We start from the raw sequence: 71,504 nt of genomic DNA, 5'->3' as shown, positions 1-71,504 counted from the left end.
AATAATAATAATAATAATATATTGTATTTGTATAGCGCTTTCAAGACACTCAAAGTCGCTTCACAATACAACAAGATAAATAAAACACAGCAGCATAAAATCAACAGAAGAAAAAAAAACATCAAACATCAAAAGCAATTCTGAACAGGTGGGTTTTGAGTTCTTTCTTGAAGGTGGGGAGGTCGGAGCAGTCACGGAGAGGTTGGGGCAGTGAGTTCCAGAGGGTGGGGGCGGCGATGGAGAAGGCTCTGTCTCCCCAGGTTCAGAGCCTGGTCCTACCCGGCAGGGACAGCAGGGTGGAGGTGGAGGAGCGGAGGGAGCGAAATGGAGTGTGGAGGTGGAGCAGGTCTGTGAGGGATGGAGGGGCCAGATGATGGAGAGCTCTGAAGGTGATCAGGAGGAGTTTGAAGTGGATGCGCTGAGGGACGGGGAGCCAGTGGAGCTTGTGGAGGACCGGGGTGATGTGGTCACGGGAGCGGGTGTGGGTGAGGAGGCGGGCAGCGGAGTTTTGAATGTACTGTAGTTTATTGAGGGTTTTGGATGGTGTACCGTAGAGAATGCTGTTGCAGTCGTCGATTCTGGAAGTGATGAAAGCATGGACTAAAGTTTCAGCAGCAGAGAAGGAGAGTGATGGGCGGAGTCGAGCTATGTTTTTGAGGTGGAAGAATGCAGTCCGGGTTCTGTGTTTGATGTGGGGGTCAAATGATAGAGTGGGGTCGAGGAGAACACCGAGGTTGCGGATCAGCGGGGATGGAGTGAGTGTAGAGTTATCAAAATTTAAGGTGAACTGTTGTGCGGATTTGGTGATGTTGTGAGGACCGATGATGTCTGTTTTGTCACTGTTTAGTTTGAGAAAGTTGTGATTCATCCATGTTTTGATGTCTGTGAGGCACTGGGTGAGGGGGGGTGGATGTTGGGGTGTATGGATGTGGTGGAGATGTAAAGTTGTATGTCGTCAGCGCAGCAGTGGAAGCGGAGACCGTGACGACGGACGATGTTGCCGAGGGGGAGGATGTAGAGGACGAAGAGGAGAGGACCAAGCACCGAATCTTGGGGAACGCCCTGTGGCAGGGGGGCTATGGAGGAGGAGCAGCGGTTGATGTGGACGAACTGTTGATGATCGGAGAGGTATGACTGAAACCAGGACAGAGCAGAGCCGGTGATGTTGAGGGTGGATTTGAGGCGAGACAGGAGGACGGAGTGGCTGATGGTGTCGAAAGCTGCTGTGAGGTCCAGGAGGATGAGGATGTTCAGATGGCCGGAATCAGAAGCGAGGAGGAGATCAGTAGTGATTTTTCATAGAGCTGTTTCGGTGCTGTGTTTTGAACGGAAGCCGGACTGGAAGGGTTCATATAGACTGTTTGAGCTGAGGTGGGTTTGGAGTTGAGAAGCAATGACTCCTTCGAAGACTTTGGACAGAAAGGGAAGGTTGGAAATGGGCCGGAAATTTGCAGGGTTGTCGGGGTCGAGACCAGGTTTTTTGAGGATGGGGGTGATGGCAGCCAGCTTGAGAGACTGTGGGACAGATCCGGATGAGAGTGAGGAGTTTATGATTTGAGTGATGAGTGGAGAGATTATGAGAAGACAGGTTTTAATGAGTGAGGAGGGAATGGGATCCAGGGAGCATGTTGGAGCTTTAATGCCAGATAAAATTTGTGTTAACTGAGCAGAGGAAATGGGTGAGAAGTGAGAGAACTGTGGACAGGAAGCAGGGGGAGGAGAGTCAGGTGGAGCAATGGGGGCGGCAGAGAGGTCAATGGAAATGTAAATGGTGTCAATTTTGGACTGAAAGAAAGACTGAAAACTATTGCATTTGTCGGTAGTGAATGAGGATGAAGTGTTATTACTGGGCTTGAGAAGTGTGTTTATGGTAGTGAAGAGTGCCTTGGTGTTATTGGAGCCGGAGTGGATAAGGCTGAAGTAGTAACAGGACCGAGCAGAGTTGAGAGCATCTTTGTATTGCTGAATGTATTCTGTGTAGATTTGTAAATGCACAGTAAGACCAGATTTTCTGCACAGTCTCTCAAGCTGGCGCTTGCGGGATTTCATCTGATGGAGCTCGGGGGTGTACCAGGGGCCCATGTGGGTGAAAGAGACTGTCTTTGTTTTGGTGGGGGCAAGTTCATCGAGGCAGGAAGAGAGAGTGTTGTAATGAGAGACCAGTTCAGAGGGGTTATCGGACGGTGGTGGAGGGGAGGTGGTCAGTTTGGTGGTGAGGAGGGTGAAAGTGCAGGTGGATCGATGGATTTCAGGTTTCTGAAGGTTATTTCACGTTTTGTTTTGGGGGCTGTGAGGGGAATGTGTCTGCTGAATGTGATGGCTCAGTGATCCGATATGTTGAGGTTATGGCTGGAAAGGTTGTGTATAGTGGGACCAGTGGAGCAGATGAGATCCAGAATATGGCCGTGACTGTGTGTGGGAAGATTTACATACTGAGTGATATTGAAGCAGGTGAGAAGGTCCAGGAATTCAGCAGCAGGTTTGGAGTTTGGATTGTCAATGTGAAAATTGAAGTCACCGAGCAGGAGGATGGATGAGGAGATGGAACTTAACTGGGTCAAAAAGTCTGTGAGTTCTGATAGGAAGGAAGGTGTTGGGCTTTGTGGGACGGTAGATGACAGCAGTGACAAGTGGAGAGGGACCCGACAGTTTGAAGGCAGTGTGTTCGAAGGAGTGGGTGTTTGTGAGGGACATGGGAGTTCATTTAATGTCCTTGTTGAAAATTACTGCAGTGCCGCCACCCCGTCCATCTGAACGTGGGTTGTCAATGGAGGTGAATCCAGGAGGTGTGGTCTGATTAAGTGCAAAATAGTCCATGGGTTTGTGCCAGGTTTCAGTCAAACAGAGAAAATCCAGTTTATTGTCAGTGATGTATTCATTTAGAATGAGAGCCTTGGCAACCTCAGTGTACTCCGCATTGGTTGGATACAAAGAGTTACTTTTTTGCATATGCAACACACCAATAATATAGCAATAGTACTAAAAAGTTACTTACAAGGTATATTCTGCCATCATCTCGTACAGTACTCTGATAATTTTGTTGCGGAGTTTGGGGACTCTGTGACACGGTTCTTTTGCATCCAGTTTCATCTGGACATCTTTAGGAAACATTGGAATGACGGTCACAATAGGGAGTCTCCTATGAGCTGCTTCTCTGCTAAAATGCAAACAAAGAAAAAAAGTTAGAATTTCTCAAGATTGGCAATAAAACAGCATAATACCACTTAAGTAAAATAAATAAAACAAAATGGGAAAAAATATTTATTCCGCAAAAGATTTTTGCCAAGATCGCTCCCAATGTTAATTTGGCTGGAAAAGGATTTTCTTGGCCACAAAAAGGCATAACTTGATCTGGACCATAAAGTATTACATTACAACTAGTTTTGTTTGTCTTATTTTTTGTGATATTTTAAAAGTGTTTTGTCTCATTTTTAGGGAGTTTCTGTTTTGTCATTTTTGAGGGTTTTGAGTCATTTTTTTTAGAGTTTTTCTTCTTTTTTTAGAGGATTTTGTGTAGTTTTTAGAGAGCTTCTTTTAGTCATTTTCGAGGATTTTTTTTTTTTTTTGGAGAGAGAGTTTTGCATCACTTTTCAGCAGTGAAGAGGAAACCCTTTTGGCAGAAACACCTTTAGTACATATGATGGTGTTCTTGGGGGCCCCAAGCAGCTGCATAGTCTGCTTACAGGCTGGGCCAGCCCTGCATGTGGCAGATTTTTAATTTAAACAACATCAAACAACAAAGTTAAAACCCAAAGTGCCATGCTGAAGCGTCACATTACATAACACTGAAAAATATTTCAAAACAAATCTCATTCAATACAATTTTAAAGAAATACACTTGCCTTGCATCAGTAGATGGCAGACATTGGAGCTCTGCAGAAGATGTAGAGGGACAGTAAAGTTCCACTGGTACTGGCTCCATGGTAATCATCGTCTTACCCTCCTTATACTGGCGCACAAACTGTTGAAACTTGACTTGCTTCTTGAATGAACCATCAAAGAGGAAGGCGACCATGGCTTCTGTTAGTCCACAATCCACCGTCTCTCCATCCACATCATTTTCTGCGGAGTACAGGCACGATGAATCATTCACGCCGCGCGCACACACTCACACACACACACACACACAAACATTCAGATGAAGCACGCAAAAGGGTCTGTAAAGTCAATGTCTTGTATCACGTGCGCTCCTCGTTTTCTGACGAGGCTCCCACCGAGAAGAGTGGCGGTGGCAGCGACGGAGCAGTAGCGGGGCTTCGCTGTCGGCTTCACGGGGAGCTGTGCTCCGCTCCGCACGCCACGGGCACGAGCAGGCCCGCGCACCGAACCAGCCAAGCTTACGGCAAAAACATAAAAAGACCTAACTCACCTAAGAAGCAGAGATTATAGTACCATGCCGCCCCGCCTTGTACGTGAATAGAAATCCATGTAAAGCCACCGAGTGATACACGATAGGGTCAGGGTCAGGGGTCAGGGGCCAAAAGTATAATCTGTTTTTCTGACCAAACCAACAAACGAAAAAGGAAAAAATGGCTCAATTTTCCTTTTTTCGTTTTCAACCAAAAACGAAAAAACGTTTTTTTTCTTTCTCAATTCAAAACCAAAAACAAAACCAACACAAGCAAATTACGGCCGAATTTTGTTTTTTGGATTTCAATTTTTCGTTTTTTCGTTTCAGGTCTCAAAACAAAAAAAACGGAAGCACGTGACCCCTGACGTCACGGGTCAAATGGACTCCCTACCAAAATAAAAGCCTTACTAATAAATGGGTAATAAAAGATAAATTACGTTAAATAGCGTTTTTGTTTTTGCACAGCATTTATTGCATACGCTACTAGGCTTGTAATAATGTTAGAAAATAATAATAATTATTATTAATATTATTAACAACAATACCACTACTACTACTACTACTACTACTACTACTACTATAATAATAATAACAATAATAATAATAATAATAATAATAATGATTACAGGTCTGCTGCCTGGCCTGCATACATCTAATTCGCGGATGCGAGATCGTTAAGTGTTCACCTTTTCGATAAGTGTGACATGTCAGTTGATCATAAAATATGTGGGTCATTTTAACTTTGCGACATGTCAGCTGCATGGCGTGTGCTGATGAGAAACGTTTCCCTTTTTCGCCCAGTAGATGGCAGAGTGAGCCAATTTAGAAGAAAAACCATTACTCAGTTGAGGGACTGGCCGCACAAAACGCACAGGGGGCGCCGCACGCCCGCTCCGCTTCGTTCTATTTTTCACGCGAACCGCGAACGCCGCGAGCGGCAGCTGGATCAAGCAGATCGGACCACACAGGAAGTCGGAAACAGAAAAGGCAAGAGAATCCGGTCAATTTTCAAAATAAAATAAATTAAATGACGATTAGTTTGGGTGTTGCTCGTCCGTCTGTCACTGGGTCTAATCACAAGAGAGATGGACACACACACACACACACACACACACACACACAAAGCGACAAAGATTCGCGTGATGCAGAAAAAAAGAGGACAGGAGGAGAAAAAGTCTCTCCACAGGTCACCAAAACACACATCCATCCTGGCAGAGTGAGACAGAGGAAAACCGAGAGCAGATGGATCCAGCCGAGTGCAGTCGATGTGTGACCAGTGCGGAGCGCGCAGGCAGCAGATACGCCTCCAATACGAACAGCCATAAACAGCCAAGCGCCTGCGCGGAGAAGTTTGCGGCGCGTGCGTCGCCTCTGCTACGCTTCTGTGTCCAGTGCGTTCGGGCCGTGAGGATCTTACAATGTTCATATGCTTCTGTGGACAAACAGCGGCATGCTCCTCTTTCTTCTTTCTTTATTCTTTATTCCAGACTCAAAATGGTTCATATAATTAAAGCCGCAAGCGGCATTGGTCGGGACCGAGCCTCCCCGCCGGCCAGCGACTGAGAACTGCACCCACTAACATGAAGCTGTTACAATCTGTCTTCCATTAACACAGAGTTGTTAGCATGTCCCATCCACTAACATGGAGTCGTTAGCATCTCCCATCCACTAACATGGAGAAGTTAGCATCTCCCATCTACTAACATGGAATTGTTAGCATCTCCCATCCACTAACATGAAGTAGGTAGCATCTCCCATCCACTAACATGGAGTAGTTAGCATCTCCCATCCATTAACATGGAGTAGTTAGCATCTCCCATCCACTAACATGGTGTAGTTAGCATCTCCCATCCACTAACATGGAGTAGTTAGCATCTCCCATCCACTAACATGGAGAAGTTAGCATCTCCCATCTACTAACATGGAATTGTTAGCATCTCCCATCCACTAACATGGAGCTGTTAGCATGTGTCATCCACTAAGATGGAGTTGTTAGCATGTCCCATCCACTAACATGGAGCGGTTAGCATCTCCCATCCACTAACATGGAGTAGTTAGCATCTCCCACCCACTAACATGGAGTAGTTAGCATGTCCCATCCACTAACATGGAGTAGTTAGCATGGCACATCCACTAACATGGAGTTGTTAGCATCTCCCATCCACTAACATGGAGTAGTTAGCATCTCCCATCCACTAACATGGAGTAGTTAGCATGTCCCATCCACTAACATGGAGTAGTTCGCATCTCCCATCCACTAACATGGAGTTGTTAGCATCTCCCATCCACTAACATGGAGTAGTTAGCATCTCCCATCCACTAACATGGAGTAGTTAGCATCTCCCATCCACTAACATGGAGTAGTTAGCATCTCCCCTCCACTAACATGGAGCTCTTCGCATCTGTCTTCCACTAACATGGAGTAGTTAGCATCTCCCATCCACTAACATGGAGGTGTTAGCATGTCCCATCCACTAACATGGAGTTGTTAGCTTCTCCCATCTGCTTTTGAGAGTCACTGGATGAAGGCAATCAGTGGCAGAGTTTGATTGACAGCTGCTGTCAGCTGTGTAACTGCACTGTATTCCCATATATGGTCATTTCAGTTAGAGTGGAGAGAGGAGAAAATAAAAGTGTTTTTTGGGGAAACAACTGCTCCTTGTTCCGTTGCTGTTTGGCATAACTGAACAAAAAATATCACGTTTGATAGGAAAATTTGTTGTCTTTCAGTTGGTGAGGCTTTCAGAGCAGTCAGACTTTTAGTTTGGACCATAGAGGCCTCAGTTTGTGAGAAGCGCGAGACTTTTCCCCATCCGGCTCCATTATAACTGAGAGCAAAAAAAATGCAGAGCGCACACCAACTTATACCTGTGAAAATGTACATATATCATGAAATTTTCCCCACTTATGTCACATCATCTTGTTCGGGAGAATCTGGTGAGACTTTACGTGTGCTCGGTTTGTTGATAGGAATCACGGTTTAGTCGCAGTCGCCACTTGTTCGAGGTGCTGAAAAAAGGTGACTTTTTTTCTTTTTCCCCCATTATAACGGCTGAGAGCTGGAGCAAGGCAGGATTTCAGACTTCCAACTTTGAACGCTAATAAAATCCACACCGTTAGACTTTTGACAAAGTTGTTCACAACTTTTGTAGAGAAATTTGTCCTCTTTCACGTCGCGTGACTCTTATGTCTATACGACAAACGGTCTTGGAGGAGATAATTTTTTCGTGAGGAGTGATTTTGATCAAAATTTTACTTTGAAAGGGAAATAGCGGACTTCCTGTTGGATTTAGGTCAGGAGTGTCAGCGCGTGAAATGTAGATCTCGATGAGACGAACGCGTCAACGTCGGTTTGATCTCTCTGCGACATTCCTGCGGGCCGTGGCACCTATTTTACTGTTTCTAGGTGGCGCTAGAGAGCAGATGGGGTCAATTTTTCCATTTTATAAAATTTTTCGACGGTCATGATGTGCGTGCCAAATTTGGTGAGTTTTCGTGCATGTTCAGGGGGTCAAATTCGCGTTTACTTGGTAGGTCAGTATAATAATGAAGGAGAAACACCGGAAGAACAATAGAGACCTTGCCCTACGGGCATGGTGGCCTGCGCCCACCATGCCCTCCGGGGCTCGGTCCCTAATTACACACAAATACTAAAGACAGCAACCAAAACAGAAAAAGAGCACTACACATATAAACACTCCCTCCAGTGTCTCCAGAGCTCAGAAGTGTACCAGACACTGCTCTGCCCAGGTTTGACAAAAGCTTGAATAATTTTATCATCAGAGTCCATGAGTCGCTTAATAAACTTAAAAATAAAATTTCTAATAACAGCATTCAGTGTTCTGACATTATTTTGCAAACAACCGGCTTGCACTGGTCCACTGAGGGACCTTCATTAGAAGCCTAAAGGCATCATTGTATGCCACATGCAACTTTTTAAATTTGGCTTTTGTGTAGCTACACCACAAGCATTGTTGTTAATAATAATAATTATTATTATTTTCTAACATTATTACAAGCCTAGTAGTGTATGCAATAAATGCTGTGCAAAAATAAAAACGCTATTTAACTTAATTTGTCTTTTATTACCCATTTATTAGTAAGGCTTTTATTTTGGTAGGGAGTCCATTTGACCCGTGACGTCAGGGGTCACGTGCTTCCATTTTTTCGTTTTTAGACCTGAAACGAAAAAACGAAAAATTGAAATCCAAAAAACAAAATTCGGCTGTAATTTGCTTGTGTTGGTTTTGTTTTTGTTTTTGAATTGAGAAAGAAAAAAACGTTTTTTCGTTTTTTGTTGAAAACGAAAAAAGGAAAATTGAGCCATTTTTTCCTTTTTTCGTTTGTTGGTTTGGTCAGAAAAACAGATTATACTTTTGGCCCCTGACCGAAGATAGAGCAGAAGAAGGGAAGGAAAGAAGGAGAGAGAGGGGAGGAGGGGGGGGGAGGAAAAAAAAAGATTGGCTCCGTCATGCTCCATCTTGACTGTTGCGCTTGGTTCGACTTTGTATAATGTTTCTTTTCTCTATGTCGCGGTGAGGTAAAGGTGGGCTAAATAAGCTTCGGCTTCAGCCCAAAACATTTTCGGTCTGATAATATGTTAACCATATATACACATATGTTTTTTGTACTTTTCTGTTTATTATATACCAGACCGAAATAAAATCTAAAATCTAAATCCTGTCTTATCATGCATGCTTTTATTGAATCCGTTTTATCTTTCTGTCTTTGAACCAGATGGTGAAAAGGTCTATCAAGCTGATCAGAGAGTCTCAGCTTCACCCAGAATCCCAGTCCACCAAACGGCTGCAGGAGAGCTGACTCCAGTGCAGAGACGACTACACCCTCTGAATGCAGACTGTCAGCTGCTCCCATCAAGTCGGTTCATGTACCTGTTTTTAAAACCAAGAAAACAGCTTAGTACCAGCAGCCATCCATGCTATTAACAAATGTGAGAAACTGCAATATAACTGATGTATTTATTTATTCCTTTTACGTTTCTTTCATGTGAACGGCACATCTTTATCATTTGGTTTGGTTTTGAGATATTTTTAGGCCCTTTTTTTGTCCACTGATTCCTAAACTTATCTTGGGGCCGTCTTCTTTGTTCTTTTAGCCTGAGCTGTCGTCACTTTGTCTTGTCTTGTTCTGTGTGTCTCCAATATGAGACGACTCGCTCACTGTCAACTAAATTTACCCAAAGCTACAATAAATATGCTGAACCTGATGCTTTTAGGCCTCAGACCTTCACAGCTTTATAGAAAACACGACGCCTTGATCACTGTGAGTGTTTCTTTTTATCTTCTGCTGCCAGGAACTGAAATGTTCCTTGTACTTGTGCCAACTTTTGCATTAAAATGATATCCTTTGCACTGTTAGCCTGCTGATGTAGTTCATCTAGTAATATTCTAGAAGTGTTGAGCAGTCTGGAGCAGGTGGAAATGGATGCAAACGACCAGCAGGTGGCACTGCAGGGATGAAGATATGTGTGAACTGACAGGGGAGAAGAACATGTACAACATGTTGCTCCTCATCAAGCACAGCCTTTCAGAGTGTGGCAGAAGTTAGAGGCCTGGATGCAATCAGGTCAGGCTGGAGTTGGAGTGTAGTTTATGGTCTGGCAAACAATTGGTGCAGTAACTCAAATGGACAGCAGAGGGCAGTAAACTTACAAAATCAGAAAAAAATCTGATGTGTTTTTTTTTCAAATATGTGTTGAAAACTAATTTCACTGCTCCACTGGAAAATCAACACAAATTGTATAGGTCGTTATTGGATGTTTTAATGTCTTTGAGCAGCGTTTCAAGTGGTTATCTCTGAGTTAAGACCAGCATTTCAATGGAAATATGACTAATATCATTACTTTTACTCCAGGACTGAGGCCTTTGGTTTTTTCATGCTGTTGGGTTTTCCTAGTTAGTTGAAGCGGTGACCCTAAATTGCCCTTAACTATGAATGCTTGCATGGATTAATGTGTTCATTGTTATCCAGGATGTACACTTCCCTTTTCTTACTGTCACATTCAAATTGAATGATTTGGTGGGAATAGAAGCAGATAAACCAATGACTATGGGTCAGAAATACAGTTGAAGCAGAAAAAATAAGAATTAATTTTATAATGCTGTTTGAACATCTTTCCTCCATGAACTTGATGTACAGGACTCACCTTGGATCAACTGCAGGGTTTAACTTTTGACATATGAAACGTTTCATTCAGAGGTCGTCTGATCTGAGCTCTGCACCTCTTCGCCAAACTCAGGAAGAGTTTCTGAATCCTGTGTATCATCATTCAGCACTGTGTTATAACTAGTAGAGTGAAAAATAGGAATTTGGTGTCTAAATGTAGTTTTTTTTCAACTGATTATGAAGAAAGCAGGTTGTTGTAACTGATTTCTGCCTCATGATCTGAAGCTTTAAAATGCTGCATTTATTATATCATTTAGTCTTCCTCGAGTTAATCCTCAACACCAAACATCTTTTATTGGCCTCATTTTAAATCTTTTATATTTTCTCCTGTTTTAATCCCCTTTTATCTTCGAATCACTCTTCTTTTCTGATTCAGTTCTTTTTCTATGCTTTTAGTGTAATTCTGTTTCTCTTTGTGAAGCACTCTAAATTCCACTGTGAAAGAATGATGCTACACAAATAAATTCATGAAATATGCTTTCTATGTTTACTGTGTAAAGCACTTGAAATAATAGCATTGAAATAATCTCAAACTGATGAAATGATTGCTTTTTGAAGCTTGAATTTATAAATATGCTGTACGACTCCAGAAACTGGCCTCATTCCTCTGTGAACCTCAAGATGGTAACAATGCGTCCTGAAACACTTGGGCCTGCTCGGCTCGATGACGCAGCAGAAGCAGATCCTGGAACAGGAAGTTTCACCATCGTTGACCTTTAGCAACAACCGACGAGGAATCGTGAAATACTGGTACTGTGCACTGAAGTGGCACGATATAAATCTTTTGCGGTGAATTCTGAGCAACAATGAGCCTCCAAGAAGCAGTTTAACCTCTCAGCTCTTCAGTGGGCTGCATGGTGCTGCAGCGGGCTGAGTGTGTGTCGTGGGACAGTGACTCAAACATTTGAAACAGGACCAAGCAGGCGGTTGGGTTGAGGTTTTTCAAGTTTTATTTCTTTGTCTCAATGCTCTTCAGCAGAGTTACAGTAGGTCTGCCTCTCAGCTTCCTCCTTCCACCGATGATTTAGCCTTTGAAACACACCAACAGGGAGATGGATACAGTAGTTACCATAGTACTGAGCCATGACGACACATCTAAAGTGGCAGTGGGAGGTGGAGATGGGGGCACACGGACACAAATACTTTCACCAGCCGACTCGCCTCGACGCTTAAGGAAAGGAACAGATGAACTCAGAACACTCAAACACACGGCTGCTGCTGCCTACAAACACGTGTGATGCTATAACTCGGCTATGAGTGGGGGAATGTGTTTAAAAGAGAGAGGAGGGGGGGGGGGGGGGGGGGGGTGGTCCCTTTCCCGACCGGCGCTGTGGACAGGAAGCTCCTACTCCTTGGAGTGCATGTACAGCAGCAGGTCAGCCACACGGTTGCTGTAGCCGTACTCGTTATCATACCTGGAAGCAGAGGCAGAGGGGAAGAGGCCGTTAGTTTTCAGCCACTTTGTGGGACCTGAAAAAGAAAAGAAAGAAAAAAAACTCACCAGGAAATGAGTTTGACAAAGTTGTCGTTGAGGGAGATGCCAGCGCCGGCATCGAAGACGGAGGAGTGGGTGTCGCCGATGAAGTCAGAGGACACCACCTGCACGACAACAAACACACCTGTGGTCAGGCAATGCAGTGGACCAAAACACACACTGGTAATGACAGCAGTGGGTTCACACTGTTTTTTTCCCTTTGAAACAAGACTCATCAGGGTCAGGAGGAGGGTCTGGATCTAAACAGGCCAGAGTTCCAGAGGTGGGGGGAAGAACCACGCAGGGTCAATACCTGGTCCTCAGTGTAACCCAGGATCCCCTTCATGGGTCCCTCTGAGGCCGCCTTCACGGCTTTCTTGATCTCGGTGTAAGACGCAGGCTTGGACAGGCGGCATGTCAGGTCCACCACGGACACGTCGGCCACGGGCACCCTGAACGCCATGCCTGTCAGCTTGCTGGAGAGACGAGGAGAGAGCGCCACAGAAAACATTACACCTCTTCGCAGCACTTTTCGTGATGTGTGTTCATAAACAAAAGAGGAAGCGCGTTTACCCGTTGAGCTCGGGGATGACTTTGCCCACGGCCTTGGCGGCACCGGTGGAGGCGGGGATGATGTTCTGGCCGGCGCCGCGACCATCACGCCAGGCCTTGGCGCTGGGTCCATCCACTGTCTTCTGGGTGGCTGTGTATGCATGAACTGTAGTCTGCGGAGAGCAGAGATCCAGAAACTAGTAGTGGAACCGCGAACAGCTGGTTTGACATTACGACGTTGCTAAATCCCCTTTAACGTGCTAGTGCTGCATGCTTGATCGTGAAATCCCCATCTTACCATGAGAGCCTCCTCAATGCCGAAGTTATCGTGGATGACTTTGGCCAGAGGAGCCAGGCAGTTGGTGGTGCAGGAGGCATTGCTGTGAAAACAACAGGTTTCAGGGTTTTTTTGTTTTTGTAACATTTGGGGACATTTGATCCTTTGTTTTGGGTTTGAACTCCAGGTGAAAAGGTTACCTGACGATGGTCATGCTGCTGGGGTCGTACTTGTCCTCGTTGACTCCCATCACGAACATGGGGGCGTCGGGTGAGGGGGCGGACACCACCACACGCGAAGCGCCACCCTGAAGGTGAGCCTGCGATCGGGACAGAGGGACAAAACACGGTTTAGACGCTGATCTGTTTGTGTACGTGGCTCTGCGCACGCCCGTCTGTGTTTGTGTGTACATACGCCGGCCTTCTCGTTACTCAGGAACACTCCGGTGGATTCCACAACGTATTTGGCTCCAGCGGAGCCCCAGGGGATTTCAGCAGGGTTTTTACTGAGGGCAAGAAGAAATGATGCATGGATCATTACTCCAGCAAGCAAAGACAAATGAGAGCAACATCCTGCAAGAGGCAGAACCGAGTTCAGAGAAAGGGTGAAAAACGCTGCTGCTGCTGCTGTTTGTGTTGAAATATCCTGTGTTTTGTGCAGAACTGCTGTTAACACAAAGCGCTCAGGGAAGTGTTAACAGCCAGTACTGCATCATGAGGAGCTGAAACACCATTACTAATATCTCAAAGACAGCAGCTCATGCAAACAGCAGATGGGGGCGGGGGGCGTCAGCAGCAGAGCTGGAACTTGTACATAATAAAGCGAATAAATACACAACGCTGCTGGGAAATAAACTACATAACATTTATTCAATCGAAGTTTGTCCATCAACTGGCCTGACTGCAGAAATTGACATCAACAGATAGGTAAACGTTTGCCTCACTTACCACTGGTAGACGGAGATCTGGTTGCCGTCAACGATGAGCTTGCTGTCTGAGCAACTGACCTCGCCATGGTAACGACCATGGGTGGAGTCGTACTTGAACATATAGACCTGGAGGGACACAGAAGGATTGAAAACTATTCAGTTTGATACACATGTAAACCAGATTGCTTGAGGCCCCGTTTACCAGTGGAAACTGAAAACTTTTCATGCAGTAGAGGGGAAAAAAAAGCTACCTTACTGAAACACTGTTACTTCACATGATAACATCGCTGAAGTAAACAGTTGTGGAGACACACAAGGAAGATGGACTCATCACAGGGAATGTGTGTGTGTTCTTCACTCTTGAATTTAACAGCACTTCTCCAATAAAGTGAACATTCACTGCACCATTTCTAACTCACAGACATTGAGTTTACCAAATCAGCAAAGAAAGACTTTGAAGGAGTGTCAGTGTTTACAGCTTACGGCTTCGTTACATAAAAACAGCACCCACTAGTGGCCAAAGTGGGAAAACATCGTTTTCATCATCTCTGCTGTTTGCGTGTAAACAGACACTGTTTTCAAAATAGTGCAATGTGAAGGCAAAACCTTTCTGAAACGATGCAAAAACGATGCAGTTTCATGGGGAATGATGTGTAAACAGAGCCTAAGATGTGGATAACCTCAACTCAACCTGAATGTCCTGAAACAGACAGTACACTCTCTGCTGCTCAGCCACGCCACTGAAGGCAAACAGAAGCCGAGGGAAAACTCAATACACATTTTAGTGAATTCACTATTTATGTGATTTAGTGGCATTCACTGCCACGTGAAGGTTGGAATGGAGTCAAATCTCTAACCAAACGAATAAAGGCACAAACGCATTGAAGATTTTCATATAGAGGCAAGTATTCACAAAAAGATTAGTCAATGCACACAAAAATATAATCTGTACAAAAATATACATCTGTAGAACTCCACTTTATCGCCTTGACAATCACTACAATCCATTAGCAAGAATTGATTTTACCAAATGTTTTTAGCTGTAGAGTTAGCTTGAAGTCCAATCAATCATTTAATCTCATTTCAGAGCTGATGAGCCATGGCTACGCTCTCGTTCAGCAAGTCTCACCATGTACTGCAGGTCGATGAAGGGGTCGTTGATGGCCACGACTTTGATGCCCTTCTGAAGGCAGGCCCTCAGAACCAGACGGCCAATGCGGCCAAAACTGCAGAGACACACAAACACACACACAGATTAAATATAGACACTTTGGGAAACTTTCTCAGGAAATCAAACTACTCCCGGGACCAGGAATTACTCCCACTTGGTACAAGAGTACACACACATCACAAGTCACTCTTTACCCTCAAAAAATTGGTCAAACTGAAGCAATTCTTCCAGCAACTTGATACAACTCATTCTGTACAGGGAAATGGATCTAGTTTATATTAACTCTCATTAAATCTTTTATGGACAAATTTCATTTATTACAAGGAAAGGTAAGAAGTGAAGCTGCAGATGAAGGGCTGAATGAGACGTGCTGAACACCAAGTGATTGAGGGGAGTCCAACCGCAGCAGACGATGGCCATCTCTACAACATACGAAAGTTACGAATGTAACTACGGTTCTATGAATCCCGGATGACCGCCAGAGGCGGTGCTTAAAGCACTGGAATGTTCCCTTCGTGCATGCGTAGTTCAAGTATGTATACCAACAAAGTCACTCGTGACCCCTGGGTGACCCAGGAACTGCTTAAGTTCAGGGCTCCACCCACCAATCGTCTCCTACGGAATCTTCTAACGTGACCACGAGGATTCCGAGTGACAGAGCGCTCTGGCAGTCATCCGGGATTCATAGAACCGTAGTTACATTCGTAACTTTCGCTATATTTCATCCCTACTGACCACCAGAGCTTAAAACACTGGAATGACGTATGCCAACTTGGTCACGAGGAATCCCAGAGACCAATCCCACTGAAAAGTCTCTGCAGGGCCCAGTACCAACCGCAGTGGACGCGGAGGCACAATCGCCAACCTGTAGGACCTGGAAAAGGTGTCAGGCATCGTCACAACGGCGACAGCCCATAGCCCACCCAGGAGCACCCCCATCAGGGTGACCCATGGCGTGGACACCGCCCTGGTGGAGTGGCAATGCACACCCCCGGACAGAGGCCGCCCTGCGGCCTGATAGGAACGGCAAATGGTGTCCACAACCCAGTGGGACAGGCACTGCCTGGAAAGAGCAGAGCCCTGACTAGGGCCTCCGTAGTGGGCAACAAACTGGTCAGATGTCTGCACATCTGCCGCAGCATCCATGTAGCTTCTCAGAGCTCCGACTGGACACAAGAGCCCTGGCCGGCGCGGCGCCCGCCCCATCCGGGTGCCACCGGAGGCATGCCGGGCATATAGACAAAGCGCGCAGCCACACGCTACCCCATGGTAACGGCCAGCATAAACGCCATCTTACGCAACACATACTGCAGCTCTGCTGCTGCCAGAGGTGCAAAGGGAGGCTGACAAGCTCCCTAGCACCAGATGCAGATCCAAGGTGGGTGCCCGCGGCCTCCAGGGGGGGTAGGCCTCAAAGGCCCCCTGAGGAAAGCCCACACCAGAGTGTGGTCCCCAATTGCGCCGCCTGCCACCATGCATGGTGGGCTGGCCCGCCGCCAAATACACCCCCAGGGTGAACAGGGACTGGGCTACGTCCAAAGACTGCCAAAGTCCAGGACCACGGGGACTGGGCAGGGCACCGGGTCCTCCCCATGGCTGTTGCACCACCGTGCAACCAACCTTCACCACTATCAGACAGCCGCTGGTAGGGGGCACCCTAGCATCCGAGGCGGCTCGCCCAACAGGCTCCGAACAGCTGCTCAGCAGCGAGTCGGCCCCTCAGTCACCAGGCGTAAGACCGAGACGGTGAGGACGGGGGTGCCCCACGATATTAAGATTTCCCCCGCTTGCCCTGCATGTAAGCTTGCCCATGCACAGGTAAGACCAGCCAACCACAGACCTCGTTTACTAGTTGACAGCTGATGGCAGAGGGCGGTTGCAGAATCTGCACAAACGAGTTTGGTGGCAGTGAGTTCTCATAAATAAAACTGCATTTTTTTTTATTTTTTTTTTTTACATCCTTTTGTATTACGTTTTTATTTTTCTTAAAAATGCTTAACTTTCACTGAATCCATTGTAATATATCGTATTGATATCGAGATATCTGGCATGGATATCAACATATGAAATTTTGCCCATATCGTTCAGCCCTAACGTCCACCGAAGGACTTGCGGCCAAGAGTGCACAAGTGCCTTGTGGCCCAGAGGCCAGCAGCTCTCGGGGGGGTTAGGAGGAAAGTGGCCACCTCCTAAGCACCCCCTAGTGCACATATCCCCCATGGAGGCACCACCCCCCTGGTGGAGGATTCCAACAGGAGAGGGAGTCCGTCAGTGCATTGAGGCCCCTGCAGGCACACGACCTGCAGGCCAGCCAGACAGGACGCTAACCGTCCACAACGCCACTGGGAGGCCTGCCATTACCCGACGGGCCTGCCCACGAAGCCCGGCTGATGCTACACCCAGTAGGGGAATAGACACCCCGGCAGGCACCGCGGCCACCGCCCTAAGCTGGCCACGTAACACCACAAGCAGGGTCCGTACAAGCCCAGGAAAAGGCGACGCACGGCCATCACCAGATAGACGCTCCGGGCCGACATCAGAAGCGCGGCTCGATAGGACAAGACGGGGCCAGGGCGATAAGCTGCGGGAAGGGAGCGCACGCCACCCGCACAGCCGATGCAACAGCACCACGTCAGCAAAGCAGCGGAGCCACATCCGGGAGAGGGAGCGGCCGCATGGCGGGCCCCACTCCCCTCCATCTCACAAGACGGCACCTGCTGGGAATGAGGCAGGGGCGGATACAGCCGAACTGACCTCCACAGTGTCGGTCAGAGGGTCAGGAGACAAGGTTAGTGCAATACGCTGAAGAAGGGGGCATACACCACCCACACAGCCGGCACACGATGGCAAGGCCAACAAGGGGTAGCTGCACTACGCTCAGGGGAGGGAACGGTGGCACGGCAGCACCCTCTCCCTCCTGCCCCCTCGTCAGAGGTGCCCTGCTCCAAAGCAGGCACCAATAAGCTGGAAGAACACAATAGTGCTTCCACTGGCAGCGCCCAACCAAGACTCATCGTGAGGCGACTGCCACCGCGGGGTCCTACAGCAGGGGAAGCAGCACATGCGGCCCATAACTGAGAGCCAGCCAACACTAGCCCTACCGCAATCAGCAAAGATCATGCCGACAAGCCAAGCGAGGCGCGCCTGAACAGAGCTCTGTCCAGGAGGGGGACCAGCTGCTTAGCACTTAGCAGCCCCCTCCTCCATCAGCTGCCACAGTAGCACAACCCACCAGAGCGGGGGCACAGCGCAAATTACCGGGCTAGCAGCTCAGGGAGCCAACCCAGGCGTGTGCACGGCCCCATCCCAGTAGCATGTATGCCCACCGTTGGGGGGGGGGGGGGGGGGGGGGGCAGGGGCATGCGGACCTCAAATAACAGAGATACACCTCTGGCCTGCACACACAATGAAGACGCCAGAGAATGCTACGAGCGGAGAAGGAGCACGGAGGCTCCCTCTGCCTGCTAGCGGAGGCGTCCCCCGTCGGAGTGGGGGTGCATGTGATACCCAGAGCATGTCGTAGCTGGGGTATGCGGGGGCTGTGCCTTCCGCCCGCAACGCACATCACTGACTGGTCGCTCAGCCGAGACACGCGCTAGCGGCCGCATGCTATCACTGAGGCCACCGCAGAGGCAGAGGGAACAGCGGGCCCCGCCCGCCTGCTTGCAGCGGCATCACCTGCCTGAGCAGCTGATATGTAACAATCAGAAAGAACGCAGAGGCCGGTGGGAGAGGAGGCTGATCCCCCGACACACAACACACCTCACTGACTAGCCGCCTAGCCAAGCTAGCGCCATGCTCCGCGGCGGCGGGGGCACCCCACATGCAGTAGCGCCTCATCGGCGCACTCAGAAGCCTAGCCAGTGGCCTCGGCGAGCCCCGCGCATGGGGGCTTAATGCGGCTCCACAACAGTCAGAAGCACAGCATCACAACAGCCAAATCGCTTCCTGAAGCCAGGCGAGGAACGCGAGCAGCGTCCCTGCGCCCCAAGTTACCACCGACCACGCCGCACGGCCGCTGTCGTCATGTAAACAAGCCCGGGGGGAGCAGCCGCTCAACCCCATCACTCACCATGAGGAACAGTAGATTCAGCAGCCTCACTGTTTGCTGGAGGTATGAACAAATCTCTCACCACAGGCGACGCGCAGCGCCGCAGAATCAGATGAACGGGACCGCAACACGTCACAGCATGGAGGGCATAAAGCAGCTCCGACCTCGAAGGTCACAAGGCTCCCAGCTACGGTGCATCACGACGCCGTACAGGCTCGTCCCGTCAAGTGTACACGAACTGAACGCGAGAAGAAAATAGGAGACGATTGGTGGGTGGAGCCCTGAACTTAAGCAGTTCCTGGGTCACCCAGGGGTCACGAGTGACTTTGTTGGTATACATACTCGAACTACGCATGCGCGAAGGGAACATTCCAGTGCTTTAAGCACCGCCTCTGGCAGTCAGTAGGGATGAAATAGAACTGCACTGACAGGGTAAACTCGGAGCGTGAAACATGCGGCCTACAAAAGTGTTGAATCCACTCCACTGAAGAGTGACAGAAACGACCTGAACTGATGCCACACAGTGACAGCAATAGGAGACATGCAGTGGACGCTCAGAACTGGGGCTGGCTGATTATTCCAGTTTTGATCAGGATTTCAGTTTTGGCTTCTCAGGATCAAAAATAAATGGTGGCAATGCTCTCAGATTTATGAGGGTGGGAGTATGAAGGCTGCAGAGGGGAAACGTTGTGGCTGGTTGGAGAATTATTTTCTTTTTGTAGACATTTTGTCACATAATATGAACATTTTCAAAATGTACTTTTTTTGTCAACGGAACCAACAGAGAAACATTAGAGCTGTATAAACTGTGACGAGCTCAACAGGACTATACCATCCTGCAGTTACATTTGGTGTCATGAACTCACCCATTGATTCCAACTTGGAGGTCCGACATGACTGCTGTTGTTGCTGGAGTGTGGAGTTACCTGCGACAGATCAGAAAGAAAGAGTCATTAGAATCTGCTCCGTCGACATGCGCATCAGACACCAATGTCCTGCAGTTAGAAAGAGTAAGATTAACGTACACTGGCGAGTATGTGGTTAGAATCAGACAGCAGGAGTCAGATTCCGTCCCGTTCTTCTGACTAAAGATACAACGCTTAACGTGATCGTTTCTGCCTTTCTAAAATACACATTTATGGCCAGCATGTGGGAAGAAAAAGAAAGTTCAGACTGCGATGTCACCTCACAGGACGTTTTGAAGAGAAAACACCAAGGCAGTATGCCGGTGTTACATAACAAACTGAGACCAGTCGAAGGGTGTTCCTGTTTGTCGTTAGGACGGGGAGAAATACCAGCAGGTTCTCCTGACAGCAGGAGGGAGGAGGAGCACGTTCATGCTGGGAAAACAATGGGCTGAAGGGGGGAGGGAGGCTCAGTCGCAAACACAAACTTGTCCGATCGCCCGGCAGAAAGGAAGCCTGGCCACGACTCAACTATGTGACCTCTTTTCCCCTCTTTTCATCCACGTAGCTGCAGATATGGTCACACCTCCTCCAGTTCCTCTCTCTGGTATGATAACTGGTGTGTGTGTGTGTGTGTGAGCCAGGGCAGGTAGCATAAGTAAGGGTAACAGGGATTGTCCTTGGGACTAGTTGGTTGTCATTTTAGACTACTGTAATCTCCTAATCTGTTGTGTGTGTGTGTGTGTGTGTGTGTGTGTGTGTGTGTGTGAGTCTCAGTGGGAGGCATATAGGACAGGCTGTCGATCTGGTGAAATGCATTGTGGGTGCACTTTAAATAGACTAAAGGGGCACCAGATTAGAATAAATCATCTCTGTTTCTTTATCCCGTTCAGGTAAAACTGATGCGTCATTACAACACGAGGATGATCTGCTCCGATGGAAGATCCTCCTGTCAGTCCAAAACTTGTGTCTTATTAATATTTGGAGCACTTATGAGCTTTGTAAGTGCCTTTCTACCAAGGTAAAGCAGCCATTTTGTGCTCTGCTGCCAGCATCCATAATACAAGGTCACTAAAAGAGGAGAGAAGGGGGAGGAGGAGGAGAGGTGTGTGTGTGTGTGTGTGTGTGTGTGTGTGTGTGTGTGTGTCTACACAGTGTGACCATGCAGTTCTCACATTTCTCAATCATCCATTGTGCATTCACAAACCCTGCTGCTCTGGCCCTCTGCCCTTCCTGGTTTTCAACCTTGCATCCACTTCTAATCTATTTCACAGTTTGTCTGCCTGCTTGGCTCGCTCGCTCAGTTTTCTACACTCAGAGCAGTTACCCGGGGTTCCCAAAACAAAATGGCTGCTGACAAATGACTCGTTAAAGCGGGGGAGGTTAGTGTGTGTGTGTGTGTGTGTGTAAAGCAAAAGGAAAATGAGGTTCGATTAAGCAACGGCATGAAAGAGACGGGTCAAAAATCAGAAATCCACACCAGTTCATTCAACACGTGATGAGACAAGTGCTGAAGAGCAGCACAAGCATGCATGCACTTGGTAAGACACACCTGTCCAGTTTACAGCCTGGTGGGGGGAAATGGGCGTCAGTAAGAGAAAAGTAGGCTTGGAAGTTGCAGTTCAGAGGCTTCTGTGTTCTGAGAAGGAACAGAACCATTCTGTAAGGGTGTAATGGAGCAGCGTCACCTTTTTGGCAGATGTGAATTGCAGATCAACTCCACCGTTCAACAGGAGGGTTAAAGAGCTGTTTAAGGCCCCATTTATGCAACCTTTAAGAGAAAACACCCTTGTAGAATTTTCATTGGGATGACAAAGTTTTGAAAATGACGTTGATTTAAAGGGAAAAGGCAGAAATACTGAAAATGAAGAGGTTTGCATGTTGGGTCGCCAGTGGGTGCCGTTTGATTTTACTATGAAACTACGCTCACACATGCTGTGCTACAAGTTATTAATAATGGTGGACACATGGACATTCATGTGGGCAGATGACAGAGCTGAACTATGAAACTATAAAACTACGAAGTCACAGGAGAATGTGGACTGGGAGTCATGACACTCCGGAAGCCGCCATGATGGTACTGTCCAGAAACTCGCTCAGGTGCAGAACAACCACCGACGACGGAAATGCTGCACAGTATCTCCACTTTCTAGTCGAGGGTTTAATTGGTGCTGCACACCGTTCTTGTGTAAACAGACACCCAAAACACAATGAAAGTTTACTGTTCTCAATTGAAATGGTGCGCAAACAGAGTCTGAATGAGTGCAGACCCGACAGGGCTCATTAATGAATTCTTTATTTACACTGCATGTGAAAAAGACAAATGAGGAGTGAAGATTATTTAACCCAGTCGCTTTCAATGGAGGTTTATGAGTGCATAAGAGATCAATGTTGCATTAATACTCCACATGACAGCCACAGGTTGTTTCATAAGCGAAAGGCTTGCTACAAATAAACTTAACTGAAAATTTTTTTATACAGTTGGTTCTCTTCCAGTGATTTGATCCTTTTATCTTTTGTAATTCTTGCTGAAAGGTGGCCACACATTCAAGTCTGTGACCTGAAGCTACAGTGAACCAGAAAGAACCAGACAAGTGAAAGCTGGTATCAGTGTTTTATGTTAAAATTACTCGTATCACATCATTGATTATCAACTTTCTCTCAATCAAAAAGTAGTTGTGACAAATGTATTTTATGATGCGAAACAACCTGTGTTACTCTCCAATACTTATGGGAACTTAAAGTTTGTTTTAAAGCAAGCTATAAAAATTTGAAGTGAAGAAAAAGACATTTATTTGGGATTAGATTTCCATTTGTGCAATCAATTCTTTGCACAATAAAGAAACCTACCCTAAAATATATGTCACTCCTCTGAGTGTAGGTTTTTCCTGGTCTCCACCACAACCTCCGGCCGTTCTCAGGTCTAATTTGATATTCGGTGCACGCTCCATGACGGCACTCACACAGACGTGCCACGGCTCACAGAGGCTGTATTGTGCAGAGACGAGCAGGGAGGTGACCAGTAGCCTGCAGTCTGTTGACTACAATTAAAAAGGAGGCCAACATGCTAATCAAGTGGAGCGACGGCCTCGCAACTGCTTTTACTGTGTGCATGCAACAAGCAGCGAACATAAAGAGATAGTAAGGGACTTTCGGAATAGTTGATTAACTGAACAGCCAAGCAAGGCCAGACTGGATCCAGGAGAATCGCACATCTCCGCACCGCTTAATCCCTCACACACCCAAACTAACCATTGAAATTACAGCTTCAGCCCCCTCAGCCACTCTTTGTCTGTCTCGTTCTGGACATTCACACACACACACACACAACCCCCCCCCCATCTGAGCTGCGACCCAGTTTAATCAGTGGGGGTGCACAATAGAGTCGTCTTTTGAGTCGACTGTGGGGCGGATTACTGATAACTGTTGGACCAGAAGAGGACAAAGACAATAGCTGGACAAGAGATGGGAAAATCTAAAAGATGTGAGTGGAAACGCACGAGAATAAGAAGAGGTTTTACGTGAAATATCATCTCTTTAGATGTGAAGCATGATCGGTGATGAAATATGTCCTAAAATGCTTCTTTTTACGGTAAATGTCAACAGGACTGTTTGGAAAGTGCGTGGACTCACTAAAATCCCTTATATGGATGAGAGGAGGGGAGCACAGATGGTATCTGCTGTGCAACACTGAGGAGTTCACATCCTGTAAAACTGTCTCCATGTAGGATTGAAATGTAAAAAAAAAAAATAAAACTACGCTGAGACTTGCGTTTGCCTCAGCATGAGGATTTAATGGTGTGAATGAACCCAGTGACTCTGCTCCTACCCATCAGCCTCTCCTCTTTCGTCTGCCCTTCTTTCTGCGTCCCCAGCCGATTCAGACCTATTGGAAGCTTTCTGTTCCTCGGTCACGCCCTCTTTCTGCCAGTGCTTTTCCGCTGCAGTGGGCTGATTGGCCAAAAGCCAGACAGACTATCCAATTAGGTAATGTCTTCCCTACGTGCCCACTGCCTCGTGAATCGTATGAATTTAAACTCGTACACCGTATGTGCTACTGTAGGAACATTCTTACTGCTCATCCTTTATTTTCCTTTCTTGCAGCATATGACACCCCCTCTTTATGCTGCCCTCATGCAGTGTCACCTTGGGGCAAGAAACCGGTCAGTTAAATGTCCAACAGAGTCACATCAGCTGTCACACACGGGTGTATGCCCTGCTCGGCAAGGATGACCTCCAACAGTCAGACAGATTGATAAGAGATTAGAGGTTGCTGTCAGATTTTTCATGAAGAAAAGGGCTGGGTAACTGGTACAGAAAGGCTTTGTATTAAGAGCTAATAGGAACTCATTCAACCACAAACTCTGAGAAACATAGAGCAACTATCATGAATAATTAAAAAGGTGTGCTGTATCAAACTGCAGTGCAGTCAATATGAGGAAGAGAGAGGAAGACACACGCACGGCTTACATAGACCCTATGAGCCTGTGTCAGCATGTAGACGATGGAAATCTCTCACTAAAACTGGGATGTGCTTCTTGTTCCTCATGCTCTCCTGTACTGTATCAAAGTAATGCATTTGCTACTTGTTTCATAAAAAGTTTTCCATGGAAAAATGTATCCATCATATAATAAAGAAGCAAAACTGTTCTGCTATATGAGTAAGCCTCTTTCAAACCAAGGCTGACTGTCATTCCCCGCTTTCAGGTCTCATTTCCTTAAACTGGTGGCTGGGGAGTTCCTGAGTGCCGAGTCACTCTCGAGTTGAGTTTCCCTCACTTCTTAGACAAGATGGCTGGATGATGAAATGAAGGACCAAACATGCTCCTTTCACATGGGAAAGACAAGACCTGACTGAAGACTTTAGTCACCTGACAAATATGACTTTTAATAGAAGTGATTATCCACTAACAGGAGGATGCACTTTGTTAATCTGTGCAGTGATCCCCAGTGTCCTCTCCTGAAGTGTGCACAAGGCCTTCAGGATATTGTGCACGCCTCCAGCCAATGTCACAACCTCTTTTGAATATATCACAAGTGGTTTGTGTGCTTTGTCCACATCTCCATAGGTTATAGTCCGCACTCGGCCGCAAGAGCATGCTCTGTTACTAGTTGGCATTAGCTAATCTCATTGGCCAAAAGCTCCAGGCTCAGCATGTCAGCAACACTGCTGCTGACGTGTACATGACAGACATCTGGCTGGCACACTGATCTACAGCACTGCTGAAGACACACTCAAAATTAACAGGCTTTCAATGTTGGTGTGTTACATGGGCAAAGGAATAGCTTCATTATGGCACTATAAAATTGCTCATATTGTTGCCAAGTGATTATATATCAATCTAATAAAGTGGCATTTACAGAATGATACATAATGATTAAAACAAGTCCTGAAAGGCTATCAGAACACTGATTACTAACGTCCTCCAACACAGGACTTCTGAGCCTCTGAAGATGCTATAACAGGGTCATTTGATAGATTCAGCCAGCTGCAGTCAGAGTAATGAGGTCGGTCATTTCATCCAGGAACACGTTGTGACTGAGTGTTCTGTGTCAATGTGAACATGTTAATATATTAAGAGCTGGTCAGCATCATCATGGCTGCTCTGGGCCTGCTGTAACCTTCACCAGCTCCAGGATGACCTTCAACAACCGGGCCTGCCTTTTCATACCACACCTGCACCACATCAAGGGCGAAATCACGTCTTTCATTTACTAATATAAGATTTCTGCTGCAATACAATTACAATCTATAAATAAAAAGCATTAAAATGATGATGTAATACCTTGCGGATTTAACTTTTAAACCGTTTATATTATTTTCCGCACTGCATTGATGATTTTTTCAAGAGTCAAGTCGACTTGTTCCGCTATTTATCCGTGTAGGGGGGCTCGATAAATCCGGTATTAACGGAAAGTGCGTTGCGTAAAGGGCCTGTAAAAATCCGCATCAACAGGTCTGTCCTGTGAAAGCAAACTGCGGCACAATCATGCGACATTCCGCAGCCTCTCTGTCCTCCCAGTACCAGAGAGACACTTGGAGCTAAAATAAATGGAATTGACGGTATTAACCCCCTCCTCCGGCGACAGCATCAGCGCGGCCTGCAGTTTCCGCAAAACTTCATGAGGGGGATGGGTCGACGCACGTAGCTTCCTCTCTGTGCACCCATTCATTCCGTTTAATGACGGTGCTGCAGGAAATCCGCCAGGAACACGACAAAACTGCTGTTTTCTCTCACTAAAAACAGTTTTCCTCTCATATTCCAGGCACTTTTTTGCGCACTGCTCCGTCTTCACGGGTTACGTAACGTAGATTCATTTCCGCAGATGCAGCGGGGGGATGTCACGTTATCTCACAATTTGGGTTCAGGCGAATGACTGGAGCGTGCTGAAAAAGGACGATTTTTACGACGTAGATTTGTCACGATTCGATGTAGTTCTCGTTGATTACATTTTGGTTCAAACTAAAAGAAATGATGCAACAAAGCGACTCGTGCGGAAGAAATTCGAGCCAGCCTCCTTCGTGACAGCCAGGCCGTGGCCGCATCCCCTCCCATCTCTCTTCCTGTATGATTAACAATGTGCATAAAGCAAAGAAGCTGCTTAAACACGTACATATTATCACTCCCTCCTTCTGTACGCCATTTTAAACGACTTATTGATACAAATCTGTACGGTATGTTCTAGGACAGACAGGCTAAAAGTTGAAACTATGAAGACGTGAGTGTATTTAGCCCTCTTCTCTTGGGGAATTGTTGTAATTTAGACTTTCCGTGGGCCTACAAATGAAGTGATGGAGGCGGTGCGGCCGCTTACCTCTCGGCTGATGCTTCTTCAGTCTGTGTGCGCAGTTTGCAGTGCCGCCTTCCGCTTTTATACCGGACACGTGCCTCGGGAGGGGCCTGGTCGCCCTGGTGATGTGACGTCACGTCATCCTCCTCCGCTAGGATCCATTCGGAACGAGAGAGTAGTCACGGCCGCTCAGCGGCTGCCATGGCAACCAGGGCGATGGAACACCGGCCCGGTTTTCGTCTATTTTACACGAATTACTCACAGTGCAGATATGAAGACTGGTGAATAAAAACATTCCAACTGCAGGGGGGAAAAGAAAAGAAGAGGGGAAAAAACGAATAGACAGGATGTGGGTGACGAAAAAACACGTGCTTTGTCATCATCAGATTCGCGGTCTCAATCAACACTTTATGACTATGTGGCACTGGTACTGCATGAGCCATGTTTTATTGCCCTGCATCTGGTGTGCATTGATCTGTAAAGGACTGCAGAGTGGATGCGGGGGGAGTGGTATATATACATGCAGTGTGTGTCCTGGATGGATGGATGCAGCAGTGTTATGCAAGAAGTCATGGAACGAACATGTCACGTTTCCATGGAGAATGGCTGTTCTGCTGCAGCACTGGATTCATGAAATACAAGTGTACATGCATTCATTCACGGCATTATGAGTTTCTAGAAAGACCCAGATGTCATTTCATTTTCTCCTCCCCTCCCCTCCTTCCTCATGTCTCAGCACGTGTCAGACTGAGTAACAAGCGTACGTGAGGCCAGATGCGTGCAGCAGTGTAACATGGGAAAACCCTGCAGTGCAGTGCAAGAGGAAGGACAGCATGAACCAATATACTGCTATTACTCCCCGGTGTTTCATGACCCCAGAGAGCAGCATCTGATGACCACAGCAGCTCTTTCTTTCCTTCTGTCTGTCTGTCATTCCTGTCCTTCTCTATCTATCTATCTATCTATCTATCTATCTATCTACTAAAGTATTTTAGTGTACTTAAAATGTAAGATAAATAAATAAATAAATAGTATTTAAACAGATTGGATTTTTCAAGACATAGAAACGATTTCAGTCACATTCAAGTTCAGGTCATGGTTATTGTGGATAAGCAACGTCTTATGATTATCATTAATTTTTTTAATCATATGAACACTATTCTCAATTACTTTTATGAAGAGGATTAAAGCTTTCCCAGAGTTGGTGGACTGTGATTTTTATGAGTTCTACCTCTTCAGATTTCTGTAAGCACCAGCGCCACCCAGATTACTGTAAATCTCTGAACCACAAATTACCTACACTATGGCGCCATCTTCTGGAAAATCTACAATCCTGCATTCTAAAATCCATCCATCCATCCATCCATCCATCCATCCATCCATCCATCCATCCGTCCATCCATCCATTTTGGATAGTTACAGCTTCATCTAACATGGCACTATTTGGGTTGTGAATGACTGACAGTGGTGTGCACTCCTTAAATGCATGATTTTGACACTTCATTGCTTGTTTTAGTGTGCATACCCCTTGGGGACTTAAAGGTATGCCAGGGGATAAGTGAGATTAAAAAAAAAAGAAGTTTTCAAAATCCAACAATAAAAAAAATCATTTATAGAATATATTCATTAAATAATTCTTAAATATGAATAGAAGGCCATCAACTGAATTTCATATCAGGTAAGCTCTTCCATTTTATGACCATAAACCATGATAGTTGACTCAACCTGGCATGTTCCACATGTTCAGAATTAAAGTTAGTTCACAACTCCAGATGCTTCTCTGTTATAATCCCAAAAGAGGGCACTTTAAGTTGATGATTACTTGGATGGTTAGAAATCTTTTTTAGAATTGAGTCTTTATTTGTTGTAGTTTTAAATTATTTTCCCAAATAGTTCAGGACACACCCACCACAAATGAGCAATATATTGCAGTCATAACATTTACCACACCAGAAACTGTTGACATAGAGCTGTATTTTAATTCTTTATCTCTTTTTTCAACAAAAAAATGCTTTGCCTTGATTAGAGGGTACCTGAATGAAAGAAAAAAGGTTCACAGGGGGAACCTCACTGGAAAAGGTGCAGAATCACTGCTTTAATGTCTTTCTTTTATTTCTTTGTAAGGCACTGTGAATGACTCTGGGGCCTCTATGATTACATTTGCCCTCCTCTTGGCCTTGCCTTAACCATGACACCACCATATGGCCCAACTGGCTTTTACCATATTTCCACCAAAGAAATGAGTCCACCTAAAGTCAACATGTTATTTCAGACAGTTCAACTTGTGTTTTTTTTTAATTCAGATAAAATAAGATACTTTCGATAAGCAAATAAACCTGATTTACGCGTGTTCTACCCAAAGCAGTATAAATGCAAAAATCAATTAATATTTCACTGAACTTAAGGCTCAGTATTGTTGTTTTTTTCTTTTCTTTTTTATAATAACCCATCAAACACATCAGATAAAACACAGTTCAGGTTAGTGCAGTGCCAGAAGGCTCATAAACCAAAGCGGTTGTCAGGATCCCGTCTGTTTCCCTGCCTGTGTCAGTGTTTGTCCTGCATGTCTGCTGCTCCTGTACCTGCGTGCCTCAGTCAGTCCCAGTGTTTCCTGTTTGTCAGTAGTCTTTCCGCCATGTGCGCGTTAGCCTCGTGTGCTGTACCTGTGTGTTCACTGTTGGAACTCTTGCTGTGGCTCATCTTTCTTGTGCTGTCTGTTGTCCTGCACTTTGTCTGCAGCCTTGTGTGTTTTCGTTTTCACTCATTAAACCCTTCAGAACTCCACCCTTGTGTCCGTCTGCACTTGGCTCCACCATGGTCGAGACAACAGCATGCAAGAGCAAACCACCAAGCGAAATGGTAAATATTTAATTGAAGACATTTTTAAACACATTTCTTGAGAGAGAGCACTGAGACTCAAACTGAGATATCATTGATGCAGCCATGGAAGACAGCTGCCTAAACCAGCCTCAAAGTCATGCTGTCAGGAGGAGTTTGTAGAAACATGCATAACACAACAGCGGCAGGAGCAGGTTTTTGGACATTTCACGGTATTTTGAGCCAGAAGGTTTTATTAAAACTGGCTTTATGTTGCAGTCGTAGTCGTTCTGTGCTAATTGTTTGGTCTTGTGAAAACATGAACACTTTCATCATGGAAAACAGACTTCAGGTGACCTGTGAAACCAAATAATGTAAACATCATTTTCAACGTCGATGCCCAAACTTCCCCTGGAGGAAGTGTCTGGGGACGGGGAAGTTTGGGCATCCCTGCTGAGACTGCTGCCCCCGCGACCCGGCCCCGGATAAGCGGTAGAAAATGGATGGATGGATGGATGGATGGATGGATGGATGGATGGACGCTAGTCACCAACTTGATGGATTCAGTCTTAATTTGCTTGTCTTTTGTCTCCTCACTTGTTCAGATTGACTGATTTTTCTGCTTCCTTGTCACCATCATCACAAACTGTGCATCATATGTTGATAAGCTTTGGGAGACTCTCGTCCACAAGTCTACGACCATCAAGCACCAACAATAAAATCCATCTGGGGTCATCCACGCCTGTGAATTTGTCTTAATGTTTATGAGTCAGGGTTCAAAATGTACTTTATTCTCTCACTTTCTTTCCTGGACATCGGCTTTTTCATAGGCTGAAAAAGATTTACTGTGAAACAGGAGAATAATTTATCCCATTAGTTAGAGGACATACTGGAGTATGTCCACTAGATGGCGCACTTCCCTTTGTAATAGTGCAGTGATGAAGGTCAGCGTCATGTCCACTCAGGTGAATATGAAACGCTGACCTAACGAAAGTTCAAGATGAAAGCAAAATTCAGAAACATATACTGGTGAGCTGTAACTGAAAACTGTGTGTATTTAATGAATCTATACTAAAGAAGGACTTTGAATAAGAATCACACACTAAAATGTTATGGGAAAAGCACAGCAGCTTCATTGTTATTCTATAGGTGAACCTGATTTGACAGTGTTGATGGCAGGACCCAAATGTATGTAGTGATGGCTACAAAACTGATGAAAAAAAGAAAAAAAAAAAAGAATTTCCAAATTAAATAGTGTCAGTCAACACGCATGTGTTGGATATTTCAGACTTTCATTCAGCTGCGTAGGGCTTCCAGTGATTACATTATGTTACATCTGGCCTTCGAATCACAGATTCAGATGGTCACTAAAACATGATCCCAGCTACCAGAAAAGGGCAGGACCTGAGAATATTCCGGAGGAAGGCTCAGGAACAACCAGGATACACCTGGCAGACCCCCTTGAAAGAGATAGAAAAAAAAAGATTTTTTAAATGTTTAGACTACAAACTGTAACAAAACTTTTTATCTCCCTACATTTTTGTAAAGCGTGTGATTGTACCATACACTCTCAGTATTAATATCAGTTTGAACATTGTTTTTACCATCTGCAACAGTGCCAGACAAGAGCAACACTTCTGTATCACTGTCACTGATTGCCTCTTTCAAATTCAAGTTTATTTCATTTACTTTCATTGCATAAACAGTTCCACAGACTGCACATGTGTGAGTAGGTGGAGAATAACAGCAGCCTATGACTTCCAGACCATATTCTCCTTGAACGAGTACAGTTTCATTGCAAAGACCAACAACAGCACCCACTAGTGATCCCACATGAAAATGACACTGTGTCGTCCTTTCTTCCATTTCAGCGAAAACGAATATCGTTTTCAGTGAACGTGAACATTTTCTGACACGCAGAAACAGAGCGATCGGTTTTAAGTGACATTCACAGCTTGGCGTGGCACATTCAGCCCGCTGTCATGAATTCATCTCTTCCTGTCCTCAACACGTCGTAGATCACATTCAGCAGAGGGAGAGCACCTGTGCAGCAGGACCGGCTCTTTACTGGGATTTAAACTTCCCTGTCTAAACTGTCAGCTGAACCGAGCCACCAGCCAAATGACAAATCTTTCATATACACCTCCTACGAGTAGTTAACAGGAAATTTCGGTCTGAGCCGAGGTGTGTGGGTGTGTGCGTGTGCGGATGTGAACATGCGAGCGATCGGGCCTTCCTTCATACACAACTCTGCAAAAACAAACCATTTGTCATGTTGAGATTTGAAAATAATTTCCATATGCTGCAGCCATGTTGGGGCTTTAATAGCCGGAGCATTATGCCTAATTTTCACGTTTACATTACTGCACGTATGATTATATCTCATATAGTTTTCCTTCCCATTTTCAGCCCACTGAAAGTGATTTAAGACAACGCTAATGTTGTGAAGCTTGAACAGTTCAACACACCGAGCCCACGGTGCCATTAAAACAACCTCCTCACCCCCTCAGGCAAAGAGCTAGCTCTCTCTGATAATATTTTCATAAGCTGTGAATTATAAGTGTTTAAAAGGGCACTAATCGCAGGGTTGCTCTCATGCCAAGAGCTGCTTAGCATCAGTAAACCACAGTCTGGAGGGGGCCTGGTCTCAGCCCGCGGTGAAGCATTCATCACAACAATTATTTTTTATGGCATATCTGCCTGTGGAAAATGAAAGGAAGTGGCAGGAAGCATTGGCGATGAAATACAGAAATCTATAGTCAGACCTGAATCCTCAGTGTTGCTTTAATGTAGCGTGCCCTCGGAGCTACTGCGCTTCCAGAATATTCCAAACTTTCTGGCAACATAAAGCAGCTCAGGCCGAACCGTAGGAGAGACTGCTTCAAGGTGAAACGGCTGCTGGCTCCGATCTTAACTCACGTTGAGCAAATCCACATGGGAAATGACTGATTCTCCTCTGTGAATATCAGCTTGGAATCCGTGTTTGACCCTTCAGAGGAGCGACCAAACACACACAAGAGAGCGTGAGCTCAGGAAACATCTCGAGCAAAAGCCTGATCAGACGAGGCAGAAAACAAAAAGGACAAAAAAACAAAATCTGACTTTACGTGAAGAGGTGTTCCTTCCTCCAGGTCTTTTAATCTACTTTAATCTTTTTTTCAACATATAAAGGAAAGCTCTGATAGAAACGTGTTAAACTAAAATTGTACTTGAGCGTGCACCAGAACATGCAAACTCCACACAGAAAGACCCTGACTTTTATTTGAACCTCTGAGCATCACTGTGATTCAGGAGAGCTAACCACTGCTCCACCGTGCAGCGATCAATGCTTTATGTGTGTTTGAATGATTCCCTGCCTTCTCCGGTCAGCGTTGAGGTGAAAGGGTTAACTAAAAATATCTAGAATGAATAAACAATGAAAAAAATGGTACACATAGTGCATGTTTTCAAATATATGCAAACAATACCGTTTTGTTATGGCAGCGGTGTTGTGGCATGTAGCCAATCGCTTAAACCAGGGTTGTAAAACATAAGGCCCGTGGACCAAAATCAGCACGTAATAGGCCACATTGAAAATACAGACATTTACATCATGTATACTCTGCACCACAATAAAGAAAAACTTTAAAGTTTAAATTTGAAGGTTGTTGTGGTACTATCTTACAGCTGTAGCCCATTCAGGATGAAGGTGAACTGCATTCAGACCCTGAACTAAAATGTGTTTCGCACCCCAGTTAAAACAAATCAGCAAATGTAAGTAAATCAAATCATTTGTATCTCAAAAAAGATGAGTTGTGTGTTTTCCAGTATAATGCTTCTCAGCATATTTACCATGTGGACATAACACGTCAGGGTGTTTCAAGCTGAATGTCTGCTGTTTAGTATTCAATAAATGCAATAAGAATGTTTACTTGTAGTAATCACGCTGTTAATGATTACTTCTCTTCATCAAAAACGGCTCTTAACATTTTATTTTGCGTAATTTGTTATCTCGAATGTGCATGTATTTAACTTTATAACCTGGAACGTGTTCAATTGATGGCGATAAATTGTTATGCTACATGTAGAAATCATTCTTGGATGTTTGTTGCAGTTCAACTGCATTCAAATCTATTTTTCCCACTCTGAGGTGGGAAATTTCACGCTCTCCAGTTGGCCTTCTTGTCTGATCAGCCAGTCCAGACGTCCAGTCTCCTCACTCCTCCACCTTCCCGACTGCCGACCCATCTCTCCACTGGATGTATCTGCTCCGCTTCCTGCTCCTGCTGCCATGTTTTCTTTGGCCGGGCACAGAGGGACTGGAAGTGTCACCTCATCACAGCAGAGATTTGTTTCCCTTGGAGGCGGCAGTAGGATGTCTGTTAATCTGATCTGAAATGCTCAACCTGGATTTGGCAGCTTCGCACAAACAGCGCTGGCTCTGAGACGACTCCGTGAAGCTTTCCTTACAGCGTGGTCGTCCATCGGAGAGACAGACGGCCTGCAATAACTCTACAATCAGCCTCGCGGTGCGTGGGACCGTGCCAGCTTTAGCCCTGCCGTACTCTGGCTCCACTTCTGCTGTGGGAGCAAACAAGCTATTGTGCAACGAAATTGTTCTCAATTTCAGCCGAGTTGCTCCTTCAGTGACTCTGATACATTAGAAAAAAACAAATCCTCTGATGGGTAATCATTCACTTACACACAGTGAACAATGACTGTATCTGAATCGTGCGTGCAGAAGAACTTAAAGCGAGCTGCATAAATACATGAAAACACACAGGTGTAAACAATCATCTCTCCACCGTCCAAACCACAATATGGCTGCACGAGCCAAAAGCTGGACCGGGGAGTCGAATCTTTATCTGAAAACAAGTGTTAGGAACACTTCAAGCCAGTGTTTTTCTTCTGCTTTATCTGTGAATTTGTTAACCTCGCTTATAAAGATATCTTACAGTACATTATGTTCATGTTTGAGTGCTGTTAAAGGCGACTTCTTGTAATAAAATAACTCAAGACATCAGGTTAGCAAAGCAGATGCGACCATATGCAGTCACTGTCCTGATAAAGAGTTAAGTTGGAGGCGGCTCGGGAGCCAAACGAAGGTCAGCTGACCTTCAAACATCCCAGAGTAAAGCCCGCTATAAGACCGCGAGGAGTATTTCAGCATATGTGGACAAAGCTGCATAAAACTTTTGCCGCTTCCAGATGGCGTCTGATAGATGTCCTTGACGGACGTCTCCGGGGAGTTAGAAACGGCTTCAGCTCCCCGAGCTGCTGCGATCTGACCGGCTGAATCAGCCGTGGCTCTCAGACCGCAGGCCGCCTCCGAACGGCCCATGAAAGAAGTGTCTACCGTGTGAGTTTGACAGGATGCTGGAGGAGTAACGTTAATCTAATTTATTACCTGAAAACCATGTAAATCACTTCACTACTTTAGAAATTACACTGATCTGTGTTTCTGTATCCAACTTTAGTGAATTTGCTATTATTTGAATAACATTTAAAGGTGACTAATATCACGTGCGCTGTCTGGGAAACCAACATGCTTTTCTTTGTATTTTCACCCTTCAGTGCCGTTTCACATCTGTTTACAGTAAAAATGATAAAGAGAGAGTGTGTGTGTCACAGATGCAGCAGCTACACTGGAAACCTTCAGAAACACACAAACAAACAAAATGAGCTTTTTGTGTCTTTGCGGCTTCTTTTCTTTACTGCATCCAGCATCAACTTCTCATGAATTATTTTCTAGAATAATTATTGGCCATGTTTCTTGAAAAGTACGCTAGTCTACCTTCTTGAATAAAGATGGACGCGCATATTACAACATCTGAACGGTTTTCCAGCTGGGATGAAAGTGATGCGCAAGCACAACATGTATGTTTTTATGTTGCCTTGTGCGTGTGTGTGTGTGTGTGTGTGTGTGTGTGTGCTATGTTCTACCACTCGCTGCGGTTTTAGTTTCATCACAGGAGCAAGAGTTCAGTCATATAGTGGTTTGGATGAGCGTCAGGGTGAAAGTTTAAAGAACCAAGAACATCGGTGGAATGTAAAGCCACACGAAGGTGTGTGTTTGTGTGTGAGTGTGTGAGTGTGTGTGTGTCTGAAACGTGGTATGGCAAGGGTAGGACAACATTCTTAGGATGAGACGTTTCCCGTCTCTTTTAGCTCACCTTCTGTCGAAGCCATCAGGTGGGTCTCTGGAGAGATGAGCACAAGCTTCTGGACGAACACAGAGAGCGAGAGAGCGAGCGAGAGAGAGAGAGGGAGAGAGAGAGAGAGAGGGGAAAGAAAACAAGGAAGAGGAAGATGAGCGAACTCTTACCAGAAGATGTGATGATTCTAATGTTCTGTATTCACCAGTGTTGGATTAAATTTACCCAGGAGCCCGCACTGCAGCGGTAGAAGGAAATGAAAAACAGTGCTGACCAAAGCTAATGCATGACTAACCAAACACAAATAGACTAAATCCAATTCTTCAATAGGCTCTTTGAGACAGCTGTAAAAACGATCCCACAGGCACAACTTGCTTCTGAATTGTCCTGGAACAAGCTCGCTCTTGTAATTTCACTGATACCTGTCCAGGTTTCTGCGTTCTGAGGGAGGCTGTGGCTCAGCTGAGCTTCAATTCCTCATCTTCATGTTCGGAGGAGGAAGTGTGTTTGGACAAGACACTGGAGCCAAATCACTCCCAAAGGAAACGCAGCACCTTGCAGCGTCTAGCAGAAAGTGCTTTGAAACCGTTGAAGTGGTTATAATGTGCAAAATAAGAGAAGTTCACGTACCTCAAAAGGACTGGAGGCACATTGGAAGAGGGGGAACGCAGACCTGGAGCAGGAGGACGATCAGTGGATGGACAGCCTGGGACATGGAACTGAGACAAAACATTCATAGAGTCACAAAGACAGAGGACAATCAAAACATCAAGTCTCAGGTGGAACGTGAATCTAAACACAGGTCTGAGACATAAAAGGAGTGGGGAGAAAGAGAAAGGCTCCAGAATGTTGTCAGGTTCCAGGAAAAGAAGATGAAATTAGTTCAAAAAGAAAAAAATGAAAAAGGGTTCAGATTAGATTTAATGCCAGAGGTCAACAATCCCAGAAAACCAGAATCAGAGAAACTGGATTAAGACTCTGTTCACACCACAACGTTTTCGAGAGAGAACAAAAAGCTTTTGTGGCGTTTTGGGGGTTTCTTTAGTGAATCAGTTTATCCTTAATGAATGCCACCCACTTTATTTATTTCTAAAAAGTATAGTGAGTGCTATTAACTGATCAGCTGCTGTCGTTACCTTTCAAAGGATTTGTTTCAATACTTCTCTTTAAATTATTATTACAATGCTGGCTCACACGTTATTTTATTATTGTTACATTAATGAACAACAAGTTTAGTTTACAAAGACAACATAAGCTCCTCACTGTTTTACGCTAGCACAAACAAAAAAATCCAGATGTAACTCTTCGCGTCTGTTCTGTAATTCTATTTAATCCGATCCCTTCAAGTCGTGGTCATGAAGTATTTCTTATCAAGAACAAGTACGTTTGAAAAAAATCATCTTAACTGGTATCAGTGTTCAGCACCGCCTTCTGGCAGTCAGTAGGGATCAAACAGAATGAAAGTTATGAATGTAGCTTTAAGAATCCTGTAGAGACACCGGAACTTATTGCCTTTCTAGAGTCACCCAGGAGTTACAGGTGGCGTTGCTGGTATGCGTACTCAAACTGTGCATGCACGAAGGCAACACTCAGCACCACTTTCTGGCGGTCATCCGGGATTCATAGAACCATTCGTAGCTTTCCTCTGATGGGATAATCTGAACAAAGTTGGCACCACATAATAATAGGAACCTTGCAGGACCTAATTGTTATGTGGACTAAAAGTTGATAAACAACAAGTGTTGGACTGAATTTATGACTCGTCCTTTTTAATTTTAAACAAGGAGTGACCTCCATCAAGCTGTCCATTTTACTGAAAATAAATTTCAAATGAACTACTTTTTTACTTTTACTAAAGTGGTTTTGTAGATTGTTATTTTTACTGTCAGTGGAGTGGAATTTCAGCTCAGTGGAGGCACTTTTACTTAATTTTAATTTCGACGTATTTTTTCCACCTCTGGAAATAGAACAAAATACAGTAAAAAAAAAAAACCCAAAAAAACAGGATTTGTCTTTAAAAATAGTGTGTTTCTCTTAGTTAAAGAATGGGTATCAATTCCACTGACCTGTCATTATTAACCACTTTCCTACAATACTTTTATTTAATCATTTCAGTCTTAAAATGTTTTCTTGAACAGAAAACCAAGTTAAAATGACCTGACACAGTTATCAAGGAAAATAATTTCTGATATTTAACGTTCATGAAAGAGACAGAGAAAATTGAAATACAAATTTCACCTTACCAACCAAAACAATCAGTAAAGACTGCATAACTCTCCCTGCTCTGTGTTTAGTGTCTTTCTTCTGGATTTAATAGACACTGCGGTTCGTGGCGGGATTGTGTCAAATCTCTCTGGCTGAAGAACAGATTACAGCTATTTTACTTCATTTTCAGGTCCCAACATGGAAATAACACAATGTATTTCTTTTATTTACATTTCTTAATGTCCTTAACTGTTACGTGCTATTAATACTAAACCATGGGCTGCTGTGATGTTTGAACAGCTGCTCAGTCAAACCTTCGCTGCTATATTTACATATACAGCCTCTGCCTTTTCTCTTCATTTCCAGTTGTTCATGTCTCCTCCTTTATTTTAGATCAGAACTTGTTGGGGAGTTCATCACCAGCTGAGCGCGATTCATCTGACAGTGATTTAAATTTCCCGTCCTTGCGTCAGCGCTGAGTCCTGACGGCGACCCTTCAGTTTCATTGCTCGTCTCTCCCCGTCGCTCATCACTGTCACATCTCCCGGTTAGTGGACGACGGAACGTTCAGCGTTTTTAACACATCATTTGGGGGGATGGCCACCCACGAAACCTGACCACAAACCCTGCCTTACCTCTGTAGTAGTTTTTCTGCTTTGTTTTCAATTAATTTTCCTTGTTTTCTCGGTGTTACTTTTCCTATTTTCCATTACCTCTTGTTCTTTTTCACCTAATTTTGCCTGTTTACCCTCCGACTGCGCTCCTCTCCCTGCCAACTTATCACACTTCATCTCTCAACATTCTTGTGTGTGTGTGTGTGTGTGTACTTATGTCATGTGTTTGCTTTGGGCTGCCCTGCACCCTTTGACATGTATATGGACCAAAACACATGATAATGTTTATCCAGACGACTCCTTTAATTGCCTGTTTAAAAATCCAAATACAATAATTCACACTTATAAATTCCTCAGGAAAGGGAACAAAAAATGTTAGAGAGAGAGCGAGAGAGAGAGAGAGAGAGAGAGAGCGAGAGAAAGAGAGAGAGAACTACACTGATAATAAATTTTAAAGGAATTAATTTCCAGGGGGTTATAACTTCGGTCATTAACCATTAGATTAAGGTTGGTTAGCAGCGTCCAGCTGTAAATAATTCAGTTTTTTTAGAAAGCTGCCGCGGCAGCTGGGTGAAGCCTCGGAGTGAGAGTCCCTTCCCTGCCTGGTCTGCAGAAAGGCCTGGGAGGCCGCGGCCCATATTCCTGCAGAGCCGTGTTTTGAACTGACACACTGAGTGATGCTTCCTCACAGCAGCTGCCAGGTTTGATCTATGTCGAACAGAAGTTTTTACGGGGGCATAAAGAGCCATATCGTATTTGTCTTGAGCCCCGGGGCCTCCTCTCAATCACATTTAGACACACACCTTCCCACCGCCATCAAACACACCCGGCACTTTGCATTCGGCACAATGAAAGCAAATGAAGCAGGCCAGGTCTAAATGCTATCAGGACAAGTGGATCGCTGCTTTTTATCATCTTCAGTCATGCTGAACGTTACAGCTGCAGGCTGCTACAATGGTTCCTTCTGTTGCTGCAGTGGAAAACGCTTCCTGGTTCCTGGTTTGAACCTGCTGGCTGTTTGGATAGAATTTACACGACAAAGTTTAATTTGAAAAGCCTTTTTTTTTTGCGTATTAATTTCAGAAAAGTGTTGCAGTTTTCATATAGGGCCACTAGTGGGAGCTGTTGGTTGCTTTTATAAAGAAACTATAGACAAATGGACTCTGTAAATGTGGCCTTAGCATCCTGATCGTTGAAGTTTACACCTGAATATACTGAATTAATCTGGCAATTCATATTGAATGTCCGGTTGGATGTTCTTTCCTTATTACTGGGCTCATCGTGTGCTTCTTTACTAATATCAACACACTGGTCAAAAAATAAGCATAGCTCTGTTGATTCAACATTCGACATGAGACAGACGTTGATTAGCGGCTTATTTTTAGCGATGTGAATAAAGGGAGATCACATGAAATGTTTAATCAAAGCTCCCACTTTAGCGGCAGCAGTGGGTGAAGATGAGCTGAGTAGGCTGGAAATTTCCATATCAGTGTCTGTGTGGGACAGCTGAAGCTGCTACATTACCCTGCACTTGTTTTTGCATTAATCCAGTGTCCCGATGTTTTACTGGTGTTTTTTGTCAGTAGTATACAGTGATGGAATGTCATTCCATCAATAAAGATCACCACTTGTCAACACCTTTCTCTGTTCTCTCCGCTGATTGGATAAGTCGCTGAAAAAAGCCTCACTGAGCCAGATGAAAGTTATGCCCGCCATATATTTTTGTACCATTTCCAGCAGGAGTGAGACCTTGACCGTGTCTTAGCATGAAAACCACCAGAAATAACAAACCGTCAAATGTGAATTTCCGCAAACATGAGCAAACTATCAAATATAACTGACTGGGGACCTCAGTGCACGGTCTGGTCGACGGGCTATGTGGTGGTTGAGGGAACATTACTTTAATTAGCTAACCCATGAAGCCCGGGGACCACAGTCCAAACACTGACAGAGATGCAAACTGACAAACAAAATATACTTATCCAGTGTTTTCCTAATGGGATATTTCAGGCGTGATGCTCTCTCATTGAAGAGTGTGTGTTTAAAAAGAAAAAGAAAAGAAAAACAGGCCAGAATAGCTTTAAAAGCCTGATCCCCCCTGGAGTTTGATCCATGTGTTTTGAAGTTGGGCTCAATAGCCTCTTTCATTCAATAAGAGGGAATAAACTTGAAATTCTAGAGTCACTTTCTTGAATCGAAATCATGCGATCGACGCGCACGCCATCACTCAGTGGAGTGACTGGTCGTGAGCCCAGCTCGGCGCCGCGGCGCTGCCAGCACGCCACAGCCGCTCGCAGAGACACACGCCACCTTGTTAGGCTTGATTTCAGATTCTAACCTGGAACTTTCATCTCTGTGATTCACTCCAAGGTTGACTGAAGGATCGTGTTGCCCCTCTGGCTTCCTGATGTGTGCATGTGGAAGAGTGTGTGTGTGTGTGTGTGTGTGTGTCTGTACACACGCAGAGGACGTTGTGTTTATACAGTGTGTGTACATGTGTATCGGTTAAAGTGTGTGCTCGCATGTGCGAGCTGTATGAGGGCCAGGTAGGGGCTGAAGGGAAGGATTGATGGTCCTGGTGGGACAAGGCAGCTGGAACAGAGAACACCAGGAAGACAGACGGACGGATGGAGAGGAACAGGGGAATAAATCAGACAGGAGCAGAGAAAAGAAAGGCGGCTGGAAGTGGGAATAATGGAGAGAAGGAGATGAGACAAGAGAAGGTAGAGGAAAGACGATATGATGAGGAAGAAGGGGGTAGAGAGGGAGAGAAAAAGAGAGGGAGAGAGACATTTGTCCAGACAAACAAACTGCAAATTCTTCAGAAATGATGTGATGTAAGATTTCAGGAAGAGTCCAGCAGACCCAACATGTGCCGTCATTCAAAAATGCCAGGAGACCATAGGAAATATCATATAATACTAATGTATCTGACCACAGCCATTCTTGAGTCTGTGCAGACACAGACAGAAAGACACACACACACACACACACACACCCACACACACACACACACACACACACACACACACACACACACACAAACCTCTCATCCCTCCATCTCCTCGCTTTTCTTTTCCTCTTTTCACCACATCCCTCACTTTCTCCCTTCCCTTCAGCTGCTAACCCACTCAACACACACACACACACACACACACACACACACACACACACACACACACACACACACACACACGCATACGCATACGTTCTCGACCACATCCCCTCCTCTCTCCTCTCCTCCCAACCTCAGGTCGTGTGGTAATGAGTGTGTGATGGAGACTCGTGGCTACCAGACTGGCAGAGGTATTTTTAGCACTTCTGGTGGTTTCCATCACTAAATATGCTCCAACTTCATATTTCAAGATTGAAACCGACCTCAAAAAGGGGAGAAATGAACAGTTTGTTGCAGTTAGCTTAAGCTATTAGACGTCAGCCCTCGCTAGCAGGAGGCAGGGAGGATGGACGGGTGTGAAGGTGATTGATAGCTGGAAAAACTGACGACTGTGTGTTTTATTTAGAGCAGGTGGAGAAAATTGATAATAACAGCAGAGAAAGTTACTTTACCTTGATGCTCCGTTTTTTTGTTCCCTTATGGTGAAAAAATAAGTGGAAACAATCCTCACATTCAATCCGTTGGAGGAAAGGATTTTCCTGAATGCGGCGACCGCTTTCATTTCAAACATGTGTTGTGTTTGACCCGCGGTACTAATTCAGCTGGCATGAGCCTTCAGCCTGTCCGCATGCTGTCAGAACGTAATGCTAAACTGCGCGTCTGTCCTCCCAGGATGGTGGCAATCAAACATGTAATGCCTTCTGGAACGGCGCTTGATTAGGCATGACAAGACTTTACAGGGAAGCTCGATTGATGACGGTTTTGGATCTACGATCGTGACCTGCTGTCAGAAGACGGCAAACTCAGGATGCTGACGCAGCGAGTTGTGTGGATTAAACAGGAAAAAACAAAGGGAAACTTTACATTGTGAAACCGATACCACAGGGGCGTATAGATCTTGTTTGTCAGGACCAGGAAAATGGCGAAACCGGAATCCTTAAAGGTGGCATCTATCTTGACGTATGGGCTTTACGTTACACGTGGCTGGATGCTGTTGGCAAGACGCACGAGTCGTGAATAGATCTTTTCCACAACAAGACGGAACAGAAAGACCTGCTCAGCAGTTTCCTGAACGTACTCAGACGCTCGTGCTCGCTCCCGTCTGCCGGTCCTGCGGTCGAAACGCTGCCGCCTCCACCACATTCTGTGTTGATAAAAAAGAGCGTCATGCATCGCTGCGTTTGTTTCCATAAAGGCCGGTCAGCTGCAGTTGCCACTAAACAGTACATTTAACGCTCAAACATTAGGCAGAAAGTCCCGTAACACTGCCAATTTGTTCTCCGGCGAGTCCTGCTACAAACTTTCCAACCGCTTCTTTTTCTTTAATTTCAGTTTGTTGTTTCAAACCACACGCAATGTATGTTCTGAAACGTCACCGACAATCCAGTGAGGAGGGAAAGTAATACTGAAATTATGAGCAAAAAATATTAGCACCGAGGACTACTAATGAAGAGGCCCGTTTACAAAACGTTTCATGTGAAAATAACGCATCGTTTTTGCCTTTTCATTCCAGAAAAGTTTTGCGTTTATACAGAAACGGCAGAAACGTTAATGCTGAGGCCTTTATGGTGAAGTGAATCAACTTTAGATGTGCTTCCATCACTCTTTTTCAATCCTGCTGTTCACTGAACTGAACTTTTATTGTGAAAGCCATGTTTTGGACAAGGTTATGTGCTCAATGAAGCTTGTGTCATGAATTCGAGGAATTGTGAAGCCAGTTCAGGCTATGAACATGTTATTTTCTATCTGATCATTAAACTGCTGGTATGTAAATGAACACAACTCATAGATGCTTTACGGTTTAGAAATCAGTTTTAATCTGAAGTAACTTCACACCAGATTGATACTGACTTCAGGTGTTTGAGTGAAACGTCTCGGTGCATGCGAAGGAAAAGCAGTTTATCTGTTTTCAACATCAGTAAACAGATGCAAAGGACGGTTTTCTGCTTGAGTAATGTGAGTCTAATCTTTTTGAATTACACATGAAAAGAAGCCCTGTGATTTATGTTTTTATTCCTTTAAGTAACAAACCTGGAAGAGAACCTACTTTAGATTTGAAATATCATATAAGACATGTTTCCATTTGGGGTCGGCCACTTAACCTGTCTGTCAAGAGGAAGGAATCAAATCGTCCGCAAAGCACAGAATCTAATTTATGCTGATGAAAATATTATCATACGTTCTTTGAGCGCAGAGAGAGCGAGCCTTCTGACCTGATTGATGGCTCACAGAGGAGCAGAAATCCTATTCTTCCTTTCATTCGAAAGCTTCCACATTTTTTACAGGGCGCTCCGTCTACTCCTCCATCTTTATTTCTGTTGGCAGGCGCGTCCCGTTGTGCCTGAACATCCTTCCTCTCGCTCACAGGGAGGCTCATTGTCCGTGGAGGAGAAGCGGGTTTTACGGGCCGTGCGGAGACAAGTGGCAGGAGCACATTCCGTAACTTATTGGGATGTGTAATCCCATCACTCCACATCTGCCGGGCGCTGTTTGCACTGTTTGACTGCCGGGGTCACTTCACTCCAGATCCAGTCCGTACTGAGTGTAAACAGAAGCTGATCTCCACTCTCTGGATGTTTTCATTGCACTCTCATATTTCCAAACACAATCACTTCACATTGTAAGAACAACAAGGGTTTGAAAAGGTCTGGCACGCCAAACCTAAACACTGAGGAGCGGCGGACGAGAGCCCCGAGAATTCTGGTTATCGCTTTCTTTATTTATCATCCTCTGTCAGGAATTAGCACGGGATCGTTCGTGTGTGTCTTTATTGGAAGCATCTTTCAGTTATTACAGGCCATCCGTCTGCCCACCTCTCATTTCTCCCCCCGTCTTTCCCGCTTTGTCATGTGAGTCTGAGCAGGAGTCTGCAGTTTCCCTGAGTCAGGCCTTCTGGGAAAAACGGCTCCGAGGTTCTGATCCTCTGCAGCTGAGACACACTTTTATCCTTGGTGCACCTTCTGTGACTACAATCCGATGTTTCATTACTTAGTATCATAATGAAAGAAAGATAATAAAGCTCTGTGGGATATATGGAGTGTTCCGTCACTGAACTGTCAGCATGCTGCTCGTCTGTGCTGCGTGAAGTCCAGAATACAGCAGTGATTCTTCATTGCAATAAGGACTGTGACTCATGCGCGGCTAAATAATGAAGACGTACCTGACATGAGGTCTGTTTTCTGTGTCATCCTTTGTTTCCAGTCTGCACAATCAGCAGTTCTGTCTCTGGCTCTTTTTACTGTGTACATTGGCTGCACACGTTTAACATTGCATTAAAATACTGAGGTCCAAAATGTTCAGTGTGAAGGATGGAGGAGGATTTATTGCCTGAAACGGAATACTGTGTTTTGAAACCGTGTTTTCATTTGTGCGTAATATCGTGAAACAAAGGATGGTCGTGAATGAGCCGCCGACGGCGCCCGACTGTGAGAGTCGGTCTGAACCAGATCCTCGGTTCAGAGGGATCCATTTCAGTGTTTCAAAGAACCTGAGTGCTTTTCAATTGATTTGAAGATTGAGCCTTTCAGTGACATGTTGGCATTTTCTCCATGTTTACATGGAGGACTCTGGCTTAAACTCACAATAAAAAAAACATTTTCAAGGCCCCGTTTATGAAACAGCGTTTTGAGTCAAAAAGCATCTCATCTGATGGATGAGCTCCCTGTTCAGACTGGACCCTGCCCAGGAGGAAAGCTGGCTCGGAGATCATCCAGCGACTGTTACCTGTCATTTAGATAAATTAGATATATAAGACGATGCAGCACATAGATAACTTAAAGCTCAGGTCCACTTGTCCCACTCAAGACTTGTAATATATCCTCTTTGGAATCTTCACCATGTGACAAACTGTCCTGTTTGTATTCTGAGAGCTGAAAAAAAATCTGATTTGAAGACTCTGGCTGGCTTTTCCTGACATTTTCAAGAAGTGAAAACATATAACCTGTTGCTCAGAGCCACTGAAAATTCAGATACTAAAGTGTTTTTTTTTTGTTTTTTTTTTAATTCTCTGACTCCATCACAGCAGAAATGAAGGGAAACAAAGCTTGGTGACGTTCAGAGTGTCATCATGGCTCCCAGTCTATATTCTCCAAGATTTGGTAGTTTTAGAGCTGAGAGTCCCCTAAAATAGCAAACTAAAACTAACTTGACTGTCGTGAACGTCCAAAACAGACTATGAGGTATGAAAACTATATACTGTTCAATGTTTCTGCTGCATCCTTGGAAAAGTGAAGCCATTTTAAAACAAAAACTCAAAAAACGATGCGTTTTAACATGAAACGTCACGTAAAGACGGCCCTTAAAATACTTTTTGTTCAACCTTCTAGAAACATGTCACAACTGTTGCTGTATAAACTCTAAGAAGTGCATCGCTTGGAATGAAAACATCGACCTCATGCACTGGTCAGTGTTTCCTGCGCCGATAATCATGTTATTCAAAAAAAGTAATTTTAGTATTGTATTAAAAATGTGCGCATGATAACGTAGTATAAATGATCTGGTTCCACTTGGGCACAAGAAAAGCCATTCATGAGCTGGGACACGGCTTCTGTTTCTTCCATGCTGCGCCCCTGCTTCCCACTGACCACTGACACTGTTCATGTCTTTATCCTGACGCCCGTTATCGGGACGGATATGTCAGGCAGCCGGTGAACACTTTGCAGGAAAACAGACGAGCGTTGTGATCTGAGTGAGTCTGACGTGAAGAAACGGTGATGTAATCTCATCTGGGTCCGAACATTTCCAAAAGCGCCGCTATTGAGAGCTGCTCCCGCTCCAAAGTGGTCGGGACGAGGAAAAGCGGTGAGCCAGTGACGGGGTCAGGCTCTGCTGGTATTATCTGGATACCGCAGCATACCTTCAGAGGTCTGCCGGAGTCCAGGCCTCCAGGGGTCAGCCTTGTTTTGGCAGTGGAGGGGGGGGGTCATAATGTTCTGGCTGATCTGTGTCAGTCTGCTTGGTGTTACCAGCCAGTCTGTGCCGTCTGTTTATGTGGCATAAGATCCTTTCCCTTTCTGAGTTGGCGTTTATTTCATCTTGTTTTTTGTTGGAATCCTTTCATTCACTCAGATGATATCATTTTGTTATCCGAGACCCGAACCTGTGAAGGCTGTTGTTTTTAGATTTTAAACTTAGCAGCTCCCCTCGAGTGAAGCCCGGCGCGCTCTGACCTCCGCCCTGACCACAAAGCCCGGCTCTAACTGGCTGGGTAAACTGCTCGTGGAAGTGGCTACAAATCTCTGGCAGCCGAATTCCTCTGGGCGTTTCCCGCGCTTCCAGCTCGATGTGTTTCCTTCCTCGCACACAGTATGCATCATCTGCGAGATTTTCCCAGTGCAAAGTGAGCTTTGCAAAGCAAACATGCTGCTGAGTAATGGACAAGAACCTCGGGTCAAATCTTTGGCAGCTGCAGAAACTCTCCTGGATTATGAATTGGTCCAAGTTTTAGATTTCCCAATCCCTGATGCCTTGTGTCCTGAACTTGAGCAAAGTTCCCTCCTTTGGTGGGCTACTAGAACCTGAACCAGAGCCAAAGACCGTCTGAAGTCCATCATAGTTGGAGGGATTCCTAGTTTCACCTAGTTTCATTGTCACTGTGCGTCTTCTTCTTTGGACTGTGTCTGTGTTTCACGCTGAATCCTATCTTTGTCAGGTTTTGTTTTACACCATCACTGCCAGACGAAATGCACCCAAGGTGGGATTTTGAACCACCGCACATAAAAGTAAAGCCCTCTGCTTAGAAATCCGACATCCCGCTGGTGTTTTGGACCGTCACCGCTCCAATTTAGCCTTGTCACATGCATTAATGTTGCATTTGTAGAAGTTTCACAGAACATGCGGGGGTTACGGCGATACGCCCGGAGTGCCTTCACAGCTGCAGCGCTCACCCTGCGCAGCACATTCCAGCCAATTTCCCCCCTAAATCACCTACCCTGAAATCAGATATGACCCGAACCTTCACTTCCCAACTGGCACCGTGTCCTCCTGACCAAACAAATGCTTCGGTTTGTGTCGATGACAAATGGATGTCCGGGAGCCAGGAGCCAAGACGCGAGCGGGCCAGGTGAGGCTTTCTAGATCCCGACAAGACAAGAAGACAGACCTGAGCTGGATCCGTCCGGCGGATAGATCATCACGGGAGAGTTGGGAAGACTCAAATTCCACAGTCAATCATTCTGTCGGGTGAATTTCCAACCACACAAATGTGACTGATGCCCCTTTTTCCACTCGAGCCACTGCCAGTGTGTAATCCTGTTCACTTTATAAACCATGGGCCTGGATGCCCGGCGCACTTCAGTCCTGTGTTTAAAAACGGCAGATTCTGCCTCTCTACCCCAACCACAAGCTTTTTACACAAATAAACCCAGCGAGAAACTGGGACGTGGACGTCATGTGCTTAACTTAAACAGCATGGTAAGAATCTTTAGGAGGCTTTACTCACCGTTTGGCCTCTTTGTGCTCTTCTCCTACAGTTGGGATTCGTAAAAGCGCTTTGATGAGATCTCATTGTTTCTTTGGGAAAATGAAAACTTCCAGAGGAAACTTGTGCAGAAAATGAAAATAAAGATGTTGAGTTGAGAAGAGCCAGAATGTTGATACAGCTTTTCAGTGTCATTTTGGTTTTTATTTTGGGAGTTTGTGCTCATTATAAATGAAAGAAAGATACCCTGCACAAAACCATACGTCGTCCAGTGAAATCCAGTAAGAGACCATTCTCTCAGGTGGGCAGTAAATAGTAAATACCAAAAGGCCTGACAATCATAATGAGTGGAGGAAAATAGAGGTAAATGGGAGATGAGAGAGTTCATCTTTCAATCGGGAAGTTGATCTGAGCTCCGCAGCCAGAGGCATGACAGAGCCCAGACCTCGGCGGAACGCAGGTTTCAAACAAGGCCTTAACAATTTCACCGTGACCTTTTTTATTCCCGCTGAGTTAGAGCCGGAGCAACTTTGTCAGAAAATATTAGACCGAAATTGTCAAATCCAGATGTGCAAAGTCGAGATTATTCAAAATAAACTCGCGGCTGTAATTGATATCAGGGGAACTTTCCAAATTTCTCCTCAAATACATGATCGTTGTGGCTTTAAGTGTTCATGCTCCAGTATTGAACAGCCGCACTGCAAATTTCCCATTGTCAAACAAATGCAATGTAATTTTAAATAAATGCAATGTACGAATTTAAAGAGAATTGTAAATGACTCTCTTCTTTATCCAACCAAGCAGCTGCGAATAATAACTTTTTTTTTAACTGACAGGTGTACAGATTGGTTGTCAGTCCTGTGATGAGTCTGATCCACTGAAGCTTTGCACACAGTATAAAAAGGAAAAGGAAAAAAATATATTAGTTGTAAGATAAAGGAAAAGATTGGTTGGATGTTTGGAATTGGTCTCTATCATAAACTGAGTGTCTGAATAATGTGCTGTAGCCGCTTGTTGCAGCGGAGCTGTCACCACGCCGTGGCTCAGGCTAATGACTGATTCTCTCATTAGCGCCGCTGGAATGACCACAGCTACAACTGGATCAAATGTTGCTGGCTGCACATGTTTTGTTGGTTTGTTTGAGTTAGTCAGACATTATTTTCAGCTGGATGTGCTTCTGTGAGGAACCAGGAACATCTGCTGGAAACAACTGAGAGTGAAGAGCAACAGGCTACAGTGAGCAGAGACTGTTAGTAAGCTAACTTAGCTAGCTTTGCTCAGTTTCAGTTCCTTCTTTTGAAAGTGTGTGTCCACCAGTCTTTGGCTTCACTGATAGGGGTTTATTGTGAGCATAGATGGTAAATTTTGCACTTAAAGAAAAAAAAGGCTCAGATGGATAAAATTGCACACAGTGATATCAGTGGTTCTTAAAGCGTCGAGAGGCGGATATTGGATTTATATTCATTCATACCCACACCTGAACTGGGGTAAAATATGTTAGGACTGGTTACAAACCTGAACCATTTCAAGTTTTACTGCTGTTTTTAACGAGATGCACTCAGGATTTATCTGTGGAATTTTAACAGCCCCAAACAGGAGCTCGTGAGCGAGTTCAGCGAGAGCGAGAAAGCTTTTATCCCGTCCCAGAGGAGCGCCGCGCTCGGCGACGCTACAGTAAACCGTGAACAGCCACTGACACTGATGGTTTTGTCTTGTCCCTTCTTTATTGGCTCCAGACCAGTACCAGTCAAAGGATATGTATATTACAAATGTGCGCGGGCCGGAGCTGCGTCTGCGGCCAAACGCTGACAGTGGTGAGGAGAGGGATTCATATGGAACATATTGGCCTTATTATGAGTGGTGGAAGCCGTCCAGCTGCCTACAGAGCAAGAAATGTACAGGATCATATGGTCAAAAGCTCCTGCTTATATCCAGCCGCTCTCCAGCTTCACACACACACACACATAGACACACACACACAGACACACACTAAGCCAAGACAAGCTGTCTACATAAACAAATGGATGCACACAAGGACACCCAGCAGGCGCACGCACAAATCAGCCAAACACACAGCACACATGCACGCACAATTAATGATGGTATAAATCAGCTGCCCAATTTTTTAGTTGGAGCGCGGAACCACTTTTTTTTCCCCTCCACTAAATTCCACAAAATGATCGGCAGTAATTTATGGCGTGTTTTCCACCAAGGGGAGTGATACCGGGTTCTGGGCTGTAAACGTTGCTCTGCCATGTTTATTTTCATTTCATTTTGTTCTGCCTCTACTAACACTTTACCTCGGTGATTTAAGGAGGTTAAAAGTGGTTTTGGAACTCAACCAGCTGGCAGTGTGTGTATGTGTGTATGTGTGTGTGTGCGTGTGTGTGTCCTCCTCAGGATTAGGCTACTGAATCCTCCCCCGTTGCACTCCTTCACTCCGTGGTGTGTGTTTGTAGTGTGTGTGATGGGACAGCTTCATCTGGTCCTGAACGCTGCACCTGTCCTCCTGCCAGGTGAAACACGCTTTGTTTCTGTGACGAATTCTCGCTAAGGCCGTTGAGTTGATGCTAACCTGCTTCAGAAAACAACCTTTCATTTCCTCTTGTTACTGGTTACTGAATAAAATGGGATTTAATATAGAATACAATCCATTTTACTCCATTACCACATTCATTAATTTCTCATCAAAATAGTGTTTTGAATACGTACATTGATATGTGAGTAGGAATGGTTGAAATTGTGGATCCCTGAAGAAAGACTCTGGGAATCGCTGCTGTAGGCGAAGGTATGGATTGATCAGTACTGTGAAAGCAGCAAAGAAGTCGAGGCTGCTGACTGACTCGCAGACCACTGAGGACCTGGAATCAAAGTTTGACCAGCGCTCCCTCGGTTCAGCAGGTAGAAGAGGGAGTTGATTAATCTCCGGCGGCCCCGCTCGGTGCCAGCTGCCACTCAGTCGGCCGCTAAAGCGTCGCTCATCCGTCAGCCGCCCCATCCCTCATCCTGTCAGCCGCCACGGCCGGCTTGTCAGCACCCAACTAGCCCCTCAGCTGGTCAGTTACCCAAACAAGAGACGGGAAAGAAGGAAAGAGCGGGGCTCCACCAGCCAGTCAGTCAATCACGTCCCACCGTGTAGGTTAAGAATAGTTTTCCTCAAGGAAATCTGATTAAGCATGAAATCCAAAGCGAGAGAAACGGGAGGTAAATGAACCATGTCTGGGGCAAGCATGCACGCAAATGTGTGTGTGTGTGTATAAAGGAAGATATGTATCTGTATCTGTGTGGGTGTGTGTGTGTGTGTGTGTCGGCTGATCCTGGAGTTATTTTCTGTAATACCCCCAGTTTCATTTCAGGTTTGGTTGGGCTCCAGGTGGTTGGCGTTAATGCAGTCCAGATGGGAGACGCCGAGCGCAGAGTGGCCAGATTTTTCCAGAGTTTCGGTCGAACCGGGGCTTTGCTAATAAAAGCAGAGGAGATTTTCACAGTTCCGCAGACAAAACCTCGCATTCTAATTCTCCAGGGGGAACGGAGAGCGAGCGAGACCGCAATGTTATACTTTGTTTTTATTAAAGGGGGTGATTGACAGCTTGGAGAGAATTTTCCAGCATTAAACCTGGGGTCTTATTGGAGAGGACAGAGCAGAGAGCACAGGGACCTGGCGGAGCGAGGCAGCGCTCTGGCAAGCTGCTACTGACTGAAGGCTTGGCTTCTCTTCTAATTCTCTCTTTTTTAGCCATCTCTCCTTCTCTCGTCTGTCCATAGCCGAGGAGACGGTTCCTCCTCTTCGCCCCACCCGAACGTCTTCTTCTCCCAAAAGCCACACTTTCACTGGGATGTATGCGTCAACAAATTAGGTGTCTACATTCGATGAAAAAAAAAAACAGAGCAAGGCTTACTTGATATTCTTGAAGATCTTCTTGTTTCCAGCCTTTTTTTTTCTTGCCTTGCACCTAATAACCGTGTCTCGATGGCTCGGAGTTTCACTCTGGGGAGGGCAGCACGTGTTCGGAGCTGGATCGGTACACGCCTGCTTAGAGGCTAATAAAACCCAAAGTGCCTCCTGATGCACACAGCCTGTAAAAGGATGAAACACTTACTGCACTTGCAGCCCAGCGTGTGTGTGTGTGTGTGTGTGTGTGTGTGCGTGTGTGTGTGTGACTTAGGGAGCTTAGGGCGTGTCCCAACCTCCATATATCTCAATATCCATCCATCATGGGTCCCAGATCAAGCAGGAAAGTCTGCGTGGGTCGCCCCGTGTTTCTCACGGCTGACAGCTTAATGCAGGAAAGCGGGAAGAGCTCAGCGTCACCTGTCCAGCAGGTTCCAGACGCTCTGCGAGATTTCACACACTTTCCTGTGATTATCAGCTGGCGCTCACTCAGCCTGCCCTTGCTTAGCTTTTGGATGCGTTTTACATCCTTGACGGCTCACAGTTATGTCAAATGTAAATGCCTTTTACCCTCTCTAATCTGTAAAATACGCTGGGATATATCTGCTTTTTGTTTCACACTACTGTTACTCTGTGGAAAAAGGTACTGATCAAAGTCTCGGTGCACAGATTTGGTTGTTGTTCGACTGTACGTGACCTGGCTTCTGTTTCCATCCTGTTTGTTCGTGTGGAACCATAACGACGGTATCAACACGCTGCGATGCGAACGGCTTGACATAAACAGGTAATCATTTGATTTGCGGGGCGGCTGCGGCCGAGACAGGCGAGCAGGTCGTCTGCCGTGACGGTGGCGTTGAGCGCGAGGTAGGACCGTGCACGCCAGGCTGGCTGTCTGTGGGCCAGACGCAGTTTTCCTGGAACCAGCGATGTTGACCGCTCGGTTTCCAACCTCCAGCTAAGGACGTGTTTCCCCAGATTGTATGGAACAAGCAGAAGTGAGGTTTCGGTTGTGTCGAGCTGCAGTGGAGAATTTGATAACACGCAGGACGCAGGTCTAGTTTTCAGATCGGCTGCAAAAATGTGGATGAGTTGAGCTGAGTAAGCAACATTTTTATAGGTTGCCCATGAAATAAATGTAATAAACGTGTTGTAAATATCCCAGCGTCGCATGCCTCGGAGCCAAATGAGTGGAAAAAAGATATATGACCTCCTCTGGTTCATGAAATCACTCATCTGTGTGGACGACTTTAACACGGACTGCCATTCCGTCTGACTGTCAGTGGTGAAGAGTCCCTGTTTTCAATGTGGAGACATCACTGCTGGGTTCAGGATCACTGAATAAACTTCAGGAACGAGTCGTTGTCTCACAGCTTCATTGTTTTTCACGTGACAGAACCCAAAGTTTGTGAATTTCGGGTGCAGGTTGGTGCCGACAGCAGGACCGTAAAAGGTTTCAGTGGCTCTCAGCAGCTTCTTCGCTGCCCTGGCTCTCACTGGATGGGCTTGATCTGGAAAGTAGTGGAACCAGGGGAGCCGGCATGGCATTCCGTTGATTTCTTATTGATAGTGACAGACGACTGGTCAGTCTTTCACACCCCAAACTGATATTTTCAACAGTTTTTAACTGAGGTACATAAGTGAATATTCATTCCATCAGTTTGTGCCTGAAAACCTGATGTTTCTGTTTTCTCCTGACCTTCTTTGATAAAACAAAGTTATGATGGCAGTGAAGCTCTGCTGCCTCGTTTATCAACGTCCATTCTTTCCATTTTCTCTCCTGCTTCATCCAGCTGGAGCTCTCGGGGGAAAACAGCCGATCCCGGCGGACTCGAACGCTGACAAGTCTGACTGACGGCTTCAAATTTATTTGAGAATGAGGCCATCGGACTCAGATAAATATTAAGTCAGTGGCTATCGAGTTCTGGATGAAGGATATTTAATATTCAGTAATGGTCATGATGACCTGCAGTCCGCAGTCTGCTCAGTGTTTCGGATTAGTTCTTGGTGCTCCAACAGTGACTGTGATTTATCAAAGAAACTCAAATGACAAGAATGAAAACTTACTTTCAGTGTTTTAGAGTGTGCAGTAAAAACCACTGATCTCCCATCAGACATGCAACATTTTAAATAGACAAAGACTTGTGCAGTATTTCCTTTTTATTTTCTGCCTTTCTGACCCATAGAGAGATGAAATATAGCTGTAGAGGCTTTGTTTTTTTGTTTGTTTGTTTGTTTTGGACATGACAGCTGGAGGAGCCTCCTGCCTCCATTACGTCTGCAGCCGGTGGATTTATGTCTGTTTGCTGCTGTCTGTCTCTGTCCTCCACTTTTCTCTCCCTCTATCCAACAACAGGAACTGAAACAGCAGAGAGTCTCCTCTGAATCTGGTTCTGCTGGTTTCTTACTGTTAATTTTTTTTTCCTTTCCATCGTCTCCTCTGTTTCTTCCTGTAGAATTTTTTTGTTTTTTTCTTTGTAAATGTGGCTTGACGTCACCGTGTTGTATTTGACTCTGTCCAAAAGTTCCTCCTTGGGAGCTATTTTCAAAAAGTTGCATTTTCTCCACACAGCGCGGTCCTGTAAATGGACACCTATAACAAAACAAACGTTTTCTGTTTTCTGATCTCAGCTTTTAAAATCCACCACATTAACCACAGTGATCGATCGTTCCTTTATACTGACAGGAGGAATTCAGGAGCAGGAAATTCACCCCATAACAAAACAATCTGTAAAGATTGAAGAGTGGAGCTTGTTCTGAAGATTAAATGTCCTCTGCAGTTGCAGACAGCTTATATTTGGTGGGAGGAAAACAAAAATGCCTCTTTATGTCGTATCCTTTGTCAAATACGTTGATCCTTCTTGGCCACGAGCTTCGGTTTCTTACAAGATATCTGACCAAGAGGAAAGATTTAACTTTTCCTTTCAACGACGGACTCGACTGGAGACGCTGAAGGTAACGAGAAATCCTGGTGCTTTGCAGTGATTCACGGCCATTTCTATTTGGAGCGATCGCATTGACGGTTCTCCTTCCTGTTCAATTTTCTGTCATTTTGAAATAGCTGTGCGGACGTGTGGGAGGCGACCGGCGGTGAGCGACGGCTCGCCCCGCTTTCCCTCTCCGTCGCGCTGAATGACAGAAGCCTGCATGGCGGGATCCTCCCCGGCGGGGAGCGTCTTTATAACAACCAATTAAAGACGAGGCCGGCTGCTGGCTGGTGCTGGGAATGTTTACGCCGTGGACCTGTCAGAGAGAGAGAGAGGGACAGAGAGAGAGAGAGAGAGACAGAGAGAGAGAGAGGAAAGATTCATTGTGTGGGAGCGACAGAGGGAGAGAGGAGGTGAAGGAGAAAGCTGGAAGGAGCCGAACGAGTTCAGGATTTGGCACTTTCACAGGTGTGCACAACAGGGGGTTCGAGGAGGAAGCAGTTGTGTACCTGTGTGTGTGTGTGTGTGTGTGTGTGTGTGTGCACGGAGCTGCCAAACCGGCCACCTGTCTTTCCCTCGTTGTAGTTTTAGTGTTTCCTTTCATCCGGCCCTCGGCAGCTCAGCTCCCACTTGGAGCAGTTAGCCTCCTGCCGTGTGCGACCGCGTGTGTTTGTGTGTGTGTGTGTGTGTGTGTGTGTGTGTTAGCATAGCTCCGGTCCCAGTCGGCTTGGGAAAGACTAATGTTCCTAAAGGTGCATTTCGCCTCTTTTTTTTTTTTTTTCTTTTTTCTCGCGGCGTTTTTATATCTTTGTTCTCCATGTTTTATTGAGACAGTCCGAGTGGAGGCAGGAAGTTGGCCAACGGGCCCACGGAGCAGGAGAGGACACCAGAGGAAACTCCTGCTCCAATGTCAACAGGAGGTCATGCTTCAGGAAAAGCGCTGCTACCTATCCATCTTTAATTAATAGGCCGTATTCAGCTGGGTGCCATCAGAGCACAAAAACATGGATGAGTTGGAAAAAAAACAGGAAGCGCTCCTGTCTCCTTCACTGATTCTCCTGTTATGACAGTTGAGAAATAACTGTAGAAATAACTTGTCAGAGTTTTACAGACGGGGTCCAAGAGGCTGTCTTACCTCTTATTTCATTCAAAAGTGCTTATTTGTAGAATGTGCTCCAGTTGATTTGAGGATTTTGAAACACTGCTTTTGATTTCCTGCTCAGCAGTTTTACGTTTGTGGATTGATCGGACAAACAAATCCAGATTTTAGAGGCATTATGTAACACGTCTTCACTGTGGCGGCGGTTTTAGAGCACTTTACACTCTTATTCACACTCGAACACTGAAGCCATGTGGAGAAACGTGGGTTTGTGATCACTTACAGACAAAACCAGATGAAGGATCAATGTTTTTATTTGGAAGATAACCCACTAATTTCATATTTGACCCATTAACAGCAGCTTTCAGTTATATTTTCATGTGTGTATTCCTTTAGCAATCGCTTGTATCATTGCAGGTGAAAATGGATGTAAAGAAATAAAATTCAAAGGGAAATTGAAAACATGTCGATGAAGCCAGAAAGACCAGAATCAAGCTGAGAAGTGAATCAGTGACAGAATCCAGGCCTCAGTGAGGTGGAGAAATATGGATAAACTCACCTCAAACAAAAGAACCATTCAAAAAGCATCCCTGGCAATCAATAGAAATAAGCATATCAGTAGATGCTCCTGGTGCGTTTATGATTTTTGGAAAGTTCAAACTCAGTCAGTGTGTCGACTGTCAACCGTTCATCCAATGCTTTAGTTCAGCACATTACATTATTAGTGTTAACAGTGTTTTTTCTGGAGAAACGTTTGCATTATTAAATAGAGAATGTTCATCGAGGTCTGCTTCCTCTCTCCCAGGCTGCAGTGATTCTGTCTCGTTTGATTATTTTACGAGACGGAGTTAGCGATCGTCGCTCGTGAGCGTAGTGAAGGTTTCAGCAACTCACATTTATTCCTCAAAAAGGAGTAAAAATTAGATTTATACACACCGGGTGGCCAGAAAGTTCAAAATGAAGAGATTAAAAAAAAAAAAAGAAGAAAAAAACATGCAAACCTTCCGATCTGTCTTCTGGGTGCTGAACTGACGACCGTTTGCCAAGTTGAAATGATATTGGCAAATCAGCCTCGTTGGTGTTGTGTTTGGAGCTTGCTGTGCTGCACCTGAGTGGCCAGAAAAATCCATAATTATATTGCCTTTAAAAGACCTTTCTCCGTTCGCTCAGTATTTACAAGAGGTGCTGAAATCACGTCCAATATATCCTCGCAGTGATGGAGCCGGTGTTGATGTTACGAGGACAAACGGCATACCACAAGGTTATTACCGAGGGGAAATCAGCTGAGCGGCTTAGGAACACCTTCACAATAAAACTCATCTCAACAGACGCTGGTCACATCCGGCGCCTGAACGCCACCGAATGCCTGACTCCCAGTCAGTCCCCGTCCTCCTGGGACCCGGTCCTTTTACTCTTGACGCCGGTCCGATGCGGACTTCGCTTTCCGTTTATGCCGTCGTGTAAACGGGACCTGAGAGAAGCGCAGTGCGGCGACTGACAGATGGAAAACAGAGCATAACCTACGGCTTACAGCAGCGTTGCAAAACAGCTTCAGCAGAATGAATGCGGCTATTGATAAACCTGCCAGAGCGCATAAAGCCTGTAAGAGATCCTCTTCTTTCATGCCTGACTGAAAACAAACACATCACCGGTCGGAGGCTTTATGCGTCCAGGCAGTCTCCGCGTCGGCCAAGTTTTTAAGTTAAACCAAAAGTCGTCTTTGAGCGACTGGTAACGCGTTCTGACACTGCTCCGGCTATCGGCGCCGACGTGCCAGATTTCCGTGGGGGCATCTCCCTCAGACCGTTTTATTGATAATTAGAGCCGCTCGATTCTCCAACCTCCGGCTCACCTTGGTCCAAAACCGCCCCCTCCAGCACGGCGCGGCGGTTCGCCCTCTCAGCTGATCTGTTTCATCAATGTGAAACACAGAGATCATTAGACAGCTAAGCTGTATCACAGATCTTCCTGCTCGCCGTGCACGAGCGGAGCGCCCGTACAGCACGTCCAGATACTCCTGCGTGTGGAAGTTCATCTTGCACACAAGTGTGTAAATGGTCATCTGTGCGTGCGTGTGTGTGTGTGTGTGTGTGTGCTAAATTGTGTGTGTAGGCGTAGGGGGAACCTGATCTGGTCTGTGTGGGAGGAACCGGTTCCTTTCCCCCTCTGCAGCGCTCAGACAGACGGCCTGCTAGAGAGATCAGACTCTCAGACTAACTGGACCAGAAGTCATTAGGACACACTAGACACACTGCGCTCTCTTTTTTCTTTCTTTCTTTTTTGTCAAAGCTATAGCTTCCTCTTGAAAAAAAAAAAAAATCTCAGCAGTAAGATTATCTGCATTTCATTGGCTCATAATAGGACTGAGATATTTTAAACAAGACGCACGGCGCTTTTCAAAACCCCTCCGTCTCAGGAACCAGAGAGCAGCAGGGACTACTTATCCCGAAGCAGCGTCCTGAGATTTCATCTTTTGTTTCCTCGTGTTCCGTTCGGAGGGGAAAAAGCCGGCTCTGGCACTCAGGTTTAAGGGCATTTCAGATGGAATATGCCAGAACTTCATTATGTCTCTTCTATAAGCGATTCTCCAGAAGATTTCGCAACTATCTTTAGTTCAGGCTCCGACTTTCAGTTTTTGCTATCTCTACGACCTCTTCTTATTTTTTTTTTGTGTACGCTTTCTCCCGTTTGTGCACTTTGTGATTCACTTCATAGAGTTAAGTGATCTGCTGATATTGTCGCTTTAAAAACCAACTATTCTGACCTGGGTGCTGAATCTAGTTTTGAGAAGACTCTCGCGGTGAATCGCCGTCGTTTTCCATCTGCAGCTGCGTGTCGGGCAGCTCGAATTCCTGTTGGTTGTTTTTCTTCACCCGGCACTTGTCACACTGTAGGAAAAACTTCCATAATTGGCACCTCGAGTCCCAGAAAGGGCTTGTTAGAATTGTTAAAATTATTTGGGAACATGGAGCCGGCAGCACAGCGGTTAGCCTCCATTAAAAGAACGCTTCATTTACATTTGTCTTAATGGTGGAAAAAGGCTCGAGAAGCGCTGTGATGTGACTCTAAAAGCTAAACGAGGACACCAGAGACACTGACAGATTTTTATTTCCTTTTAGGTAAGATAAGGAGAAGAATATGAGTGAGGAAAAAGAGGATCTGTTGTTGTTTCTCATTATTATGATGAAAAACTTGAATTTTTAACATCTGCAGTGAAGTTTTCTTAATTTACTATTTACAGCACCTCGTCACGCGCATTATTTTCCACTCAGAAGGTGAAAAGACCTGCAGTGAGGTTGGTGGAAAAAGTGAAAATACAGTAGGATCAATAGAAAAGAGCAGAAAGTCGTGTGTATGGATCAATAGATAGATGATAAGACAGAAAGAGAAGGTTTGAGGAGAGGCGATGGAGCGCTGAGTGGCTCCACACACTGGAAAGCCATCACCTACCAGACTCTGGCCAGTGGCACTCCGGGGAAAAGAGAGGAAGAGCAGAGGAGGAGAGCAGAGAACAAGCATGTGGAAAGGTAAAGAAGAGGACAGCGAAGGGACGGAGGCAGATGTCCAAGTAGTCGTACCTGCAGATTCAATTTTTGCTTTTATTTTTTTCCCCGGATCCTTTTTTCCTACCTTTGCTCGCCGTTCTCTTTTACCTTTCTCGTTCATCCTATCTTCTGCCTTCTCGACACAACTAACCAGCGTCAAGGAGAGAGGAAAAGACAGGCCGAGATAAAGTTAAAAGCTCCTGGAAGTCGTCATGTAGAGTGAAGAGAGGAATTTTATTGACACACACGCTCGTAGAAAGCTGGAAAATTTCCATGAAAACCGCTGATTAAAATTGTAAACAGAAGGACTGAGTCAGTCATATTTTAATCATGTTTAGCATGTGGCATCGTGGCATCGGTTTCCACTTCAGGTTCTTTAAAGTTGGAAGAGTTAAGATGTGAGAGTGAAATCCACCTAAAGACAAACCACATACAGATAACACTCACTTCCAGATATACAAACCATTTATTTGGAACCTTGAGTTTTTTCTCTCAGAAACAAATATTTCAAAACAACCAAATATCCAGCATATGTTTTCTAATGCCATAAACTGCTCATAGCCAATGTTTGTACCTTCAAAAAAAATAAAAATAAAAAAATGCACATAGTTTGTCCAAAAGAGTCATATAATTGTTAAATAACATAGTTTCATTATATAATGTTATGTCACATAAATATACATTTATATTTCAGTTTACACATTAATAACACACAGTTTGATGAATGCAACCTGGTGGCTTTAAGTGTTTTCTGACGATGTGCCATAAGTTCCCTGGACTCTGAGCGAAGAGTCGCCGGACAGCACAGTGAAGCGTCTCTTTAACGTGTCGCTGAAAAAGCATCATTCAACTTTTCAAAACTGGAAAAACAGAATCCAAAAAGTTATCAAAAGTGTTCCTCTGAAAGTCCTGGAAGTGCTACTGAAGTCCTTGAGACGTCCTTGAAAGGCACGGCGCCGGTCGGTCTTCGAGCCGCGGCGGCGCTCAGACCGCCGGCAGAGCGTTTCTATCGCAGTCCTCACTGTTAGCTTCTGATGGCCGACTTCCTGTCTCTGTCTTTGTTCTGCAACACAGAGAAACACCGCGGCTCATCAGCAAACACGCCACATCCAACACACAGTGCTTCTGCAGAGACAAGATTACTGTTCACACACTCAGGACTCTTTCATGCAGGAAGATGCTCTTGAACACTGAAGTGGATTATTAATGGAAGATTGTCAAAGCAGTGTTTCAGTTCATCCATCTTCCATCACACACACACACACACACACACACACGCACACACACACACACACACACACATACAGAGTCACCGATTAGCCTCAAAAGCAAGTTTTCATTAACTGTTTTGCATCAGATAATCGGTAGAAATAATCCGAGTAAAGTTACTGCGTTAAATCTCATTTTGTGGCTCAATCTGCAGAAAATCTCTGATTCAGAATCTTAGTCCTTTTTTACAAGGCTACATTTTAAGAGAAAATGCGCCCTTTCTGTGTTTCTGGTTCACGTTTTCACAGCAACGTTTTGAAAATGATGTAGTTTTCACCTTGGGCCACTAGTGGGAGCCGCTTGTCGTTTCGTAATGAAACTACACACTGTAAACATTAACAATGGGGGAACACAGACATTCATGTGGACAGAAGACCGAGTTGAATTGTTATTCCAGGTGATTCTAAACTTATAAACTGAGTTCCAGGAGAACCTGGACTGGGATTCCTGACACTCTGGAGGGAAACACTGTTATTGATCATCTGCTGAGCAGGAGAACTGTTTACTAGGTTGTATCTTAAGCACCGTTGTCATTTAAACACATATCCAAAACACAGTGGAACTTTTCCATTTTGTCTGGAATATACTGTTGTGCAAACAGGGCCTGGAACTCAAGGTGGTCAAAGCTGCTCCAGAATGTCTGCATATGGGGGTGATTTCTGGGGGTATTTCTCTGAAGCGTGTCTTTCTGCCGGGTCCGTGTGGCTTCAGCCATGTTGTGTTTTGGGGTCACGTGATGCTGTTTACGCTTCTATTGTTCCGGACTCACCAACGCTCACAGCTCCTGCGGTTTTGGATGCGATCTGCTCCCACTTTACTGAGAACGCAAATTAGACTTGACTGCATGCTGTAAACTGACGTAAACGCGTTCTGCACGGTAGCACGCGGCATTAGCTGGGCGGCCAGCGTCCCTCTGATTGGAGATTGACATCATGAAGTGATTCATGGCAGCGCCGCGTGACGATACGCTTCTCATTTATCTGTGGTATCAGAATGGAGGAGCCTCCATTTCCTGGCTGGTTGGGGGAACTTTCTCTATCTGGCCAGGAAAATAAGCTCACATTTTCCCTCTTCACCTAACCTCTTCCCCGCTCGCTCCTCAGGCCATCCACCGCCGGCCTGGGATTTCTGGGATTTCAGGGATTTTATTGAACGCGCCGCTGAGTGATGTGCAGCGCTCGTCGCGGCGGCTGCTTCGGGAAATATTTTCGGGGCTTAAGCTGCAAACTTATTGCAGACAAATGATCCTGCTGCCATTGACGGACGGACCTGTGAATACAGTCCCTCCACGGCGGACCGGGCTCTTGTCCTCCGCTGACTTCTCTCCTGCTCTCACTCATATCATGTCCACTAACAGCTAAACCTCCCCCCCTCCTCTGCAGCCGAACACCTGTTACACATTTCCTCCCAGACTGCGCTCAAGGTGTAGGTGTTTGGAAAAAATCCGCCTGACTGACATCAACAAAGGTGGGTAGGTGTTTGGACGGGTGTCAGGCCGTAATGAGAGAATGATCTCACAGGATTTGGACAGGAATCGGTCCTCCCACTGATTGAGGTGAGCGTGAGGAGACGCTGAAACTATTATTGTCAATCCTTCCTGCAGCTGGACCCGAACGGAGGAGGAATCATTACGAGATTAGCTTCGCTAGACGGGAATCAATCTCACTGTGTGGCAGAGGCGAGCGCGTAAAATGAGACGTATGAGAGCGAGAGAGCAGGGCAGGAAGATTTATTAAGGAAGGCAAAACCAGATAAGATGGATAATCTTTCCATCTTTTATGTGCATAAGCATCACACACGCTGGCTTGTTGTGGCGAACAGCTGGAAGACGCCGCCGCGCTGGAAAGCGTCGTGGAAAACTTTATCACGGGAAGGAAAAGTGCTTAAGGTGCGCCGATCGTGGAAGGTGGCTCCATTTAAGAGTCTGAAAAGTGAATGATTGAGCAAATTACGTGGAATTATGGTGGAATCAGTGAGAATGAGAACGCCGGGGACAGTGGCGAAGCACAGCTGTGGCCGGTGGAGGGGGGGGGGGGTGGGGGCGCTCGGCTGGTTCAGACAAAATAAGAGGAGGGGGGCTTCGGGAACAGCCGGGTAGTCTAAACAATCTCCTGAAGACTAATAGGGCACGGCCGGATGACATGCCGCGCTCTCTCTTCTCTCTCCAAACACACACACAGACACACACTCCAGCGGGCCGGGGGCCTCCCTGGGGGGCCGTTTGTCCGACACTAATACGATTACCTGATGATGTTTGCTTTAGATACGATACGCCGATACAGCTATCCTCAGACAATATTATTGTACCACGGAGTCCACAGCAAACGCTTTCTCCGCTGCGTCTTATCAAGTCCGCAGATGAAACCTCCAGTGTTGCTTTTCCGAAACTCAATCCCGCCGTCCGCCTCACCTACGGCCCAGGACTTTCCATGCCTCGCTCTCCTTTCTATTCCTCCGTTAAGCTGTTCTGTCAAATACAAACATCTAATTTAGTCTCTGGCTGCGTGTGGACAGGAATGACTGGTTGGAAAAAATAATTCCACCTCGGGCAGCGGCCCGCCGTCGTATAAGAAGACTGGTATTTAAGCATGAAATGAAAACTGGTAATATCCCTTTAGTTTACCCAGTGAAAAATATGCAAGCGTGCGTCAGTGCCTCCGGCGGATTACAGCAACCCTAATTACCCTCATAAATGATCAGTCATTTGAAAATAGTGGACACACGTTAAAATCCAGCAATAAATAACCCATCAGGCATCAAAAGGGAGGCGAAGGCTTCAGGAAGCCGGAGTGTGGCTTGGACACGACACGGATTCATGTTCGCTGCGGCTTCGCTGAGGCAACCTGACGGTCTCAGAAACACTCGATTAACCCTGAATCGGCCAATCAGCTGGCCGCATTTTAACGTGCTGTGATAATGACCCCAGAACGGGCCTCAGAGGAGCGGATGCTGCTGCCGAACCATCACAGCAGCATCAGAGAGTCGACCCCCCCCTCCCTCCTGTGTCGCCGCTCGCTGCTCGCTGTAGCTTTGTTTTAATTTGCTCCATGAGCAGCAGCCGGTTCCCCGAAGACCAAATGACAACAGAATGATAGTTTTGCTAATAGATTTTGTTAGTTATCTGACCCGACTTCTTCTGTTGGTGTTAAATTAGGGCTTAACTGCTTCCATCTGCGCTGAGAATACACAGACAGGTCCACACACACACACACACACACACACACACACACACACACACACCGTCACAGCCGAGCTCCAGATAAGCAGCTCAAAGGACACAAAGCATCGGCGTTACAGGCGACTGAGGGTCGTTTAGTTTTCATCCATGACCCTGAAACGTCAGCTTCACGCGCGGCGGCGACGCAACTCATTTTTTCCACTGAAAACACACTAATATCCAAATAAGTGTAAAGACCGCAGCCGTTAGCGCGCCCGTGCACACGGCCCGTCGATGCCTTCAGACCCTCTTTAGGCGCACGCTTCATTTGATGTCCATAAAGAGGCGAAGTGTAGTTTGAGCGCCGTCTAAAAACCAACTGTCCAGACTGCAGGATGAATGGCCAAGCTGATTATCCCACCGAGTCGCTGGCAGTCTCTCTCTCTCTCTCTCTCTCTCTCTCTCTCTGTTTGCACAACTTCCTGCACGCCATTAGTATAGAAAGTGTTGAAAGCAGAGTCGTGATCCAGAGCTCCTTAACCAAGTAATCATATATGAGGCTTTTTCAGGGGGGGGGGGCTGTCTAGAAAGAAGCCGTCTGGCTGTGGGGGGAAAAAAGAAAGAGAAGAAAAGAAAAGACAGAGAAGTGCTTTTGATAAAAGTTTGTGAGAGAGCGGCACGCTGGACGCGGGCGTGTGCCCACATGTGTGTGTGTGTGTGTGCGTGTGTGTGTGTGTCAGTGGTGTGGGTGTGAGTGTGAGCAGGGAGGGCGTTTCTCACAGAGCGGTTTCCAGGCTCCTTTAACGTCGCCTTCAAAGCGGCGAGTCAATGTGTTTCTAATAGCAGCAGCTGAATTAAACACTGGCTGCTCGGCCTCAGCGCAGGATAAATCATTTACAGAACAATTAGCTCATTTGTTGCTCTGCTCGCTGCTGCCAATGACTTCCAGACACACGCCGCCGCGCTGCGGATTTGAGTGTGTGAAAAGAAAAAAAAAAAAAAAAAAGAGTACTGTATATGCACAAGGCCGCATAAATAGTCCGAATATTGGCGAATTTTCTTTGCCTTACAGTCTTATCAGTCGCCTGTTTCTCAGTCACAGAGGAGATCAGTCGCTGCTCGGCCGCTCGCTGCAGTTTTTAGCAGCGCTGTCTTTCCTTCCACCCACAGAAATCATCACACATATAAAAGTTTTACAGCAGCAGAGACGCAGATCACCACGCACGGAGCAGTTTCACTTAAAGTTACGCATTCCTGTTTTTTTCCTTGAATCCCAAATAAATAAATCTGGGCTGTGCCTCCAAATGCTTGTAAACTCATCTGAGTGGAACCATTTCAAAAGGAGCGCTGGTCTAATTACGGTGATGGCGATCGTATGGGTTTCATTATTATGATTTTTTTTTCCAAATGCAACACAACTCATTAGATGAGCTTCTTTTATTTTATTTTATTTTATTTTTTTCAGTTCAAATATGGGAAAAATGCCGTTTGGTGCGACGGCCAGCGCTAGAGGAAAAACTTTAACACGGCTGCTGTTTCTGGCAGACTCGCTGACACGTCTAGTTAGCTTCGTCAGTAAAATAAATTGACCATCTTCCCTTTTATGATCCAAATGGAACACGCCACGGTGGCAGAGCAAGGTGTGAAGAGTGGCGTGGCGTGGAGGCAACTGAGGACAGATTTGTGCATTTAAAAAAAAAAAAAAAAATGGATTTCACATTTAGAAAATTCCTGAAAGGTCTTTAGCTGAAGGATCGTGGCAGACGTGTTTCGGGGTCGCTGAAGGTGACTCCAACCAAAACAAGATTCACGAAGCCGCTCATGTGACCTGCTCCCGTCGCGTGGTGCGTTCAGGCACCTGACAGCAGAGGGAGGGAGGCCGAGCACAGGATATCTGCATCAATCAAGTGGACAGCGCAGGGATTTACAGAGCGCCCGGCGCGCCTGCATCCTCCATCCTCTCAGCTCCGCACATCTCATTCACAGATGTAGCCTCCAGAGCCTGCCTCTGCTTTTCACCACGGCGATCAAAGGCAGGAGATACGCACACGCAGTGATCAATAAACAGCTCTGATCAGGACGGACTGATGAAAACGCCCCCCTGGCTTTACCTGTCCACTCAGCACAACTCCAATATGAAACTATTTAGTGCAGAATCATAAAATCAGTTAATATGAATGAAAACGTTCTGGTCTTCTAGATCATACTGATCACACTTCTTGAACCACCGGTCTGAAAAAAGACCTTGTGGTGATTTTTGACATCTTTAGCAAACTTGAAGGCGAAGCAGATGACAGTTTTCCTCAATTGTCATAAATAAGAAATGAAGGGAAACCTCAGCCTCTGTTCCAGTTTATATTCAGAGATTCGGTCGGCTCTTATAAACCTGAACAAGCTGATCTTTATGGAGAAAAAAAAAAAAAGTCAACATTTAATTGTGTTTTTTTCTGAACAGTCACAAAAAGAAAATTACATGTACTTTGTTACTGAATCGATCACTGAAGTTTCTGTCCTTTACTCCAAGATTTATTTTTATGACTTTAATATTTGTACTTTTTCCAAACTGGCTCATTCTGTCTAACCTCTGGAAGGAGTTTAGTGTGTGTGTGTGTGTGTGTGTGTGTGTGTGTGTGTGTGTGTGTGTGTGTGTGTGTGTGTGTGTGTGTGTGTGTGTGTGTGTGTGTGTGTGTGCATACATGCAGATGGCCCACCCATCAAGATGCTTTAAAAAAAAAAAAAAAAGTCATTTCTTTTGCACTTCAGTACATTTCAGTGACTGTACTTGTATTTCAGTGAAGAAAATGAGTAATTTTTTTTCACCTCTGCTAACTTTCAATCAGAACTGCCAAACCCTAACGGGGAAAATAAAACGTTCGCATGTCCTCCAACTGTTTGAAATCAATTTCAAGCTTTTTCAGAGCGAGCATATACAGCGCTAATGAAAGCACATCAGTATTCACAGCCTGCTCCTCTGAATATGTAAAGTTTAATGGCTCTCGGTGTGCAGTAGTCATTACTAACGCCACTGTTTGTTTTGAAACGGTTATCCCGCACATGCACTCGTAATAAGAGGAAATGAGCGTATAGTTTTCTCACTTTCACCCTCCGACGCGCCGGAGAGACGTGAGCGAGAGGCGGCCGCTGTAAGCAGGCCTGACAGCTGTGATGAACCTCAGTGGCCGTGAAAACATACAAAGAGAGGAGTCGGGACACAAAGTCTGCTTTTACCCTCCCGGTGGTTTCCTCTCCGTAATCACCGGCAGCCACTCTGCCCTTCAGCGCACTCGCACACAGCACAGCCACTTTTCCAGGTTCTGCCAATCACACTTAACCATTTATACGCTCAGCGCGATCTGGGAGCGGAAGCACCTCAACACAGAAACCGAGGAGTTACCTGAATCATTGTCTTGACTTGTCATTTTTTTTAAAAGATTGTATCACTAAATCTAAACCAACAACGTCCTGCAGCTTTACGTCTTCACTGACACAACAAATACAGACTATTCCACCTCAGAAATTAATCCAGATGTCTGATTCTGCAGTTTATCGTCATGCACATTACGCCTCCCTCCTCTTCATGTTTCTCTCTGTTTGTCGTCGTTTCAGGGATTATTGGGAGATAATGACTTTCAGCCTGTCGGAGCAGGACGGCGGCTGTCTGGTCCAGCTGAGACTCTTCACCCGGCTAATAGGAAACAGCGTCGTGTGAGTGACGGCGGGTAAACCAACGCGTCTGCCGGAGCGCCCTGACTCCACGGCGCTCTCACACTGTTCTCTACCCAGCGTGCATTTCTCAGGTCGGTCAGGCCGGGCTGACAGCCGTAGATAGTGTTACACCGCTCCTACTGACAGCTCTGACCTCCATCAGGCTGATCGATATGCACAGACCTCGGGGGGGGGGGGAGCTTAAAGGTGGAGAAGAGGGGGGAAATAAGACAGAAGAGAGCAGGAGACAGGTTTCAGACGAGTTATCTCCCAGCTGAGGGTGTCTGGGTTTGGACAGCGAGGACGTCTAGGCTTTCACTCGCACAAGTTCAGAGTGGGGGGGGGGGGGGGTCTCGCACTGCTGAGACCCAGCTTATCCCCCAGCTAAAGGGGTCTCTGGGTTTAGACACTGAGGAGGGTATTAGCTTTCACACACTGCTGGGGTGAACGGGGGAGTCTGCCAGATGTCAGCTCCTTACCCATAAATCCTGCTAAATGGGCAGCGGCGAAGGGTGAGAGGGGGAACGTCACCTCTCCATCGTCTTCGGTGTCTCTGGGCGTTCGTCAGAATCCCAGCCGGACTCGCCTAGATTTGATTTCACTCGGCTTATGTGGACGCTTGGCCCCGTATTCCTCCTCGATGGCTTTCTTATGTGAGTGTTCCTGATTAAGACCAATTTCCTGCACTGAATCAATCAAATGGGGGCAGAAACTCACACTGGGTGAGGTTCTTTCTTTGTCTGCGTTAAAGTGGATGAAGTGTGGAAAAATGTGGCGGTGAAGTTTAATCACAGCTCTGAGAACAAAAAAAAAAAAAACCTGCATTCACCCAGCAGTGAATATTACTTTTCCCTTTTCATCTGCGAGTTTCATGTTGTGACACTGAGCTTCAATGGAGCGAGCAGCTAATTGTGAAGCAGTCGGTGTATTCCAGGTCGCCTCCTCAGCAGTTATGATTAAAACCTTCTTCTATTCAGACTGACGTCAATACATTCTTGAAATTATACACATGGTTTTGGACGGATTTCATGAGCTCCCGGTCATAAATCTCACTCGCTGCATAAATACCCCAGTAAACTTTACATTCATATTTTTTAAGAAGAGAAAGGAAGAAAAAGAAGGAGACAATACGGACGTGGCCGTTTGGCCTGTGTGCCGAGTGACCCACCCCTCTGCTCCACGGGAAAAACCGTCCCCTCTGTGGACCGAGCGTCTCGCTCCGTCTCACAAACCACCTTGAACTCTGGAGCCACCTGTTTGAGTGAAAACTCGCCCGGCGCTCCGTCCCTCGCCCCAGAGGAGGACGTTAAAAGAGCTTTTTTTCTTTTAGAGTCCCTCGGGGCCGGTCAGATTTACAGGCACCGTCACTGATCTCAGGTCAGCTTTAAATCCTGAACTGACCACCGGGCTGCTGAACTCAGCTCGCTTCCAAACTAATGTCATGTGGGGTTTTTTTTTTTCCATTTTTTTTAAAAATTGTTTGAAAAGAAAACGGGTTTCAGTTTGCATATTTCCAACCATTTAAAACATTATAAATAAATTAACACGGACTTCTGGGGCATAAAACCTTTTTCCAGTCAGGCTTATTAGTGTAATGAAAACCTAAATGGAAAAACGGTCATTTGACATGTTTTCACACAAAAAAAAAAATCACTTTTAAACCAAAACTAATTTTCCAAATTAAACCATGAAGGCTTAATTCTAATCCATTTTGATTAAGTGAATATTCCAGTGAACTGGTCCACACATCTCCTTGAAGCTTTAATTTATCCATTTAAACAATTAATAAGAAAATCTTTTACCTGATGTCTGTCGTGTTCAGATCTCATGTTAATTTACTTGATTTTCATGTTGTGAAAATTTTGGTAATCTGTCAATATTTTCGGCTATCTGTCAAAATCAGCTCTGATGTTGATTAATACTGATAAATGTCAGATATTCTTAATAAAGAGGTCAAATATGAAGAGAGTGAACCGTCCACGTCGGTCCCAGCTCACACACCACTCACTCTTTTTAAAGAAATCTCTCCTGCATCTCTGATCTGACGGACGTTTCTGGACCAGCGGCGTCTCTGCTCACCATTTTCCTCTGGTTGCTGAGGCAGAAGGTACAGATGTGCTTGGGCTGAGCCGATTGGTCCGACCCGCGGGTGGGGGAGGAGCTGACGTGGAAGAACGGCGGTGACGGCGCGTGGCACGGCTGGCCATCGTGGAGCCCCTCGCCCAGGAGCAGGACGTTGCCCAGGTGGCTGATGTAGCTGCTGGCCAGGCGCAGCGTCTCGATCTTCGACAGCTTCCTGGGGTCAGATGGAACCGTGACAAACTTTCAGAATAACAGCGTGTGTTAAAGTGAGCCTGGAGCTGGCGGGTCTCTCAGGTGGGGGCGTACCTGTCGGCGGGCTCGGTGGGGATGAGCGTGCGCAGCGCCGTGAACGCCGTGTTGACGGAGTTGGTGCGGTCCCTCTCCCGCGCGTTGGCCGCCGTCCTCTGGCGACCTTCCCCGATCGGAGACAAGCCCGGGGGGCCCAGCCTCCCCAGCATGCCCCCGCCTCCCCCGGCCCCCACCACTCCTCCGAGGCCCCCTCCTCCCCCTACTCCTCCTCCTCCTCCCCCTCCCCCGCACAGCTTCCTCTTCCTGTTCACCTTGATGTGAAAGGCAGACGGGGACGAGGACGACAGGCGGAAGTTGGCGGAGCCGGTGGTCCGCTCCTCGGAGCCCGAGCCCTCGCTGCCGTTGTCCTCCTCGTCCTCGGAGAGCAGCGCGATGTCGCCGTACAGGAAGCGGCCCGCGGGAGGCGCCGTGCGCAGCATGGCAAAGGTCATCTTCACCGTGGCGGCGTGACGGCTTCCTCTTCGGGCGAGGAGCGCTCTGCGAGGCTTCAGCTGCCGGTGTCGCTTATCAGGAGGCGTCAGAGCCAACGCTGCGATTTCAGGACCAAACGCCGCTGGATTTACAAAGCGCTGTCACGGACAGGTGAATCACACGTCTCTCCTGTGTGTCTGGATAGAGTTTGGTTTCTGATCTTTCAGGAAGCGGATCCTGAGGCGGAGGTCGCGGCAGCTTGACCCCAGAGCTGCTCTGTCACTGGTCCCTGCAGCTTCCAGGTGCTTGAAGACGTTCTCGTCTCTTGATTGACACACACACACACACAAAAGAAAAAAAAAATCCCTTCTCCTTCAATTACTCCTTTGAAATAGAGCAATATAATGGCTTTAAAAACAGACCTGAATCTGTTCTGTCTGGATTTGTCCTTTAAGTCCCGGCAGCCAGGCGAGCAGCAGAGCGTTGTGTGCCGACAGCCTCCCTCTCGCCCTGCCTCTCCGCTCCACGTGTGCCTTCAGTCTGAGTGTTTCCGTCTGTCCCCGGTCTTATAGCCTGTGGGAGGGCCGAGGGACGGCGGGGCTCCTCCCTCCTGAGCGGCCCGGGTCCCCCGGCTGCTGTCGAGAAGCAGGCCAGGGAGACCGGAGGCGAGAGGCGAACCGTCAACACGGGTTTGTTTTGGCTGCACGCGGACGCGTTCCAGGGGAAATCCGCACGAAAACACAGCCTGCGTCGCCCGTGGAGGCCTCAGCCCAATCAGTGTGGAGAGAGAGAGAGAGAGAGAGAGAGAGAGGGGAAAAAAAAAGGAGAGATAGAGCGCTGTCTTCAGGCAGAGGCAATAAAGCCATCATGCTGACGGGAGCGACCGCATATCACATTCCTCTGGTTCTGTGATTCCCCCCAAAAATGTGAACAAAGGATGTAAACTCAGAGATTAATGAAGCGCCAGAGAGGAATCGCTGAGGATAAGACTGAGTTCCTCCACTGTCCTTCTCTAATATCTTGTTTTTGGGCTTCGACATAGGAGATGCCTCCCGTTTCTCCAGCAGCAGGTTCACCAGGGACACGATTTAAGATTTGAATTTGAGTTGTGTTTGTTTGCC

At 45.9% G+C, this 71,504-nt stretch overlaps 2 protein-coding genes across 3 annotated transcripts; both read right to left on the bottom strand.

The window, feature by feature from the left end:
* Nucleotides 1-11,469: 11,469 nt before the first annotated feature.
* Nucleotides 11,470-26,794, bottom strand: gapdhs (glyceraldehyde-3-phosphate dehydrogenase, spermatogenic). Of its 2 annotated transcripts, none has more exons than XM_030102154.1 (11): nt 26,712-26,794; nt 19,857-19,916; nt 14,898-14,994; nt 13,788-13,894; nt 13,255-13,345; nt 13,041-13,159; nt 12,862-12,943; nt 12,585-12,736; nt 12,325-12,487; nt 12,039-12,136; nt 11,470-11,952 (listed from the first exon to the last, which is right to left on the bottom strand). In XM_030102154.1, exons 2-11 carry the CDS (start codon nt 19,883-19,885, stop codon nt 11,883-11,885), a joined length of 1,008 nt encoding a protein of 335 aa, XP_029958014.1. In that variant the 5' UTR covers nt 19,886-19,916; nt 26,712-26,794; the 3' UTR covers nt 11,470-11,882. The 2 variants fall into 2 exon arrangements, with proteins under 2 accessions (XP_029958014.1, XP_029958015.1); XM_030102155.1 differs by lacking the exon at nt 26,712-26,794 and adding an exon at nt 20,016-20,179.
* Nucleotides 26,795-59,970: 33,176 nt separating this feature from the next.
* Nucleotides 59,971-70,869, bottom strand: scxa (scleraxis bHLH transcription factor a). The gene is made up of 4 exons (XM_030102975.1): nt 70,806-70,869; nt 69,970-70,707; nt 69,661-69,877; nt 59,971-60,513 (listed from the first exon to the last, which is right to left on the bottom strand). Exons 2-4 carry the CDS (start codon nt 70,401-70,403, stop codon nt 60,475-60,477), a joined length of 690 nt encoding a protein of 229 aa, XP_029958835.1. The 5' UTR covers nt 70,404-70,707; nt 70,806-70,869; the 3' UTR covers nt 59,971-60,474.
* Nucleotides 70,870-71,504: the final 635 nt, after the last annotated feature.

Source organism: Salarias fasciatus, chromosome 11 (assembly GCF_902148845.1).
Source record: "Salarias fasciatus chromosome 11, fSalaFa1.1, whole genome shotgun sequence".
In the NCBI taxonomy this organism is placed as follows: Eukaryota; Metazoa; Chordata; class Actinopteri; order Blenniiformes; family Blenniidae; genus Salarias; species Salarias fasciatus.
This window is presented reverse-complemented; position numbering and strand designations above follow the sequence as displayed.

Excerpts from the sequence above, each read along its gene's own strand:
- gapdhs (XM_030102154.1), bottom strand. The coding sequence starts at position 19,885 with ATGTCGGACCTCCAAGTTGGAATCAATGG. Across the intron at positions 13,895-14,897 it reads TCATCGACCTGCAGTACATG|GTCTATATGTTCAAGTACGA; the intron begins GTGAGACTTGCT and ends GTGTCCCTCCAG. Across the intron at positions 11,953-12,038 it reads TTTGTCAAACTCATTTCCTG|GTATGATAACGAGTACGGCT; the intron begins GTGAGTTTTTTT and ends CTCTGCTTCCAG.
- scxa (XM_030102975.1), bottom strand. The coding sequence starts at position 70,403 with ATGACCTTTGCCATGCTGCGCACGGCGCCTCCCGCGGGCCGCTTCCTG. Across the intron at positions 69,878-69,969 it reads CCCACCGAGCCCGCCGACAG|GAAGCTGTCGAAGATCGAGA; the intron begins GTACGCCCCCAC and ends ATCTGACCCCAG. Across the intron at positions 60,514-69,660 it reads TCAGCAACCAGAGGAAAATG|AACAAAGACAGAGACAGGAA; the intron begins GTGAGCAGAGAC and ends TCTGTGTTGCAG.